Source organism: Procambarus clarkii, chromosome 65 (assembly GCF_040958095.1).
Source record: "Procambarus clarkii isolate CNS0578487 chromosome 65, FALCON_Pclarkii_2.0, whole genome shotgun sequence".
Taxonomy (NCBI): domain Eukaryota; kingdom Metazoa; phylum Arthropoda; class Malacostraca; order Decapoda; family Cambaridae; genus Procambarus; species Procambarus clarkii.
The window spans coordinates 7,894,718-7,966,806 of NC_091214.1; the positions used below are offsets into that span (position 1 = coordinate 7,894,718).

Consider the following 72,089-nt stretch of genomic DNA (forward strand, 5'->3'; position numbering starts at 1 on the left):
GTTAAACATGAACAGCCATTTGTAAAACCATGTTGCGACTCATTTATTAATTTATGTTTTTCAAGATGGAGACGAATTGTATATGCAATTATTGATTCAAGTAACTTTCCCACAATAGACGTTAGGCTAATTGGCCGATAGTTTGACGCAAGTGATCTATCTCCTTTCTTAAAAATTGGTACCACATTAGCTACCTTCCATGACTCTGGCACTCTGCCTGACTCTATTGATATATTAAATATGGTAGACAGTGGCTCGGAAAGCTCCTCTTTGCATTCTTTAAGCACCCTGGAAAACACTTCATCCGGCCCTGGGGATTTGTTTGGTTTTAGTTTTTCTAATTGTTTAATTACATCCTCCCTGGTAACTGCTAAACTAGTCAACCTGTCCCCATCCCCACCCACATAGACTTGTTCGGCTGAAGGCATATTGTTAAGTTCTTCTTTAGTAAATACAGATATAAAATATTTGTTAAAAATACTACTCATCTCCTTGTCATTATCCGTTATTTGACCTGTCTCAGATTTTAATGGACCTATCCTTTCCCTAGTCTTAGTTCGATGTAACTGAAAAACCCTCTAGGATTTGTCTTTGCTTGCTCTGCAATGCGAACTTCATAGTTTCTTTTTGCTTTCCTAATCTCTTTTTTAACATTTCTAACCAATTGTATGAATTCCTGTTCTATTCTGACTTCCCCATTCTTAATCCTTTTGTACCAAGCTCTCTTTTTACCTATAAGGTTTTTTAAATTATTTGTTATCCACTTTGTCATTAGTATTCGACCTATTCAATTTGTATGGTATACTACGTTCCTGTGCTTTGTTTAGAATATTCTTAAATAAGTTATATATTAAATCCATTTCGAAATCCCCTTTTACGTCACCTATCGCTGGGTTCATGTCTCGCTCTAAGACCGGCCCACACCCCATATCCAAGAGTTTCCAATCTATTTGACCCAAAAAATTTCTTAGGCTATTAAAATCAGCTTTTCAAACATCTGGCACTTTAACAGAATTTTCTCCTACAGGTCTATTCCATTCTATGCTAAATCTGATCACTGTTCACTATGCTAAATTTGTGATCACTGTTCCCTAGCTCACTCCCTATTTCGATGTCATTAATTTGTGTTTCCCTGTTAGTTAACACTAAATCTAAAATATTATTTTCCCGCGTTGGTTCCTTAATGTGTTGCGTAAGAAAGCAATCGTCAATTAATTCTAGAAAATCTTCTGCTTCACTATTCCCTCTTTTGTTCACCCAGTTTATTCCACTAAAATTAAAGTCACCCATGACATAAATACTGTTAGAGGAGCTTTCCGAGCCACTGTCTACCATATTTAATAAATCAATAGAGTCAGGCAGAGTGCCAGAGTCATGGAAGGTAAGAACATAAGAACATAAGAACAAAGAAAAAACATAAATTACTAATTGAGTCGCAACATGGTTTTATAAATGGCCGTTCATGTTTAACAAATTTGTTATCTTTTTATTCTAGCATTGTTGAGGCAGTTGATAGTGGTAAGGATTGCGATGTTGTATACCTTGACTTTAGCAAAGCTTTTGATACAGTGCCACATGAAAGACTGATTAAAAAAATAGAGTCTCATGGTATTGGGGGTGCTATATTAAGCTGGATTAGGGCATGGCTATACCAAAGGAAACAGAGAGTTAGTATAAATGGAATCAAGTCAGAGTGGGAAAATGTTGTAAGTGGAGTGCCTCAAGGCTCTGTCCTGGGACCTCTGTTGTTTATAATATATATAAATGATTTAGATTCAGGTTTGAGTAGCAACATTTGCAAATTTGCCGATGATACGAAAATCGGTAGGGAAATTAATTCGGAGGAGGACTCACTATCACTTCAAGTTGATCTAGATAGGGTTTTGAAATGGTCAAAGGATTGGCAGATGCAGTTTAATGCTGATAAATGTAAAGTTCTGAGGTTAGGTAATGATGATAGAGTTACAAGATACGAGCTAGATGGTGTTGTGATTGCGAAGTCGGATTGCGAAAGGGATCTGGGAGTTATGATTAGTAAGAATTTAAAACAAAAGGATCAATGCATAAATGTTCGTAATAAGGCAAATCGGACACTTGGATTTATTAATCGCAGCGTTAGTAACAAGACACCTGGTGTGGTTCTCAAGCTATATCTTGCTCTAGTTAGGCCCCATTTAGATTATGCAGTTCAGTTTTGGTCGCCATATTATAGAATGGATATAAATTCACTTGAACGTGTCCAGCGTAGGATGACTAAGTTAATTCCCCAAATTAGAAATCTTTCATATGAAGAAAGATTAACAAAGCTTAAGTTGCATTCACTGGAAAGGCGAAGAGTTAGGGGTGACATGATAGAGGTTTACAAGTGGATGAATGGACATAACCGGGGGGATATTAATAGGGTATTAAAAGTATCAACACATAAGAACATAAGAACATAAGAACAAAGGTAACTGCAGAAGGCCTATTGGCCCATACGAGGCAGCTCCTATTCTATAACCACCCAATCCCACTCATATACTTGTCCAACCCGTGCTTGAAACAATCGAGGGACCCCACCTCCACAATGTTACGCGGCAATTGGTTCCACAAATCAACAACCCTGTTACTGAACCAGTATTTACCCAAGTCTTTCCTAAATCTAAACTTATCCAATTTATACTCATTGTTTCGTGTTCTGTCCTGTGTTGATACTTTTAATACCCTATTAATATCCCCCCGGTTATGTCCATTCATCCACTTGTAAACCTCTATCATGTCACCCCTAACTCTTCGCCTTTCCAGTGAATGCAACTTAAGCTTTGTTAATCTTTCTTCATATGAAAGATTTCTAATTTGGGGAATTAACTTAGTCATCCTACGCTGGACACGTTCAAGTGAATTTATATCCATTCTATAATATGGCGACCAAAACTGAACTGCATAATCTAAATGGGGCCTAACTAGAGCAAGATATAGCTTGAGAACCACACCAGGTGTCTTGTTACTAACGCTGCGATTAATAAATCCAAGTGTCCGATTTGCCTTATTACGAACATTTATGCATTGATCCTTTTGTTTTAAATTCTTACTAATCATAACTCCCAGATCCCTTTCGCAATCCGACTTCGCAATCACAACACCATCTAGCTCGTATCTTGTAACTCTATCATCATTACCTAACCTCAGAACTTTACATTTATCAGCATTAAACTGCATCTGCCAATCCTTTGACCATATCAAAACCCTATCTAGATCAACTTGAAGTGATAGTGAGTCCTCCTCCGAATTAATTTCCCTACCGATTTTCGTATCATCGGCAAATTTGCAAATGTTGCTACTCAAACCTGAATCTAAATCATTTATATATATTATAAACAACAGAGGTCCCAGGACAGAGCCTTGAGGCACTCCACTTACAACATTTTCCCACTCTGACTTGATTCCATTTATGCTAACTCTCTGCTTCCTTTGGTATAGCCATGCCCTAATCCAGCTTAATATAGCACCCCCAATACCATGAGACTCTATCTTTTTAATCAGTCTTTCATGTGGCACTGTATCAAAAGCTTTGCTAAAGTCAAGGTATACAACATCGCAATCCTTACCACTATCAACTGCCTCAACAATGCTAGAATAAAAAGATAACAAATTTGTTAAACATGAACGGCCATTTATAAAACCATGTTGCGACTCAATTATTAATTTATGTTTTTCAAGATGAAGACGAATTTTATTTGCTATTATAGATTCGAGTAACTTTCCCACAATAGACGTTAGGCTAATTGGTCGATAGTTAGACGCAAGTGATCTATCTCCTCTCTTAAAAACTGGTATCACATTAGCAACTTTCCAAAACTCTGGCACTCTGCCTGACTCTATTGATTTATTAAATATGGTTGACAGTGGGTCACAAAGCTCCTCTTTGCATTCTTTAAGCACCCTGGCAAACACTTCATCCGGCCCTGGGGATTTGTTTGGTTTGAGTTTTACTATTTGTTTAAGAACATCCTCCCTGGTAACTGTTAAACTCGTCAACCTGTCCTCGTCCCCACCCACATAGACTTGTTCGGCTGAAGGCATATTGTTAAGTTCCTCTTTAGTAAATACAGATACAAAATATTTATTAAAAATACTACTCATCTCTTCATCACTATCTGTTATTTGACCTGTCTCAGTTTTTAATGGACCTATCCTTTCCCTAGTCTTAGTACGATATAACTGAAAAAACACAGGACAGAACACGAAACAATGGATATAAATTGGATAAGTTTAGATTTAGGAAAGACTTGGGTAAATACTGGTTCAGTAACAGGGTTGTTGATTTGTGGAACCAATTGCCGCGTAACATTGTGGAGGTGGGGTCCCTCGATTGTTTCAAGCACGGGTTGGACAAGTATATGAGTGGGATTGGGTGGTTATAGAATAGGAGCTGCCTCGTATGGGCCAATAGGCCTTCTGCAGTTACCTTTGTTCTTATGTTCTAAAGGTAACTGCAGAAGGCCTATTGGCCCATACGAGGCAGCTCCTATTCTATAACCACCCAATCCCACTCATATACTTGTCCAACCCGTGCTTGAAACAATCGAGGGACCCCACCTCCACAATGTTACGCGGCAATTGGTTCCACAAATCAACAACCCTGTTACTGAACCAGTATTTACCCAAGTCTTTCCTAAATCTAAACTTAACCAATTTATATCCATTGTTTCGTGTTCTGTCCTGTGTTGATACTTTTAATACCCTATTAATATCCCCCCGGTTATGTCCATTCATCCACTTGTAAACCTCTATCATGTCACCCCTAACTCTTCGCCTTTCCAGTGAATGCAACTTAAGCTTTGTTAATCTTTCTTCATATGAAAGATTTCTAATTTGGGGAATTAACTTAGTCATCCTACGCTGGACACGTTCAAGTGAATTTATATCCATTCTATAATATGGCGACCAAAACTGAACTGCATAATCTAAATGGGGCCTAACTAGAGCAAGATATAGCTTGAGAACCACACCAGGTGTCTTGTTACTAACGCTGCGATTAATAAATCCAAGTGTCCGATTTGCCTTATTACGAACATTTATGCATTGATCCTTTTGTTTTAAATTCTTACTAATCATAACTCCCAGATCCCTTTCGCAATCCGACTTCGCAATCACAACACCATCTAGCTCGTATCTTGTAACTCTATCATCATTACCTAACCTCAGAACTTTACATTTATCAGCATTAAACTGCATCTGCCAATCCTTTGACCATTTCAAAACCCTATCTAGATCAACTTGAAGTGATAGTGAGTCCTCCTCCGAATTAATTTCCCTACCGATTTTCGTATCATCGGCAAATTTGCAAATGTTGCTACTCAAACCTGAATCTAAATCATTTATATATATTATAAACAACAGAGGTCCCAGGACAGAGCCTTGAGGCACTCCACTTACAACATTTTCCCACTCTGACTTGATTCCATTTATACTAACTCTCTGTTTCCTTTGGTATAGCCATGCCCTAATCCAGCTTAATATAGCACCCCCAATACCATGAGACTCTATCTTTTTAATCAGTCTTTCATGTGGCACTGTATCAAAAGCTTTGCTAAAGTCAAGGTATACAACATCGCAATCCTTACCACTATCAACTGCCTCAACAATGCTAGAATAAAAAGATAACAAATTTGTTAAACATGAACGGCCATTTATAAAACCATGTTGCGACTCAATTATTAATTTATGTTTTTCAAGATGAAGACGAATTTTATTTGCTATTATGGATTCGAGTAACTTTCCCACAATAGACGTTAGGCTAATTGGTCGATAGTTAGACGCAAGTGATCTATCTCCTTTCTTAAAAACTGGTATCACATTAGCAACTTTCCAAAACTCTGGCACTCTGCCTGACTCTATTGATTTATTAAATATGGTTGACAGTGGGTCACAAAGCTCCTCTTTGCATTCTTTAAGCACCCTGGCAAACACTTCATCCGGCCCTGGGGATTTGTTTGGTTTAAGTTTTACTATTTGTTTAAGAACATCCTCCCTGGTAACTGCTAAACTCGTCAACCTGTCCTCGTCCCCACCCACATAGACTTGTTCGGCTGAAGGCATATTGTTAAGTTCCTCTTTAGTAAATACAGATACAAAATATTTATTAAAAATACTACTCATCTCTTCATCACTATCTGTTATTTGACCTGTCTCAGTTTTTAATGGACCTATCCTTTCCCTAGTCTTGGTACGATATAACTGAAAAAACCCTTTAGGATTTGTCTTTGCTTGCCCTGCTATGCGAACTTCATAGTTCCTTTTTGCTTTCCTTATCTCTTTTTTAACATTTCTAACCAGTTGTACGAATTCCTGTTCTAAAGTGACCTCCCCATTTTTAATCCTTTTGTACCAAGCTCTCTTTTTACCTATAAGGTTCTTCAAATTCTTTGTTATCCACTTTGGGTCATTAGTATTCGATCTATTCAATTTGTATGGTATACTACGTTCCTGTGCTTTGTTTAGAATATTCTTAAATAAGTTATATATTGAATCCACATCGAAATCCCCATTTAAGTCACCTATCGCTGGGTTCATGTCTCGCTCCAAGACCGACCCACACCCCATACCCAAGACTTTCCAATCAATTTGACCCAAAAAATTTCTTAGGCTATTAAAATCAGCTTTTCGAAAATCTGGCACTTTAACAGAATTTTCTCCTACTGGTCTATTCCATTCTATGCTAAATCTGATTTCTTTGTGATCACTGCTCCCTAGCTCACTCCCTATTTCGATGTCATTAATTTGCGTTTCCCTGTTAGTTAACACTAAATCTAAAATATTATTTTCCCGTGTTGGTTCCTTAATGTGTTGCGTAAGAAAGCAATCGTCAATTAATTCTAGAAAATCTTCTGCTTCACTATTCCCTGTTTTGTTCAACCAGTTTATTCCGCTAAAATTAAAGTCACCCATGACATAAATACTGTTAGATCTAGATGCTCTAGATATTTCATCCCATAGATGCTTTGCTTCCATTCTGTCTAAATTTGGTGGCCTATATATTACTCCTATTATAATATTATTAGCTTTTTCGTTTAATTCAATCCAAATAGTTTCTGTGTGTGGCTCTGTTTTGATTCCCTCTTTGAGACTACATTTCAAATTGTCCCTAACATATATGGCTACTCCACCTCCTCGTCTAATATATCTATCTGTGTGAAATAGTTTAAATCCATATATTTGATATTCAGCTAATAGTTCTCTATTTTCTACATTCATCCACGTTTCGGTAAGGGCAATAATATCTATTTTTTCTGTGCAGACAAGAGCATTTAATTCGTTAATTTTATTTCTTAGACTTCTACTGTTAGTGTAATATACCCTAAGTGAATTGTTATTTTGCGGACCTTCTCTTTCCCTGATCGTTTTGCCAATTCCTTTCTCCCACAAACACATACTTTTATTACCTCCTTCCTCCAAATCAATTCCCATACCTCTATCTACTAACAGTTTAAACCCAAACAAACACCTCTAACCACTTCTTCTAGCTAATGTGCTACCAATTTTTAAGAATGGAGATAGATCACTTGCGTCAAACTATCGGCCAGTTAGTCAAACGTCTATTGTGGGAAAGGTACTTGAATCAATAATTGCAAATACAATTCGTCTCCATTTTGAAAAACATAAATTAATAAATGAGTCGCAACATGGTTTTACAAATGGCCGTTCATGTTTAACAAATTTGCTAACTTTTTATTCCAGCATAGTTGAGGCAGTTGATAGTGGTAAGGATTGTGATGTTGTGTACCTTGACTTTAGCAAAGCTTTTGATACAGTGCCACATGAAAGACTAATTAAAAAAAATAGAAGCTCATGGTATTGGGGGTGTTATAATAACTTGGATTAGGGCATGGCTATTCCAAAGGAAACAGAGACTTAGTATAAATGGGGTTAAGTCAGAGTGGGATAATGTTGTTAGTGGAGTACCTCAGGGCTCTGTCCTGGGACCTCTGTTGTTTATTATATATATAAATGATTTAGATTGAGGTTTGACTAGCAACATTTGCAAATTTGCCGATGATACGAAAATCGGTAAGGAAATTAATTCGGAGGAGGACTCACTATCACTTCAAGTTGTCCTAGATTGGGTTTTGAAATGGTCAAAGGATTGGCAAATGCAGTTTAATGCTGATAAATGTAAAGTTTTGAGGCTAGGTAATGACGATAGAATTACAAGATACGAGCTAGATGGTGTTGAGATTGTGAAGTCGGATTGCGAAAGGGATCTGGGAGTTATGATTAGTAGGAATTTAAAACAAAAGGATCAATGCATGAATGTTCGTAATAAGGCGAATAGGACATTGGGATTTATTAATCGAAGCGTTAGTAACAAGACACCTGGTGTGGTTCTTAAGCTATATCTTGCTCTGGTTAGGCCCCATTTAGATTATGCAGTTCAGTTTTGGTCGCCGTATTATAGAATGGATATAAATTCACTTGAGCGTGTCCAACGTAGGATGACTAAGTTAATTCCCCAAATTAGAAATCTTTCATATGAAGAAAGATCAACAAAGCTTAAGTTGCATTCATTGTCATAGCAATATGGAAGTTGTAGTGAAGGACCTGGTGACTCTAGTGGGAGCCCTGAGGACAGAGTTGGACTTTCTGCGGGAGGAGGTGCGTCAGCTGAAAGAACAACGAGAAGTAACGAAGGAGGAGACCAGTAGTAAAGGGACCTCGTCTTGGAGAGTTGTGAAAGACAGGGGCCTTAAGAAGACTTTGATAAAGCCGCCTTCAAACGCCATAGCAACTTCTAATTCATTTGACGTTTTGGAGGACGAGTGCTGTGGTGAGACTGCGGATCGCGCAAAAGGGAAAGCAACGAAGAGAAAGGAAGCGCAGGCCCCTCAGAAAGTAAAGGTACCTAAGCAAACATTAGTTGTGGGAGATTCCCAGATAAGGTATTTGGATAGAGCGTTTTGTGCTAGAGATAGGGGGAACAGGTTAAGGGTTTGCTATCCCGGAGCTGGCATTTGTGATATTATAAACAACATGAATGATATTATGGCTGGTAATGGGAACAATCCCATTATTTGCATTAGCGTGGGAGGAAATGATGTTGGTCGAGTTAGGAGTGAGGAACTGATTCAGAGGTATAAAACAGCCATAGAATTAGTTAGGAGCAAGGGAGGAATCCCGATCATATGTGGCATTCTTCCAAGAAAGGGAGTGGGAAATGAATGGATATCGAGGGCACTTGGTGTCAATTGCCGGCTGGAAAGATATTGCAAATCAAATGCAATATCTTTCATAGACAACTGGGAACACTTCTATGGAAGAAATGAAATGTATGCTCGTGACGGGGTGCATCTATCGAGAGCTGGGGTTGTTGCTGTTGCGAACTCGTTGGAAGAAGTGGTTAGAGGTGTTTGTTTGGGTTTAAACTGTTAGTAGATAGAGGTATGGGAATTGATTTGGAGGAAGGAGGTAATAAAAGTATGTGTTTGTGGGAGAAAGGAATTGGCAAAACGATCAGGGAAAGAGAAGGTCCGCAAAATAACAATTCACTTAGGGTATATTACACTAACAGTAGAAGTCTAAGAAATAAAATTAACGAATTAAATGCTCTTGTCTGCACAGAAAAAATAGATATTATTGCACTTACCGAAACGTGGATGAATGTAGAAAATAGAGAACTATTAGCTGAATATCAAATATACGGATTTAAACTATTTCACACAGATAGATATATTAGACGAGGAGGTGGAGTAGCCATATATGTTAGAGACAATTTGAAATGTAGTCTCAAAGAGGGAATCAAAACAGAGCCACACACAGAAACTATTTGGATAGAATTAAACGAAAAAGCTAATAATATTATAATAGGAGTAATATATAGGCCACCAAATTTAGACAGAATGGAAGCAAAGCACCTATGGGATGAAATATCTAGAGCATCTAGATCTTACAGTATTTATGTCATGGGTGACTTTAATTTTAGTGGAATAAACTGGGTGAACAAAACAGGGAATAGTGAAGCAGAAGATTTTCTAGAATTAATTGACGATTGCTTTCTTACGCAACACATTAAGGAACCAACACGGGAAAATAATATTTTAGATTTAGTGTTAACTAACAGGGAAACGCAAATTAATGACATCGAAATAGGGAGTGAGCTAGGGAACAGTGATCACAAAGAAATCAGATTTAGCATAGAATGGAATAGACCAGTAGGAGAAAATTCTGTTAAAGTGCCAGATTTTCGAAAAGCTGATTTTAATAGCCTAAGAAATTTTTTGGGTCAAATTGATTGGAAAGTCTTGGGTATGGGGTGTGGGCCGGTCTTGGAGCGAGACATGAACCCAGCGATAGGTGACTTAAATGGGGATTTCGATGTGGATTCAATATATAACTTATTTAAGAATATTCTAAACAAAGCACAGGAACGTAGTATACCATACAAATTGAATAGATCGAATACTAATGACCCAAAGTGGATAACAAAGAATTTGAAGAACCTTATAGGTAAAAAGAGAGCTTGGTACAAAAGGATTAAAAATGGGGAGGTCACTTTAGAACAGGAATTCGTACAACTGGTTAGAAATGTTAAAAAAGAGATAAGGAAAGCAAAAAGAAACTATGAAGTTCGCATAGCAGGGCAAGCAAAGACAAATCCTAAAGGGTTTTTTCAGTTATATCGTACTAAGACTAGGGAAAGGATAGGTCCATTAAAAACTGATACAGGTCAAATAACAGATAGTGATGAAGAGATGAGTAGTATTTTTAATAAATATTTTGTATCTGTATTTACTAAAGAGGAACTTAACAATATGCCTTCAGCTGAACAAGTCTATGTGGGTGGGGACGAGGACAGGTTGACGAGTTTAGCAGTTACCAGGGAGGATGTTCTTAAACAAATAGTAAAACTCAAACCAAACAAATCCCCAGGGCCGGATGAAGTGTTTGCCAGGGTGCTTAAAGAATGCAAAGAGGAGCTTTGTGACCCACTGTCAACCATATTTAATAAATCAATAGAGTCAGGCAGAGTGCCAGAGTTTTGGAAAGTTGCTAATGTGATAAGAACATAAGAACAAAGGTAACTGCAGAAGGCCTATTGGCCCATACGAGGCAGCTCCTATTCTATAACCACCCAATCCCACTCATATACTTGTCCAACCCGTGCTTGAAACAATCGAGGGACCCCACCTCCACAATGTTACGCGGCAATTGGTTCCACAAATCAACAACCCTGTTACTGAACCAGTATTTACCCAAGTCTTTCCTAAATTTAAACTTATCCAATTTATACCCATTGTTTCGTGTTCTGTCCTGTGTTGATACTTTTAATACCCTATTAATATCCCCCCGGTTATGTCCATTCATCCACTTGTAAACCTCTATCATGTCACCCCTAACTCTTCGCCTTTCCAGTGAATGCAACTTAAGCTTTGTTAATCTTTCTTCATATGAAAGATTTCTAATTTGGGGAATTACCTTAGTCATCCTACGCTGGACACGTTCAAGTGAATTTATATCCATTCTATAATATGGCGACCAAAACTGAACTGCATAATCTAAATGGGGCCTAACCAGAGCAAGATATAGCTTGAGAACCACACCAGGTGTCTTGTTACTAACGCTGCGATTAATAAATCCAAGTGTCCGATTTGCCTTATTACGAACATTTATGCATTGATCCTTTTGTTTTAAATTCTTACTAATCATAACTCCCAGATCCCTTTCGCAATCCGACTTCGCAATCACAACACCATCTAGCTCGTATCTTGTAACTCTATCATCATTACCTAACCTCAGAACTTTACATTTATCAGCATTAAACTGCATCTGCCAATCCTTTGACCATTTCAAAACCCTATCTAGATCAACTTGAAGTGATAGTGAGTCCTCCTCCGAATTAATTTCCCTACCGATTTTCGTATCATCGGCAAATTTGCAAATGTTGCTACTCAAACCTGAATCTAAATCATTTATATATATTATAAACAACAGAGGTCCCAGGACAGAGCCTTGAGGCACTCCACTTACAACATTTTCCCACTCTGACTTGATTCCATTTATACTAACTCTCTGTTTCCTTTGGTATAGCCATGCCCTAATCCAGCTTAATATAGCCCCAATACCATGAGACTCTATCTTTTTAATCAGTCTTTCATGTGGCACTGTATCAAAAGCTTTGCTAAAGTCAAGGTATACAACATCGCAATCCTTACCACTATCAACTGCCTCAACAATGCTAGAATAAAAAGATAACAAATTTGTTAACCATGAACGGCCATTTATAAAACCATGTTGCGACTCAATTATTAATTTATGTTTTTCAAGATGAAGACGAATTTTATTTGCTATTATAGATTCGAGTAACTTTCCCACAATAGACGTTAGGCTAATTGGTCGATAGTTAGACGCAAGTGATCTATCTCCTTTCTTAAAAACTGGTATCACATTAGCAACTTTCCAAAACTCTGGCACTCTGCCTGACTCTATTGATTTATTAAATATGGTTGACAGTGGGTCACAAAGCTCCTCTTTGCATTCTTTAAGCACCCTGGCAAACACTTCATCCGGCCCTGGGGATTTGTTTGGTTTGAGTTTTACTATTTGTTTAAGAACATCCTCCCTGGTAACTGCTAAACTCGTCAACCTGTCCTCGTCCCCACCCACATAGACTTGTTCGGCTGAAGGCATATTGTTAAGTTCCTCTTTAGTAAATACAGATACAAAATATTTATTAAAAATACTACTCATCTCATCATCACTATCTGTTATTTGACCTGTCTCAGTTTTTAATGGACCTATCCTTTCCCTAGTCTTGGTACGATATAACTGAAAAAACCCTTTAGGATTTGTCTTTGCTTGCCCTGCTATGCGAGCTTCATAGTTTCTTTTTGCTTTCTTTATCTCTTTTTTAACATTTCTAACCAGTTGTACGAATTCCTGTTCTAAAGTGACCTCCCCATTTTTAATCCTTTTGTACCAAGCTCTCTTTTTACCTATAAGGTTCTTCAAATTCTTTGTTATCCACTTTGGGTCATTAGTATTCGATCTATTCAATTTGTATGGTATACTACGTTCCTGTGCTTTGTTTAGAATATTCTTAAATAAGTTATATATTGAATCTACATCGAAATCCCCATTTAAGTCACCTATCGCTGGGTTCATGTCTCGCTCCAAGACCGGCCCACACCCCATACCCAAGACTTTCCAATCAATTTGACCCAAAAAATTTCTTAGGCTATTAAAATCAGCTTTTCGAAAATCTGGCACTTTAACAGAATTTTCTCCTACTGGTCTATTCCATTCTATGCTAAATCTGATTTCTTTGTGATCACTGCTCCCTAGCTCACTCCCTATTTCGATGTCATTAATTTGCGTTTCCCTGTTAGTTAACACTAAATCTAAAATATTATTTTCCCGTGTTGGTTCCTTAATGTGTTGCGTAAGAAAGCAATCGTCAATTAATTCTAGAAAATCTTCTGCTTCACTATTCCCTGTTTTGTTCAACCAGTTTATTCCGCTAAAATTAAAGTCACCCATGACATAAATACTGTTAGATCTAGATGCTCTAGATATTTCATCCCATAGATGCTTTGCTTCCATTCTGTCTAAATTTGGTGGCCTATATATTACTCCTATTATAATATTATTAGCTTTTTCGTTTAATTCAATCCAAATAGTTTCTGTGTGTGGCTCTGTTTTGATTCCCTCTTTGAGACTACATTTCAAATTGTCTCTAACATATATGGCTACTCCACCTCCTCGTCTAATATATCTATCTGTGTGAAATAGTTTAAATCCATTTATTTGATATTCAGCTAATAGTTCTCTATTTTCTACATTCATCCACGTTTCGGTAAGTGCAATAATATCTATTTTTTCTGTGCAGACAAGAGCATTTAATTCGTTAATTTTATTTCTTAGACTTCTACTGTTAGTGTAATATACCCTAAGTGAATTGTTATTTTGAGGCCCTTCTCTTCCCCTGATCGTTTTGCCAATTCCTTTCTCCCACAAACACATACTTTTATTACCTCCTTCCTCCAAATCAATTCCCATACCTCTATCTACTAACAGTTTAAACCCAAACAAACACCTCTAACCACTTCTTCTAACGAGTTCGCAACAGCAACAACCCCAGCTCTCGATAGATGCACCCCATCACGAGCATACATTTCATTTTTTCCATAGAAGTGTTCCCAGTTGTCTATGAAAGATATTGCATTTGATTTGCAATATCTTTCCAGCCGGCAATTGACACCAAGTGCCCTCGATATCCATTCATTTCCCACTCCCTTTCTTGGAAGAATGCCACATATGATCGGGATTCCTCCCTTGCTCTTAACTAATTCTATGGCTGTTTTATACCTCTGATTCAGTTCCTCACTCCTAACTCGACCAACATCATTTCCTCCCACGCTAATGCAAATAATGGGATTGTTCCCATTACCAGCCATAATATCATTCATGTTGTTTATAATATCACCAATGCCAGCTCCGGGATAGCAAACCCTTAACCTGTTCCCCCTATCTCTAGCACAAAACGTTCTATCCAAATACCTTATCTGGGAATCTCCCACAACTAATGTTTGCTTAGGTACTTCCTTTACTTTCTGTAACAAGTGATACCAGTTTTTAATGATACCAGGAAGTACCTAATGTTTGCTTAGGTACTTCCTTTACTTTCAGTAACAAGTGATACCAGTTTTTAAGAAAGGAGATAGATCACTTGCGTCTAACTATCGACCAATTAGCCTAACGTCTAAGAACATAAGAACATAAGAACAAAGGTAACTGCAGAAGGCCTATTGGCCCATACGAGGCAGCTCCTAATCTATAACCACCCAATCCCACTCATATACTTGTCCAACCCGTGCTTGAAACAATCGAGGGACCCCACCTCCACAATGTTACGCGGCAATTGGTTCCACAAATCAACAACCCTGTTACTGAACCAGTATTTACCCAAGTCTTTCCTAAATCTAAACTTATCCAATTTATATCCATTGTTTCGTGTTCTGTCCTGTGTTGATACTTTTAATACCCTATTAATATCCCCCCGGTTATGTCCATTCATCCACTTGTAAACCTCTATCATGTCACCCCTAACTCTTCGCCTTTCCAGTGAATGCAACTTAAGCTTTGTTAATCTTTCTTCATATGAAAGATTTCTAATTTGGGGGATTAACTTAGTCATCCTACGCTGGACACGTTCAAGTGAATTTATATCCATTCTATAATATGGCGACCAAAACTGAACTGCATAATCTAAATGGGGCCTAACCAGAGCAAGATATAGCTTGAGAACCACACCAGGTGTCTTGTTACTAACGCTGCGATTAATAAATCCAAGTGTCCGATTTGCCTTATTACGAACATTTATGCATTGATCCTTTTGTTTTAAATTCTTACTAATCATAACTCCCAGATCCCTTTCGCAATCCGACTTCGCAATCTCAACACCATCTAGCTCGTATCTTGTAACTCTATCATCATTACTTAGCCTCAGAAGTTTACATTTATCAGTATTAAACTGCATCTGCCAATCCTTTGACCATTTCAAAACCCTATAATGTGATACCAGTTTTTAAGAAAGGAGATAGATCACTTGCGTCTAACTATCGACCAATTAGCCTAACGTCTATTGTGGGAAAGTTACTCGAATCTATAATAGCAAATAAAATTCGTCTTCATCTTGAAAAACATAAATTAATAATTGAGTCGCAACATGGTTTTATAAATGGCCGTTCATGTTTAACAAATTTGTTATCTTTTTATTCTAGCATTGTTGAGGCAGTTGATAGTGGTAAGGATTGCGATGTTGTATACCTTGACTTTAGCAAAGCTTTTGATACAGTGCCACATGAAAGACTGATTAAAAAAATAGAGTCTCATGGTATTGGGGGTGCTATATTAAGCTGGATTAGGGCATGGCTATACCAAAGGAAACAGAGAGTTAGTATAAATGGAATCAAGTCAGAGTGGGAAAATGTTGTAAGTGGAGTGCCTCAAGGCTCTGTCCTGGGACCTCTGTTGTTTATAATATATATAAATGATTTAGATTCAGGTTTGAGTAGCAACATTTGCAAATTTGCCGATGATACGAAAATCGGTAGGGAAATTAATTCGGAGGAGGACTCACTATCACTTCAAGTTGATCTAGATAGGGTTTTGAAATGGTCAAAGGATTGGCAGATGCAGTTTAATGCTGATAAATGTAAAGTTCTGAGGTTAGGTAATGATGATAGAGTTACAAGATACGAGCTAGATGGTGTTGTGATTGCGAAGTCGGATTGCGAAAGGGATCTGGGAGTTATGATTAGTAAGAATTTAAAACAAAAGGATCAATGCATAAATGTTCGTAATAAGGCAAATCGGACACTTGGATTTATTAATCGCAGCGTTAGTAACAAGACACCTGGTGTGGTTCTCAAGCTATATCTTGCTCTAGTTAGGCCCCATTTAGATTATGCAGTTCAGTTTTGGTCGCCATATTATAGAATGGATATAAATTCACTTGAACGTGTCCAGCGTAGGATGACTAAGTTAATTCCCCAAATTAGAAATCTTTCATATGAAGAAAGATTAACAAAGCTTAAGTTGCATTCACTGGAAAGGCGAAGAGTTAGGGGTGACATGATAGAGGTTTACAAGTGGATGAATGGACATAACCGGGGGGATATTAATAGGGTATTAAAAGTATCAACACAGGACAGAACACGAAACAATGGATATAAATTGGATAAGTTTAGATTTAGGAAAGACTTGGGTAAATACTGGTTCAGTAACAGGGTTGTTGATTTGTGGAACCAATTGCCGCGTAACATTGTGGAGGTGGGGTCCCTCGATTGTTTCAAGCACGGGTTGGACAAGTATATGAGTGGGATTGGGTGGTTATAGAATAGGAGCTGCCTCGTATGGGCCAATAGGCCTTCTGCAGTTACCTTTGTTCTTATGTTCTATTTAGATAAGAACATAAGAATAAAGGTAACAGCAGAAGGCCCATTGGCCCATACGCGGCAGCTCCTATCTATAACCACCCAATCCCACTCATATACATGTCCAACCCGCACTTGAAACAATCGAGGGACCCCACCTCCACCACGTTACGCGGTGATTGATTCCACAAATCAACAATGTGAGGGAATCTAGATTCCCTCAGCTAGTTTTCCTAGTTTCTAGATTAGGCTAGTTGCTGTAGGGACTTTAGAGACTGAAGCTTTCAAACTAACATACACTTGTGAGGTGTTGGATGAATGCTCTTGCTATGGAATATCATTTGTGAGTAGTCAGAAGTCTGTGATTGCTCTGTAGAGAGAATTACAGAGAATTTCCTGTTTCTGTGATATAGGATGGGAGTGGAAAGTGAGCAGTGCCAGAGGATACTTGACTAAAACTGTTAGAGGTGGGGAGAGAGTGGGGTGACCGTTGCCCTCCCCCCACCATGTGAGACAGTGCGCCCCTTGTCTTTAGGCCTCCCCCTCCTTGTGACGTCACGGGACGCCTGAGGGTGAGTGAGGCCTCTGATTGGGTTAGGCACATATGCTCCGAGCTGAGTTTTGGCGCGAACGGCTGTGATTGGAAGCGGCACGAGGGAACAGTGCCGGCTTCGTGCTGATTGGTCAAGACACAGTAAGGGGGGGAGGTATGGGCATTTTGAGTTTCCTTAGCCCGCGAAATCGTCAGTTCGAGCGGGGTAGCAGGTGGAGGAGGACAAAGCTGGGTGGAGGGGGGGAGTCTCCCCCCCTCTACCCCCGTTAATTGCGGACATTACCATGTTGTCCAGCAGGGATGGCACTCCTGCCATCCCGGGTTGTGTCTAGGCCCAATTTTCGTGAATTTTGGGGCCGATGAGGTACGGAAGGACCAGTAAAATAGCCTCAGAGACAGTGGGCACCCATGAGGCAGCTGGCAGAGCCTCATGGTGTAACAGGTGGTTCATATAACCAGTCTAGTGTTGATGGACAATTGGCGGAATACAGGCAGGGCCTCCTAGTGTAATTGTGGTGAGATTACAGGCCCCGGTTGGACTTTGAATTTCACCAGGCGGCGTCAGTGTGGGGACGCCGATGGCCATTGTCACTCCAGTGTAGAGCAAGACAGGCTCTGGTTTGATGGGGTTGTTGGTGATTCCCCATCCACGTGTGTATGCCTGTGGGCCACCCCTCAGGCCACCCCGGCCACCCGCCCGCCTGGCCCGGCCACCCCACCCGCCCGCCTGGCCCGGACACCCCACCCACCCGCCTGGCCCGGCCACCCCACCTGCCCGCGCGCCAGCTACCCCATGTAACAAACTAGGCTGTTGTAAGAATTATCCAGAAGGTTCCAGAAGTCGTGTAAGGACCTGACCTCTCAACGCGCATTCTTCTGGGGATTAGCAAGTCTGAGTCACAAAATGGCCGACGTCGTTGTTCATAGTTTCGTATAATGAATCATTCTGTAGTACTCAGTATTTTAGAGAAATTAGCCTTTATTCATTTTGTATTAAAATTGTATTGTATAATATTACTGGGTACAATATCAAGAGTATTCTAATTATTAGGAGAATGAGTTTAAGTCACCATCAGTGACGTCTCTATACATTACTAGACCTCGGCACGGAAAAATTTGAGTGACCTGGTGGTCACAGGTCACAACAGTTTCCACATTCAGTAATTCTCAAAGTTCAAATAACCATTTTGGGGATCGGGAATAGCTCTTCCTTAAGAGGCTTGTGTAATTTAACTTCAGTAAAATATTTCAACCAATCTGGATCAATTCAGTACGAACAGAGGTTAATTGTTAAACTTAAGCCTTGCTAGTAACTTGGTAAAACTTAGACTATGCGGAAGGATACAATGCTCTAGTTTGGGGAAGACCAGACGAGGAGAGATTTAGTGTGGGATCGAGATCAACTGGGGGAGGTCAACCATCTCACCTCTCCCCCAAGACCAGCACTCCATCAAAGCTGGTCAACATAGAGGTATAGTTGCTCTTGTTAATTATAGGGATAGTCAATTCATTGCCGATCTGGTCAATTAGGGAGTGTTCAAGTAGGGAGTGATAACAATTTAGATTTTGCTTAATTTTGAAAGAATTAATTAGTTAATAATCTGCATTTTCATTATTTCCATGTGTTTGTTATATGTATGTGAATTAGTCCTTGTCACGTGGACTCCACGAGGCAGAGTTGAATTGGGCGCCGATTCTAACATCGAATCGGAATTCATCATTCCCGTTTAATTAATTCCACACTTAGGATCTTAAAGGGTATTGGTTATAGTGGGGATCAAGCCCCAAGGTTGATTAATTAGCATGATCGATCCAGACCTCGATCATTGCTCAGTGTTACTGGTCTGGTGGTGGCGGCGGAGGCGACTCTAGGGTTTTGCTCAAAGCCTATGTCACATCATACGGGTTGTAGAATCCTAAGTCGGTCAATCGTCTTAGGACCACGTGGCGTGGAGTCGGCCTCAGTAAAAGTTTTGGAGTCCCTTGGTAGAGAATAAAAAGTAAGAATTACCCCCCGTATTACAATGGTGCACAGCGGTGGTTTCAACAATTTTGTTTGAAATTGTTGAAAGGCTCACGCGTCTAGCCATTCGAACACGTGCGTGGATGCCAAGGAGACAGCCGCGGGCCAGGATTAGTCGTGTGCCTCACAACAGTGCGTTTGAGTGGGGATTGGTGAATCTTGGGTTCATGCGAGCTGATACGATTAAGGTTTAGTTAGTAAGATTAGGCTGTTAAGATTTATTGGCTAAGGAGACCTCTCCGAGTTGATTGGACTGGGTACCATACTCGACCCATTGCAATTAATTCAGAGGTGTTGGGAGCCGCCATACTCTCAACAGCAGTTCCTTGTGGGTTGTCTGGGCGGATATATCTGTGGGACTCAAGGAGATAGTCCGAGGGCGTTATTAGACGACCCAAAATGCTAGGAAAAACGTAAATCCGTGAAGGGCGTTGCGGCCTCCGAGGGACGGACTAGTAACCTACCTAGCAGCGATTCAACAACTAAGTGATCGCACACTTAATGGAGGTTGAGTCATCTCTAGTCTTAATTGTTGCTGAAAGCTGCGTGTCGCTCCGTTAGAACCTAGATGGTCGAGACCCCTAGGCTAGGTGCAGTACGGCGGGCCGGTAGGAGCAATTATAAGATTAAGTCGAGTGTATCTTTGAATTAAGTATACTTAAATTTATAAAGTAATTCCGTTTATTTGCGTTGTTCTAGAGATGATTTTTTTTCCCTAAATTCAATCCCCGGTTAAATGTTTTCCCTAAGTGTTAGTATTTTCTTGTATATTAGGCTAGGTGCGTACTTTAAGCTTTGCTATTCCCTATTATATTAGTCTAAGTCAGAGGCGTTAGTTCTAGAGGGTAGTTAATCCTCTGGACTTAGGGCTGTATGTCGGTCGCTATAGTAAGTGAAGGAGTTTGTTAAGGGATAGTAATTTTCGTTGTAAATGTTTAATAGAGTTCGGGAAAAATTTCTAAGTATTTTGGGATAAGTTTTCGGCTAAGTCAACGTCGGAAAGTCCTTAACTGTAATTAATTTGTATTCGTGGGTCACGTATATGATCTGGGTATCATTAGGATTCCTCAGTCGATGCGGATGATATTTTCTAGTTTTTACCAGTAAGACAGTAGGATTGTGTTTTTAGACTTAGAATTCTGTTTTCAGTAGAAACGTAGGTGGAAAATTTTCTAAGTCCAGCTTGGGTTAGAATCGTACATTTTTGGCGAAAATTCGAATTTTCATGTTTCGTGTATATTCTAGGGTCAGTATTACTCTCTAGTGCGCGCAAGGGACGTAATTCTGTTCTTAAGCATTAAACAGTGATAATTACATTTTTGCCGAATTTAGTTAGTTTTTTGAGAAAATCGTGTTGTAATTTTGTCAGAGTCCACTTGAGGTGAAAACCTCGGATTTTGACAAAAATTTGAATTAGTGAGTGTTGAAACCGCCCGATGTGTCAGTATTGTTCTGTATACAGCGTCACTATTAAATAATAAGGTATTTATATCGGGGACGAGAAACCCATTTTTGCAAATTAAAGGAGTTTTGTGATATTTGGGGTGATAGAATTTTTTTTCCCTCGGAGTCAGAAAATTGGCAGAGTCCAGCATTGATTAAAAAACGCAGTTTTTGGTGTAAATTCAAATTTTGACAAGCAAATATAAGTCCTGGGTGTTTATGTTAATCGCTAGAGTGGTCTATTAACGTAAAACTAGTTATTTTTCTTCAGAATAAAAATTTTGATTTTTCAGCGTTTAAGTGAAAAAGCGCGGGACTTCGTTTTTTCAACGTAGTTGGTCCTGCTCCGTCAGTAATCAGTGGCCACGCTGCTCACTTCTAGTGCGTTTAGTATTAAAGTACAGTAAATATTCTTTATCAATCCATCACGAGTGCTGCGCGTTAGTGGCGTTATCATTTAAATTGTTTTATATAAATTAGATTCTTTAACTTTTTTTAACGTAGAGGACTTTGCTTCCAGTAATAGGACTGCGGGATATTTCATGGTCAGACACGAGTGCGGGGCAGACACTCATCCATCGAATTCACTTCAGCGATTCTCTTGATAAATCGGTGTATTTCCTATTTTGGGAATTTAGTAGTTTTCTCTTGGAAAAGAGTTGTGATTTTTTTTTATATTGTATAAGATCACGGTTGTATTGAGTCCGGGGCGAGGGTGTACTAAAGGGTAGTTACAAGAGACATGGCACACAGGGAATTTCAGGAAATGTTTAACCCAGACAGTGACCAGTCAGTGGGGACCAGTGGGAGTGGAAGTGTAGAGGACAGCACCTCGTTCAGTGGGGAGCATGGCCAGCAACCTGTTCAACGGGAACAGGGACAACCACACCAACAGCAGAAACTACCCAACATAACACCAATACCACAACACCTAGGTACACCTCATCCGTCACTACAACAACCCCAACCCCACCTCCCATACCAACCCCATCCTCAATTTCCATACCAACCCCATCCTCAATTCCTATACCAACCCTTCCCCCAACCCCAGGCCACTCCATTCCCATTCCAACCCCAGGCCACCCCCATACCCATTCCAACCCCAGGCCACCCCATACCCATTCCAACCCCAGGCCACCCCATACCCATTCCAACCCCAGGCCACCCTATACCCATTCCAACCTCAGGCCACCCCATACCCATCCCAATTCCAGGCCACCCCATACCCATTGCAACCTGAGGCCACCCACACCACACCTCAACCCCAACCTCAATCCACACCCCAACCTGAGGCCACCCACACCATACCTCAGCCCCAACCCCAACTTCAATCCACACCCCAACCCGAGGCCACCCACACCATACCTCAACCCCAACCTCCATCCACACCCCAACCCCAGGCCACCCATACCATACCTCAACCCCAACCCAAGGCCACCCACACCGTACCTCAACCCGAACCCCAACCTCAACCCAGTTCCCAACCCCAGGGCCCGACCACTGCCAGTGGCCCCGCGGCATACAAACCGGGAATTGTGAGTCTGATTCCCGAGTTGACTCTGCCGACACTCAAAGGCACGTAGTTGCCGCTTATTAAGGTGGAACGCAACCGCCGAGTGGAAGACTGGCTTTGTGAGATTAGTTCGATGCTGGAGGCTGTCCCAGAGGATAGTTTGAAAATTACTCTTGCTAGGGGGGCTTGCGTGGACGTAGCCGGTCCACTGGCGAGACTGACAGTTTCAGCACCTGACGACTTGGCCACAGTTTGTCCAAGCGATTAGGGACAGATTCAAGGAAAAGGTGTCAGAAGATGAGGCTCATTTTTATCTGCAGTCACTTAGGAAGGATGACCGCAGCACTGTCAAGGATTTCGGGACAATATTAAAGAGCAGGGATGACGACCTCACTAAGGAACTGGGGTTAGATTCGAGTCAGGCAGAGCGGTTCGCTAAACAATTGTTCTGCAAAACGTTACCTTCTGATATGGGGCCATTGTTACTTGCGGAGGGAGCGGTTGTGAGTTATAAAGACCTAGTCCAACAGGCCGCCACAGCCTTAGACAGGCAGACGCGCACAGGGACATCGGGCACTCGGTTGTCGCCATACGTGGAGGCGTTAAGTAAAGGCGAGGGAGCCAAGCCGAGTAACTGTAGTAACTGAGTAACTGGTTCATCAGGCGGGAAGCAGCCCTCAGCTGCAAGTTCGAGCTACCCTGCGCGGGGTAACAACAGGGATCCGCGGAGGTGTTAATCTTGTGGGAAGCGCGGGCATATACAGAGGGACTTTAAAGTCACTACTACGAAAGGAAAGCATGAAAGCAGGCTCCAAGTGATGGTAGGCCTACTTTTGAGGTGAAAGTGGAAGGTGTAAAATTGACAGTTTTTGTTGATACAGGAAGCCAGGCAACTGTAATTAAAAAGTCAGCCTTCAGCAATTTTAAGTATGCACGTCTTAAAAGTTGCGCAAAGACATTAACAGCGGTCAATGGGGAAAAGATTGAGATCGTAGGTCAAGGTACAGTTAATTTTGAGATTGATGGGGAATTGCAGCCTCACACATGTACGATCGTAGAGAACCTTGATTTTCCTGGTCACATCTTAATGGGAACTGATTTTCTGTCGCGATTTGATTATTCCTTGTCTGCTCAAAAAGGGGCTAGGAACTGCAGGTTGCAGTTGGGACAGACTTCCTACCCAGTGGAGATGATCGACCATCCCCCAGTTGTAGCTTCAATTATGAGAAAGCAGAAATATAATGCGCACTATCCAAAACTGATTTTTAAGTCTCTTCCAGACACAGTTAAGAGGTCATGCGCATTGCATGCATTGACCAAACAGAGTTGCCCACCACATTCTGTTAAATTCATTAAAGTAGCCGTGGGACGTCACATACAACCAGGTACCACCCTTCAGGTGGCTGGGAGATGTGATAGCTTATTAATTCCTCATCACTTAATTGTAGTGCTCGATAAAGGTGCACTCATTCCAGTTGTCAATCTTTCACATAAGACTTTTCGCTTCAGGGCAGGTGATAGGGTATCTCAGGGAACCATGGTGGAGGACACAGAAATCTTTCACCATGAGTCAGCTGAGACGCCAACTGTCACTGCACAATGTAGTGCATTGCACATGTTAGATACGAGAACTCCATCCAAAATACAATACGAGACGAGAAATGTTGCACAGAATGTAGAAGAAGTAGAAAAATTAATTTCAGCACTTGATTTGCAACATGTTACACAGGCGGATAGGAAGGCACTGAGAGGAGTGTTGCGGAAATTCCCGAAATTATTTGCGACAGAGGATGACCAGATTGGTCTCCTTGATAAGATCAAGCACACCATTCCAATTGGTGATCATTTGCCTGTGTACATGAGACAGTGGAGGTTGCCGGAACAAGTGAAGAACGTTATCAGGGACGAGTGCCAGAAAATGTTGAGACAGGGCGTAATAGAGCCTAGTACGTCGCCGTGGCTCTCTCCTGTTGTGCTAGTTCGGAAACCGGACGGTAGTTATCGTTTCTGTGTTGACTACCGGAAGGTGAACGAATTAACTAAGGGTGATGTGTATCCGTTGCCCCGAATACAGGAGATAATAGATCAATTTGGTGCTGCTAAGTATTTCTCAACTCTTGACGCAAAATTGGCGTATTGGGCGATTCCGGTGGCAGAACAGGATAGGGAAAAAACAGCATTCTCGGATGGTAGGCACACTTATCAATTCCGTAGGATGCCGTTTGGTTTGAAGACAGCGCCTTCGTCGTTTCAGAGGGCCATCAACTTCATCCTTAGTCCGGTACTGGGGAGGCATTCTTTAGCGTACCTGGATGATGTTGTGATATATTCCAGGACGTTTGAGGAACACCTACAGGACTTGACTGAGACTTTGAAGTTGTTAGATCAGGCAGGTTTCAGGCTTAATGTTCAGAAGTGCACCCTGGCGGCTCAGAAATTCAAATTTCTGGGGTTCCAGGTGTGCCCAGACGGTATCCGACCCGACCCAGACTCTTGCCGCGCCATTGCTGACATGCCTACTCCAAGGACAGCAAAGGACGTGCGTAGGTTTTGGGGGCGGCCGGATATTTTCGTCGTCATATTGAAGGTTTCGCTGGCATTTCAGCACCCCTGACTGATCTGACAAAGAAAAATGCGAAGTTTGTGTGGAAATCTGAACATGACGAGGCCTATCGCAAACTGAAAGACCAACTAATCACGACACCGGTATTGGCTATTCCTGATTTCGATAAAGAGTGGGAGGTGCACACTGATGCCAGCGGTATAGCTATTGGCGGGTGCTTAATTCAGCGAGATGCGGATAATTTACCCATCAAGTAGCCTATTTCAGTAGGAAGGTCAAAGGACCTGAAGTTCGTTATTCAGCTACGGATCGGGAGGCACTGGCAGTAGTAGAATCAGTTAGGTATTTCGAACCTTACCTATTTCAGCGGCACTTTGTAATTTACACAGACCATCGAGCGTTAACACACATATTTAAAAAGCGAACAAAATGCCCACGAATGTCACGCTGGTCTCACGAACTTTCGGCCCACTCATTCCAGATTTTGTACATGCCTGGTGCAGCACATGTTGTGCCAGATACACTAAGTAGAAACATAGCGGCAGTTCAAGTTAATGAAAATATTGAAACCATTCCATCAGATAAAATGAGAGAATACCAGATGAGCGAGCCTAGATGGAGAGAAATTATTGAGTATTTAGAGGGAGGAAAATACCCGAAAAAGAAAAAGAATTTACCTATTCATGATTTTGAAATGAAACAGGGCGTCCTATATTATGTTAATAGCCAGAATGATAGGGCAGTATTTCAGCTAGTTATTCCGGACGCGTTGCGGTCATCAGCGTTAAAGCTTGCGCATGCTTCTAAAATTGCAGGGCATCCGGGGGTCTTTAAAACGCACTTAAAAGCAAAGTCTCTATTTTATTTCCCAGGATTACTTTCTGAAGTAATCAATTTCGTGAAGTCGTGCCCTCGTTGCCAGAGGAGGAAAGGTACCCTTAAGGTACAAGCCCCACTTCAGGAATTTCCTGAAATTTGTGAGCCTTTAGATCGTGTGGGGGCCGATTTGATTGATTTACATTACAGTCATTCAGGTAACAGATACGTGTTGGTGCTATTTGATCATTTGTCTAGGTACACTACACTAGTTGCATTACCTCAGAAGGATTCTCGTACGGTTGCAGATGCGTTTTTGCGTAGGTTCGTTACTGTATTCGGACCTCCTAAAGTTTTAGTCTCTGACCGGGGTCAAGAATTTAACGGGAATATATTTAGAGAAGTTTGTAAGATTTTAGAGAGAAACTTCGGCTTTTACAACAGCCTACCACCCACAAGCAAACGGAATGACGGAACGGACTAATCATTCAGTCAAGGATATGTTCGCAATCTTTGCTGAACATGACGCAAATACCTGGGATGAACACCTACCCTATGTTCAGTTAGCCTTGAATACTGCCATCCACCAGTCAATTAACACCCAACCACTTCATTTGTTTACTGGTAATTCATGCAATTTCCCCTCAGGTCTGCTTAACAGACATAATGTTGCATACGGGGAGGACTATCCTTCAGAGGTCCTTGGAAAAATGAGAAATGCATGGAATATTGCAGCTGAAGCGTCCAAGAAGGCACGGACTCGGTATGCTCATTTTTATGACAAGAAAGTGCACCCCCTTGAGTTGAAGGAAGGAAGCCTCGTATTGAGAGTGAATGAGGCTGCGCCCGCCAATCAGAGCAGGAAACTAGCTCCGAGGTGGCGAGGACCATATAGAGTAGTTAAAAGGGCGGGGCCGGTTAATCTTGTTATAAAAGGAGTATTCGAGGACCAGGTGGAAAGGACAATTCATGTAAATAAATTGAAACATTATCATGCTAGAGAGGAATTAGAACTGCCTTCAGCAGGTCTAGTTCCTGACTCAGCAGTGCTGACTCATGGCTTCACCGACGAGTCAGAGGACGAGGATGACTCTCTGTCGTCGCTCATCAGTAGTCAGGTGCAGTCGCGCCACCCTATGGTGACGAGATCTCGCGCTATACAGTAAAGTAACTTCCTTGGTTAGTATAATTTAGTATTCATTAGATTTTCCTGTAAAGGCAATGAGGTGAACTATCTCTATACCTAACTCAGGTAGCAACTTTTACCGTTCTCTGGTGTTCCACCTCCACCAAACCCAGAGTATATCTATGCTTCCGCTGTGTTGTGTCTGTCTGTTCCCAGGTCTGATTGGTACACCGACCCAGTTGTTCCAGCCACACGTGAACCCTTGTCTGTAAAGACCGAGGGGGGAAGCACGTTACACAAAGCCCTCCCCCCACCAGACCCATACATCAGTTACTTTGGGGATGAGTGACTGTCCAAGAGTCACCCGGCCGACGCCTCACGTCACTAACGAGGTTGTCAGGGCCAGCGAGCTGTCCACATTTAGCAGTCACCGGAGGTGCCATACAACGCCGGGGTAGCTGTCTCGAGATCACCACTACCCGCCTGCTGCGTCATCAAGACTGCAGCCATTCCAGCAGTGTTGGAGGAGATTCAACCATTCCAGTCGTTGCAGTGTACTGCAACGACTGGAGGGCTCAGATGACTCGGTAAAGCGAGGTCATGGAGCTAGCATAAATTGTTGTATTAATCATATCCTGTCTGAGGACAGTGGATTAATGGCACTCAAGTTAATTCGTGGTGATTAACTCCTTTCCCGTGAATTCACAGTGTTTGATGAGACCTGCTTAGGCAGTGCAGAGTGAGACGTATTTATGGATGATTAATTATCGGTCCTGGTGACAGTTAATTAATTGCTCAGAGTTAATTAGGGTAATTAACACTCACTAGTAATTTTTTTGACACAGACTGTTGAGAAGCTACCAAGTTAGGGTAGGCTTAGTTAACGTAACTCAATGGGGATGTAATTAGTGGTCCGTTTGACCTTAATTGAGGATTACTCACTGAATACTTGCTAGGAGACAAGTGTGATGTAATATAAGTTTGAGTTATTGTTAACAAGAGAGACAAGTGTTAATGATTAACGTAGAGTATCATCATGTTGTTGTCTAGTGTGAGACAATTGTTTGTGATCACCGTAGTACTTTGTTGCTGACTGCTGCGATCAGTCAATTAACGTAATTAATCACTTAAGGCAATTTCTTTTGGTTGTCGTCTGGTGACGAGAGTAGAGTAATCTAGGGATTTGTGGAGCTGTGTCCTAGAATCCCGCCTTGCCTGTCTTTGTTACTGTTTACAGGGCAACTTCTTGTAGGGAGTTGCAAAGAGTGTTCACACTGGGTTGTGATAGGGGGAGTCACTGTTGGACTACCCGCCCTCCTGGGGGCGGGAGGACCCCTAAGCTTGTGATTATAGTAGCTGTCAGGGAAACCGAGACACTATTGATTGCATGCTTGTGTCTTCAGTGGATATCCTTCATTTGTTCAGTTAGTTCATGTTGTCAGCCCGAAGTGTCAGTAAGATGGAGTCTGCTGTCACTTCTCGAGGGGCTGTTGAATAGCTGTGTTGCAAATGCCACTTGATGGACAATAACGTAACCATTCGCTGTGGTGTAACTTAGTCTGTGATATTTTTCTTTGATTTGTAATATTGCGTCATCAGTGGGCACACCTGTGTTCAGGTTAGTTCAGTATGCTGCCGCACAGCAAGGGTTGCTATTTAGCTGTTTGTCATCGTACCACTGGATGGACATTAACGTAACGTAAACTCGGTAATGTAGTAGTTAGTCTCTTGTTATTAATAAATTGTTGTGTTATAGAAAACGGTCTTTGTTGTCAACCCTTCAACCATATTATTCCACACATGTTTCTGCATATTACGATTAAATGTTGATGTGATCTTGATATGACGGCTGTTCTTGGGAATTCGAATTCCAATTCATAGCGCCACATCAAATATAAATATTTGATTGTGAGAACCCGTCGGTTACCCTTTATTAGTTTTAACGTCCTGTTTAACTAGGAGGAGCCAGCGGCCTATTGTAGACAGGTTTTCACCCCTAGTGATGGAGGCCTGGCGGTTTACTCCCGGTTTTCCTTTTCCTATTGGACTCATGCTTAACTGCCGTGAGCAGCTTTTAAACTTGTAGTCCACCTCCTAAGGGAGGTAGGCGTAGAAAAAAATCTCACAAACAATCCTGTTACCGAACCAGTATTTACCCAAGTCTTTCCTAAATCTAAACTTATCCAATTTATACCCATTGTTTCGTGTTCTGTCTTGTGTTGATATTTTTAATACCCTATTAATATCCCCCCTGTTATGTCCATTCATCCACTTGTAAACTTCTATCATGTCACCCCTAACTCTTCGTGTTTCCAGTGAATGCAACTTAAGCTTTGTTAATGTTTCTTCATATGAAAGATTTCTAATTAGAGGAATTAACTTAGTCATCCTACGCTGGACACGTTCAAGTGAATTTATATCCATTCTATAATACAGCAACCAAAACGTAACTGCATAATCTAAATGGGGCCTAACCAGAGCAAGATATAACTGAAGAACCACACCAGGTGTCTTGTTACTAACGCTTCGATTGATATATCCCAGTGTCCTATTTGCCTTATTGTACCTCGCTCTCTTTTTACCTATAAGGTTCTTCAGATCTTTTGTTATCCACTTTGGATCATTAGTATTCGATCTATTCAATTTAAATGGTATACTACGTTCCTGGGCTTCGCTTAGAATATTTTTAAATAGGTTATATTTTGAATCCACATCGAAATCCCCTTATCCTGATGGCGATAGTTTGATGTTGATAGTTTGATAGTTGAAATCGTAATGGCCGATAGTTTGACGCAAGTGATCTATCTCCTTTCTTAAAAACTGGTATCACATTAGCAACTTTCCATAACTCAGGCACTCTGCCCGACTCTATTGATTCATTAAATATGGTAGACAGTGGGTCGCAAAGCTCCTCTTTGCATTCTTTAAGCACCCTGGCAAACACTTCATCAGGCCCTGGGGATTTGTTTGGTTTTAGTTTTACTATTTGTTTAATTACATCCTCCCTGGTAACTGCTAAACCAGTCAACCTGTCCTCATCCCCAGCCACATAGCCTTGTTCGGCTGCAGGCTTATTGTTAAGTTCCTCTTTAGTAAATACAGATATAAAATATTTCTTAAAAGTACTATTGTACTTTTAATAAATATATGAAGTACTAATCCTTCCATTATTATTGCAATAATGGAAGGATTAGTTAATGATTTGGTGAGTTTGGTTGGAGCTCTGAGAGCAGAGATGGATTTCCTGCGGGAGGAGGTACGACGGCTGAGACTTCGAGAGGAAACAAAGGAGGAGGCCAGTGCTGACGAGACCTCATCGTGGAGAGTAGTGAAAGACAGGGGTCTTAAGAACTTGACAAGGCCGCCTACAGACGTTGTAAGAAAGGAGATAGATCACTTGCGTCTAACTATCGACCAATTAGCCTAACGTCTATTGTGGGAAAGTTACTCGAATCTATAATAGCAAATAAAATTCGTCTTCATCTTGAAAAACATAAATTAATAATTGAGTCGCAACATGGTTTTATAAATGGCCGTTCATGTTTAACAAATTTGTTATCTTTTTATTCTAGCATTGTTGAGGCAGTTGATAGTGGTAAGGATTGCGATGTTGTATACCTTGACTTTAGCAAAGCTTTTGATACAGTGCCACATGAAAGACTGATTAAAAAAAATAGAGTCTCATGGTATTGGGGGTGCTATATTAAGCTGGATTAGGGCATGGCTATACCAAAGGAAACAGAGAGTTAGTATAAATGGAATCAAGTCAGAGTGGGAAAATGTTGTAAGTGGAGTGCCTCAAGGCTCTGTCCTGGGACCTCTGTTGTTTATAATATATATAAATGATTTAGATTCAGGTTTGAGTAGCAACATTTGCAAATTTGCCGTTGATACGAAAATCGGTAGGGAAATTAATTCGGAGGAGGACTCACTATCACTTCAAGTTGATCTAGATAGGGTTTTGAAATGGTCAAAGGATTGGCAGATGCAGTTTAATGCTGATAAATGTAAAGTTCTGAGGTTAGGTAATGATGATAGAGTTACAAGATACGAGCTAGATGGTGTTGTGATTGCGAAGTCGGATTGCGAAAGGGATCTGGGAGTTATGATTAGTAAGAATTTAAAACAAAAGGATCAATGCATAAATGTTCGTAATAAGGCAAATCGGACACTTGGATTTATTAATCGCAGCGTTAGTAACAAGACACCTGGTGTGGTTCTCAAGCTATATCTTGCTCTAGTTAGGCCCCATTTAGATTATGCAGTTCAGTTTTGGTCGCCATATTATAGAATGGATATAAATTCACTTGAACGTGTCCAGCGTAGGATGACTAAGTTAATTCCCCAAATTAGAAATCTTTCATATGAAGAAAGATTAACAAAGCTTAAGTTGCATTCACTGGAAAGGCGAAGAGTTAGGGGTGACATGATAGAGGTTTACAAGTGGATGAATGGACATAACCGGGGGGATATTAATAGGGTATTAAAAGTATCAACACAGGACAGAACACGAAACAATGGATATAAATTGGATAAGTTTAGATTTAGGAAAGACTTGGGTAAATACTGGTTCAGTAACAGGGTTGTTGATTTGTGGAACCAATTGCCGCGTAACATTGTGGAGGTGGGGTCCCTCGATTGTTTCAAGCACGGGTTGGACAAGTATATGAGTGGGATTGGGTGGTTATAGAATAGGAGCTGCCTCGTATGGGCCAATAGGCCTTCTGCAGTTACCTTTGTTCTTATGTTCTTATGTTCTTATGACGCCCTAAGGACGGCAAATTCATTTGCCGTGTTGGAGGACGAGTGCTGTAGTGCGCCTGCAGCGAGGAACGGCGGAGCGCAGGCCCCTCAGGCTGCTCAGAAAGTTAGGGCGGTACCGAAGCGAATTTTGGTTGTGGGAGATTCCCAGGTGAGGTATTTAGACAGAACGTTTTGCGCCAGAGATAGGCGGAACAGATTAAGGGCTTGCTATCCGGGAGCTGGAATTGGTGATATTGTTGAAAACATGAATGATATTATGACGGGAAATGGGAACAAACCCATTATTTGTATTAGTGCAGGGGGTAATGATGTTGGGCGAGTTAGGAGTGAGGAACTAATACAGAGATTTAGGACAGCCATTGAATTAGTTAGGAGCAAGGGAGGAATCCCGATCATATGTGGCATTCTTCCAAGAAAGGGAGTGGGAAATGAATGGATATCAAGGGCACTTGGTGTCAATTGCCGGCTGGAAAGATATTGCAAATCAAATGCAATATCTTTCATAGACAACTGGGAACGCCTCTATGGAAGAAATGAAATGTATGCTCGTGATGGGGTGCATCTATCGAGGGCTGGGGTTGTTGCTGTTGCGAACTCGTTGGAACCAGTGGTTAGAGGTGTTTGTTTGGGTTTAAACTGTTAGTAGATAGTGGTATGGGAATTGATAGGGAGGAAGGAGGTAATAAAAGTATGTGTTTGTGGGAGAAAAGAATTGGCAAAATGATCAGGGAAAGAAAAGGGCCTCAAAATAACAATTCACTTAGGATATATTACACTAACAGTAGAAGTCTAAGAAATAAAGTTAATGAATTAAATGCTCTTGTCTGCACAGAAAAAATAGATATTATTGCACTTACCGAAACGTGGATGAACGTAGAAAATAGAGAACTATTAGCTGAATATCAGATAAATGGATTTAAACTATTTCACACAGATAGATATATTAGACGAGGAGGGGGAGTAGCCATATATGTTAGGGACAATTTGAAATGTAGTCTCAAAGAGGGAATCAAAACTGAGCCACAAACATAAACTATTTGGATAGAATTAAACGAAAAAGCAAATAATATTATAATAGGAGTTATATATAGGCCACCAAATTTAGACAGAATTGAAGCAAAGCATCTATGGAATGAAATATCTAGAGCATCTAGATCTAACAGTATTTATGTCATGGGTGACTTTAATTTTAGTGGAATAAACTGGGTGAACAAAACAGGGAATAGTGAAGCAGAAGATTTTCTAGAATTAATTGACGATTGCTTTCTTACGCAACACATTAGGGAACCAACGCGGGAAAATAATATTTTAGATTTAGTGTTAACTAACAGGGAAACACAAATTAATGACATCGAAATAGGGAGTGAGCTAGGGAACAGTGATCACAAAGTAATCAGATTTAGCATAGAATGGAACAGACCTGTAGGAGAAAATTCTGTTAAAGTGCCAGATTTTCGAAAAGCTGATTTTAATAGCCTAAGAAATTTTTTGGGTCAAATAAATTGGAAACTCTTGGGTATGGGGTGTGGGCCGGTCTTAGAGCGAGACATGAACCCAGCGATAGGTGACGTAAAAGGGGATTTCGATGTGGATTTAATATATAACTTATTTAAGAATATTCTAAACAAAGCACAGGAACGTAGTATACCATACAAATTGAATAGGTCGAATACTAATGACCCAAAGTGGATAACAAATAATTTAAAGAACCTTATAGGTAAAAAGAGAGATTGGTACAAAAGGATTAAGAATGGGGAAGTCAGGTTAGAACAGGAATTTATACAACTGGTTAGAAATGTTAAAAAAGAGATTAGGAAAGCAAAAAGAAACTAAGAAGTTCGCATAGCAGAGCAAGCAAAGTCAAATCCTAAAGGGTTTTTTCAGTTATATCGAACTAAGACTAGGGAAAGGATAGGTCCATTAAAATCTGAGACAGGTCAAATAACGGATAATGACAAGGAGATGAGTAGTATTTTTAAAAAATATTTTATATCTATATTTACTAAAGAAGAACTTAACAGTATGCCTTCAGCCGAACAAGTCTATGTGGGTGGGGATGAGGACAGGTTGACTAGTTTAGCAGTTATCATGGAGGATGTAATTAAACAATTTGAAAAACTAAAACCAAACAAATCCCCAGGGCCGGATGAAGTGTTCGCCAGGGTGCTTAAAGAATGCAAAGAGGAGCTTTCCGAGCCACTGTCTACCATATTTAATAAATCAATAGAGTCATGGAAGGTAGCTAATGTGGTACCAATTTTTAAGAAAGGAGATAGATCACTTGCGTCAAACTATCGGCCAATTAGCCTAACGTCTATTGTGGGAAAGTTACTTGAATCAATAATTGCAAATACAATTCGTCTCCATCTTGAAAAACATAAATTAATAAATGAGTCGCAACATGGTTTTACAAATGGCCGTTCATGTTTAACAAATTTGCTAACTTTTTATTCTAGCATAGTTGAGGCAGTTGATAGTGGTAAGGATTGTGATGTTGTGTACCTTGACTTTAGCAAAGCTTTTGATACAGTGCCACATGAAAGACTAATTAAAAAAATAGAAGCTCATGGTATTGGGGGTGCTATATTAACTTGGATTAGGGCATGGCTATTCCAAAGGAAACAGAGAGTTAGTATAAATGGGGGTTAAGTCAGAGTGCGATAATGTTGTTAGTGGAGTACCTCAGGGCTCTGTCCTGGGACCTCTGTTGTTTCTGACCATTTCAAAACCCTCTTTATAGGGTTTTGAAATGGTCAAAGGATTGGCAGATGCAGTTTAATGCTGATAAATGTAAAGTTCTGAGGTTAGGTAATGATGATAGAGTTACAAGATACGAGCTAGATGGTGTTGTGATTGCGAAGTCGGATTGCGAAAGGGATCTGGGAGTTATGATTAGTAAGAATTTAAAACAAAAGGATCAATGCATAAATGTTCGTAATAAGGCAAATCGGACACTTGGATTTATTAATCGCAGCGTTAGTAACAAGACACCTGGTGTGGTTCTCAAGCTATATCTTGCTCTAGTTAGGCCCCATTTAGATTATGCAGTTCAGTTTTGGTCGCCATATTATAGAATGGATATAAATTCACTTGAACGTGTCCAGCGTAGGATGACTAAGTTAATTCCCCAAATTAGAAATCTTTCATATGAAGAAAGATTAACAAAGCTTAAGTTGCATTCACTGGAAAGGCGAAGAGTTAGGGGTGACATGATAGAGGTTTACAAGTGGATGAATGGACATAACCGGGGGGATATTAATAGGGTATTAAAAGTATCAACACAGGACAGAACACGAAACAATGGATATAAATTGGATAAGTTTAGATTTAGGAAAGACTTGGGTAAATACTGGTTCAGTAACAGGGTTGTTGATTTGTGGAACCAATTGCCGCGTAACATTGTGGAGGTGGGGTCCCTCGATTGTTTCAAGCACGGGTTGGACAAGTATATGAGTGGGATTGGGTGGTTATAGAATAGGAGCTGCCTCGTATGGGCCAATAGGCCTTCTGCAGTTACCTTTGTTCTTATGTTCTTATGTTCTTATGTTTATAATATATATAAATGATTTAGATTCAGGTTTGAGTAGCAACATTTGCAAATTTGCCGATGATACGAAAATCGGTAGGGAAATTAATTCGGAGGAGGACTCACTATCACTTCAAGTTGATCTAGATAGGGTTTTGAAATGGTCAAAGGATTGGCAAATGCAGTTTAATGCTGATAAATGTAAAATTCTGTGGATAGGTAATGATGATAGAGTTACAAGATACGAGCTAGATGGTGTTGAGATTGCGAAGTCGGATTGCGAAAGGGATCTGGGAGTTATGATTAGTAAGAATTTAAAACAAAAGGATCAATGCATGAATGTTCGTAATAAGGCGAATAGGACACTGGGATTTATTAATCGAAGCGTTAGTAACAAGACACCTGGTGTGGTTCTTAAGCTATATCTTGCTCTGGTTAGGCCCCATTTAGATTATGCAGTTCAGTTTTGGTCGCCGTATTATAGAATGGATATAAATTCACTTGAACGTGTCCAGCGTAGGATGACTAAGTTAATTCCCCAAATTAGAAATCTTTCATATGAAGAAAGATTAACAAAGCTCAAGTTGCATTCACTGGAAAGGCAAAGAGTTAAGGGTGACATCATAGAGGTTTACAAGTGGATGAATGGACATAACAGGGGGGATATTAACAGGGTATTAAAAATATCAACACAAGACAGAACACGAAACAATGGGTATAAATTGGATAAGTTTAGATTTAGGAAAGACTTGGGTAAATACTGGTTCAGTAACAGGGTTGTTGATTTGTGGAACCAATTGCCGCGTAACGTGGTGGAGGTGGTGTCCCTCGATTGTTTCAAGCACGGGTTGGACAAGCATATGTGTGGGATTGGGTGGTTATAGAATAGGAGCTGCCTCGTATGGGCCAATAGGCCTTCTGCAGTTACCTTTGTTCTTATGTTCTTATGACAAATGCCTAGGTGAGTTAAGAACATAAGAACATAAGAACAAAGGTAACTGCAGAAGGCCTATTGGCCCATACGAGGCAGCTCCTATTCTATAACCACCCAATCCCACTCATATACTTGTCCAACCCGTGCTTGAAACAATCGAGGGACCCCACCTCCACAATGTTACGCGGCAATTGGTTCCACAAATCAACAACCCTGTTACTGAACCAGTATTTACCCAAGTCTTTCCTAAATCTAAACTTATCCAATTTATATCCATTGTTTCGTGTTCTGTCCTGTGTCGACACCTTCAATACCCTATTAATATCCCCCCGGTTATGTCCATTCATCCACTTGTAAACCTCTATCATGTCACCCCTAACTCTTCGCCTTTCCAGTGAATGCAACTTAAGCTTTGTTAATCTTTCTTCATATGAAAGATTTCTAATTTGGGGAATTAACTTAGTCATCCTACGCTGGACACGTTCAAGTGAATTTATATCCATTCTATAATATGGCGACCAAAACTGAACTGCATAATCTAAATGGGGCCTAACTAGAGCAAGATATAGCTTGAGAACCACACCAGGTGTCTTGTTACTAACGCTGCGATTAATAAATCCAAGTGTCCGATTTGCCTTATTACGAACATTTATGCATTGATCCTTTTGTTTTAAATTCTTACTAATCATAACTCCCAGATCCCTTTCGCAATCCGACTTCGCAATCACAACACCATCTAGCTCGTATCTTGTAACTCTATCATCATTACCTAACCTCAGAACTTTACATTTATCAGCATTAAACTGCATCTGCCAATCCTTTGACCATTTCAAAACCCTATCTAGATCAACTTGAAGTGATAGTGAGTCCTCCTCCGAATTAATTTCCCTACCGATTTTCGTATCATCGGCAAATTTGCAAATGTTGCTACTCAAACCTGAATCTAAATCATTTATATATATTATAAACAACAGAGGTCCCAGGACAGAGCCTTGAGGCACTCCACTTACAACATTTTCCCACTCTGACTTGATTCCATTTATACTAACTCTCTGTTTCCTTTGGTATAGCCATGCCCTAATCCAGCTTAATATAGCACCCCCAATACCATGAGACTCTATTTTTTTAATCAGTCTTTCATGTGGCACTGTATCAAAAGCTTTGCTAAAGTCAAGGTATACAACATCGCAATCCTTACCACTATCAACTGCCTCAACAATGCTAGAATAAAAAGATAACAAATTTGTTAAACATGAACGGCCATTTATAAAACCATGTTGCGACTCAATTATTAATTTATGTTTTTCAAGATGAAGACGAATTTTATTTGCTATTATAGATTCGAGTAACTTTCCCACAATAGACGTTAGGCTAATTGGTCGATAGTTAGACGCAAGTGATCTATCTCCTTTCTTAAAAACTGGTATCACATTAGCAACTTTCCAAAACTCTGGCACTCTGCCTGACTCTATTGATTTATTAAATATGGTTGACAGTGGGTCACAAAGCTCCTCTTTGCATTCTTTAAGCACCCTAGCAAACACTTCATCCGGCCCTGGGGATTTGTTTGGTTTGAGTTTTACTATTTGTTTAAGAACATCCTCCCTGGTAACTGCTAAACTCGTCAACCTGTGCTCGTCCCCACCCACATAGACTTGTTCGGCTGAAGGCATATTGTTAAGTTCCTCTTTAGTAAATACAGATACAAAATATTTATTAAAAATACTACTCATCTCTTCATCACTATCTGTTATTTGACCTGTCTCAGTTTTTAATGGACCTATCCTTTCCCTAGTCTTAGTACGATATAACTGAAAAAACCCTTTAGGATTTGTCTTTGCTTGCCCTGCTATGCGAACTTCATAGTTTCTTTTTGCTTTCCTTATCTCTTTTTTAACATTTCTAACCAGTTGTACGAATTCCTGTTCTAAAGTGACCCCCCCATTTTTAATCCTTTTGTACCAAGCTCTCTTTTTACCTATAAGGTTCTTCAAATTCTTTGTTATCCACTTTGGGTCATTAGTATACGATCTATTCAATTTGTATGGTATACTACGTTCCTGTGCTTTGTTTAGAATATTCTTAAATAAGTTATATATTGAATCCACATCGAAATCCCCATTTAAGTCACCTATCGCTGGGTTCATGTCTCGCTCCAAGACCGGCCCACACCCCATACCCAAGCCTTTCCAATCAATTTGACCCAAAAAATTTCTTAGGCTATTAAAATCAGCTTTTCGAAAATCTGGCACTTTAACAGAATTTTCCCCTACTGGTCTATTCCATTCTATGCTAAATCTGATTTCTTTGTGATCACTGCTCCCTAGCTCACTCCCTATTTCGATGTCATTAATTTGCGTTTCCCTGTTAGTTAACACTAAATCTAAAATATTATTTTCCCGTGTTGGTTCCTTAATGTGTTGCGTAAGAAAGCAATCGTCAATTAATTCTAGAAAATCTTCTGCTTCACTATTCCCTGTTTTGTTCAACCAGTTTATTCCGCTAAAATTAAAGTCACCCATGACATAAATACTGTTAGATCTAGATGCTCTAGATATTTCATCCCATAGATGCTTTGCTTCCATTCTGTCTAAATTTGGTGGCCTATATATTACTCCTATTATAATATTATTAGCTTTTTCGTTTAATTCAATCCAAATAGTTTCTGTGTGTGGCTCTGTTTTGATTCCCTCTTTGAGACTACATTTCAAATTGTCCCTAACATATATGGCTACTCCACCTCCTCGTCTAATATATCTATCTGTGTGAAATAGTTTAAATCCATATATTTGATATTCAGCTAATAGTTCTCTATTTTCTACATTCATCCACGTTTCGGTAAGTGCAATAATATCTATTTTTTCTGTGCAGACAAGAGCATTTAATTCGTTAATTTTATTTCTTAGACTTCTACTGTTAGTGTAATATACCCTAAGTGAATTGTTATTTTGCGGACCTTCTCTTTCCCTGATCGTTTTGCCAATTCCTTTCTCCCACAAACACATACTTTTATTACCTCCTTCCTCCAAATCAATTCCCATACCTCTATCTACTAACAGTTTAAACCCAAACAAACACCTCTAACCACTTCTTCTAGCGAGTTCGCAACAGCAACAACCCCAGCTCTCGATAGATGCACCCCATCACGAGCATACATTTCATTTCTTCCATAGAAGTGTTCCCAGTTGTCTATGAAAGATATTGCATTTGATTTGCAATATCTTTCCAGCCGGCAATTGACACCAAGTGCCCTCGATATCCATTCATTTCCCACTCCCTTTCTTGGAAGAATGCCACATATGATCGGGATTCCTCCCTTGCTCCTAACTAACTCTATGGCTGTTTTATACCTCTGAATCAGTTCCTCACTCCTGACTCGACCAACATCATTTCCTCCCACGCTAATGCAAATAATGGGATTGTTCCCATTACCAGCCATAATATCATTCATGTTGTTTATAATATCACCAATGCCAGCTCCGGGATAGCAAACCCAATAAATAATACAGTTAATACAGTAAATAGCAAGTGCGGCGAATGGTACATAGAGACTAGGAAGTGCCTGTTGTTAACTAGGAGGAAAATAGCACAGATCATTAGGCCTAGCCGCCAAGGAGAGAAGATGTATAAGATTTCCCGGGTTAAGGGTAGAGCTTGTTAGTGCCTAGATTGCATGTAAAGTCTGCAATAATAGGTTGAAACTACAAGGGTGCTCTTGACATATGGGAACTAGCTGCGGGCAGCGATCGATACACTTGGGGATCCGGCGAAGTACCCCCACTCCACAGGCCAGCGCAGTCGGACTCCACCCCCCCCTGAAGGGCGAGGTGGCCCCTGGCAGCAAAGGGAGCTGTCGGCGAGGGATTGATAATAACGTCCTGCCTTACTTAGGGGTAGAATGCGTCACTTTTCCATCCGCCAACTGCCATAATTGCCGCCGGCGCGAGGCCATCCTTTGACATCTGTGTGGCCCTGCCTATTCGAAAGGGGGGTGGGGGGCGTAATCATTTGGAGGTAGTCCCAGCGCTGCAATGGCGGCACGGAGCACCCTTAAGAAAACTTGTCGGGTGTCTGGGGCGCCCGTCTCGTCTTTGAATATAGGTCAGGTTTCGTGCCCCGCCGTCCTATGTACTTCGCTATGGCACGGACCGGGCAGACTTGTTGTAGGGCTCGGTGTTGAGGGCTAAAGTCAGTGTGCGTCCCGCGCTGTGCTTGTAGTAGGCAAAAGCAATGTTGATTCCCGTTTTCGTTAAAGTTATCTGGTCCTGGCGTAGCTTATGTTGTCCCTTCTCCGCGTAGGTCGCCTTCCCCGGACGGAGGCAGGAGTGGAAAGCCAGAGGGAAGAGCGCTCGGTAGCCGGTCCTCTCGTAATCCGAGCCACAGACCCCTCCCTGGGGTCTGGGGCCCCCAGCAGTCAATGCAGTAGGCGCCTGAAACACCGGGTCGCAGGTTGCAGGGAGTCGAGCAGCGTCCTCAGAGTTGCAGGGCAGGAGATGCTGAGGGACTGCGGTTGGCATCTCGTCGAGGGCTGCGTCTCATAGGAACAAGGGCGGCATCGCCTGTAGGCGTGAAAGCACCTTCTCACATCCCGCACCCCGAACTTTTCTGTGAGGATCCATTGCAGGGCGCTGGAGAATGTCTCGAAGATCCTGCAGAAGGGTGCAGCTCCCATGCTGAGCATCCTCTCGCAGTTGTACCGTCCATCATAAGCAAAGCCGAGTGTTTCAGGCGAGGATGTTCCAGCCGCTGATGTTCCAACTGCTGGTGTTTCGGCTGAGGAGGTTCCAGCCCATGATCTAGTAGCTGATGTTCCAACTGGCAGTGTTCCAGCTGAAATGTTCCAGCCGATGATGTTCCAGTCAGCAATGTTCCCTCTGCTGACGTTCCAGCTGTTGACGTTCTGGCTGCCCAGCTGCCGAGGTTCCAGCCGATGATCCAGCAGCTAATGTCCCAGCTGGTGGTGTTCCAGCCGCCGATGTTCCAGCTGTTGATGTTCCGGTTGTTGTGGTTCCAGCCGATGATCCAGCAGCTTATGTTCCAGCTGGCGGAGTTCCAGCTGAAGTTGTTCCAGCTGATGATGTTCCAGCTGCTGATGTTCTGGCTGATGCGGTTCCAGCCGATGCTCCAGCAGCTGAAGTTCCAGCAGAGGATGTTCTAGCCACTGATGTTCCAGCACCTGAGGTTCCAGCAGCTGATGTTCCAGCTGGCGGTGTTCCAGCCGATTATGTTCCAGCCGATGATGCTCCAGTTGAGGATGTACCAACTGATGCTGTTCCAGCCATCGATGTTCCAGCTGCTGACGTTCCTGCTGCAGATGATCTAGCCGCCGTTGCTCTAGCGGCTCAGGTTCCAGCCGATGCTCCAGCAGCTAATGCTCCAGCCGCCGATGTTCCAGCTGCTGATCTTCCAGCTGATGAGGTTCTAGCTGAATAGCCGGTAGCTGATGTTCCAGCTGGCGGTGTCCAGTTGAGGATGCTCCAGCTGCTGATGTTCCAGTTGGCATGTTCCATCTGAAGATGTTCCAGCTGACGATGCTCCGGATGCTGAAGGCCAGCTACAAATGTTCCAGCTGCTGAGGTTATGGCTGATGAGGCTCCAGCTGATGGTCCAGCTGGCTGGATAACTTCGTGGGCGCCACCCGTGTCCTCTTCCTCGCCACAGAAGGGTGGTCCGGTTTCTCCGTACTGTGGATATATTAAACGTAAGCAGGCGGCAAGGGCAAATACGAATAATGACAGGTATGACATGAGGAATGCTGCTGCCACCTGCCAATTCTACTATTTATTTATCTTTATGCATAGCATAGACTTTTCTAGTAAACTAGTTATTTTTTTACTATTGTGTTTGCATGTATCCTCCATCTCTTGGGAGATCATGAAAGTAATTCAGTATTTGCACAACACTACTGCTGTCATCGTATCCTTGGCTGGCATTACTTTATAAGACCACTGAGAAGCGTTGCTGGGACGTGAATTCTGATACCCAGGTGGCGACCTAAGCAGGTGAATATCACAGGTAAGTAACGGGTTTATCTATATGTTGTGTTATGGCAGGAAAGTTCGGCTGAAGTGCTACAGGCTGCAGAATCAACGACCCGCAGGGAGAGCTGAGTTTCGTCACTCCCCACGGGCACAAGGCCGGGTTGTAGGCAGTGATTCAACCCGTGGTACTCCGGGGACTCCCAGGGTCGTCAGTGGAACCCAACCACAGGGTAACAAAGATCCATGGCGATAGTTATAGTATCTCTTAACCTCTCATCTTAGTTGTATTACCAACCCAATCGCCAGAACTGTAACAAGCACCACAATAACCCTCAAAAATAATCCACCACAAAAAAATCCACAAAAAATAATCCTCCATGATAATCCACAACAAAATTCTTCCATAATAATCCACCAAAATAATCCTACATAATAATCCACCACAATAACTCTCCATAATAATCAACAACAATATCATTACAAAATAATTCACCACACTAACCCATCATAATAATCCACCACAATAACCCTCCATAATAATCAACCACAATAACCCTCCATAATAATCAACCACAATAACCCTCCATAATAATCTATAGGTTACACGGCACAACCCATTCTACTAACACTGTCACTGGGATAGGAATTCTTAGTTTGGTAAGAAATGTAAAATATCGGGAAGGTGGCTACCCAGCTATAGTAACTGGCCTGGCACCATACCCAGCCCCATATACATCTAGTCCATCCTACTTGCTATAGTGACAGGGCCCTATCACCACATCAAGCGCTCATATGCAGCTATTCCACCCAATTTGCTATAGTGACAGGCCAGGCACCATACCCAGGCTCCCATATATAGCTTGGAACCCAACTTGCTATTGTGAGAGCCTGTAACCATATCGAGGCCCCCCATAAACAGCTGGTCAACCCAGCTTCTTGTAGTAACAGGACTGGCACCATACCCATACACAGCTGGGCCACCCAGCTGTGTATGGGTATATTCCAGGTAATATCCAGCACAAAGACATGCTGCAAAACCCTGTACAACCATCTCTCGAAATTCCACGCTCCATTAACCCGTCTTAACTAGTCTAATAACCTTTACGTTATAGCCTGATGTAATAACCAACCACAACAATCAGTTTATGTAGATGATCGGACGAAACAATCAGTTGTTAAACTATTCCTAGTGACCTGTTATAATAACCTGCCTCAATAATCAATCTCAATATCCCGAATGAACAGCAAACTGGTATAACAACCTACAATTATAACATGCACTAAAAATCTACGATAATAGCCTCTTGTAATAATAACCCACACTACTAACCTACAATAATAGTCTGTTGTAATAATAACCCGTAGAAATTTCGCAATAAAATATTAAACATCATTTAAACCCTCAGTTATATATTTTGTTCTAAGTCACTTTTAATTGCTACTGAAGCCAAACTTCTGAGGTGACTTCATATTTCATCTGCTGTTCAGGACTTTATTCAACATGTTCGGTTGCTGAGTTTATTACGTGTTTTGGCAAATAATATTAAAATGTTGACTTAAGGTAAAAGGAAGATCCAACAGTCTTGGGGTCGAGGATCTAAGGAACATGGGGCCGACTTGAGGACCGTCGTGACCCCAGCGGGTGACCCCACACACTGACCACGACTCTTCCTGATTAATAAAGTCCTCAACCCAGTATTTTATTCACCTCCTCAAATGACCCCGCCTGAGCCACCAAATAATTCACCGCAATAACCATCCATATTAAGCCAACACAATAATACTTCACAACAAAATCCCTCCAAAATAATCTACCACAATAACCCTCCATAATAATCCGTGAGAATAATCCACCAGAATAATCCTCCAAAGTAACCCTCTATAATAATCAAACACATAAACCCTCTGGTTTTTCCAGAGGGTATTAATAATAATCCACCACAATAATCCACCTCTTTAAACCTCAAATAATCCACCTCAATATCCCTAAATATTTATCAATTACAATAACCCTCTAAAATATCACTCCATAATTATCCACCTGAATTACACTCAATATTCATCAATGAAATTAATCCACCAAAATAATCCAACACGATAACCCACTATAATAATCCCACAAAATATCCTCCAAAATAATCAACCACAATAACCTTTGATAATAATCCACCACAATAACACAAAAATAATCCACCACAATAACACTATAATAATCCCCCACAATAACCTTCATTAATAATCCACAACAATTGTGAGGAGATGATTCACCAGCTCACTTACAATAGTGCTCTTATGCCTGTGGAGGCCAGTACACTTGTTAAGTGCACTTGTAAAGTGTGCGGACTTAAGCTTGGTAACCAGCAACCGAAACATCTAGTGTTTGGGCTCATGTGAGAGCCCCAGTCATCAGCAGTCCAGAAATGTTACCCTGGCCGGGGGTAGCACGTCTGTGGACAGAGATATGCCGATAGTATCATCTCATTGTATGGCTTGACGCGAGACTCGAGTTTGCGCAGGAAACAAGCTAGGATGCCGCAGGCGTGGGTGAGCTGTGGGCCTCCCGAGCGCTAGCCAGTCGTCGTCATGGAAACAGCCGCCATCTTAGTAAACATCTTGAGCCGCCATGTTGGACGGCCATCTTGGAATTGCCCTAGGGGCCTTGCTACACCGTCGCTGATTGGTTGAGAGGGGTAGGCCGCTGTATGCCTTCCTCTCATTGGTTATTTCGAGGAGGACGCAGGAATCGCCTGTGTAAGCGTCATTCTGAACACAGCTGCCACAGGGTCAAGATGCTCTCTGTACTCAATTCGGCCAAATTGAGTATAGGGCGTCGTGGTGGCTTGACTACTCAACTGCTTCACCTCCTGCTTCATCTACTACGGCGGCCGTCGCAGAATCCGGCCGAAGTCGTCGCTCGAAGGGGAAAAAGACATTGTGTACAGTGGGTAGAGACGATCTTGTGATCTGGGATTGTGGGGTAATGTGCATATGAGCAGTAACAGACTCGTAGATCCCATACCAGTGATTATTAATAATGCCTTACTAGTGCTCTGTACCAGTCGATGGGAATGGGGAAATTTGTGTCAGTGTTTTAAGGCAGATTTCCCATGTTTGTGTAAGACGCTATCGTTGTGCGCGTCACCTGGGTGCGAACGCTTCACTTCACCGATGGGTCGAAGGTGAGAAACGAGCCGTGTTGTGAGGGGAGGGGGGTCGAGTGTGCGCCAAGTGTACGTAAAATACCACGTGAGGTACCAGCACCGCCTAATCTCCACCACTGTGAGCCAGCCACCCGTAGCGGGGTGCCTGATGTATGGGAATGGTGTGTAGGCCGGCAGTATGAATGAGTAAGTACCTATGTGTATATTTCTGGTGACCAGTTAGTCTCTAAAAGCTTGAATTCGAAAGTCAGGTGTTCCATCACATTGTCACACAGCACCTGCAGAGGTGAAGTGAAGTGTGGACGAGGAGATAATCACCCCTTATTGTCATCTTGTCAGTCCAGAGTGACTTACATCTTGTGTACACAGACGTACAGTGTGTGTGTGTGTGTGGGTACACATGGGAACAGAGTATACATAGATTAGCCATGGACTGAGAGGATGTCCTTGTAATAGTATATTATTCTATTGTGGTAATTAAATCATTTTTGATCGTCCGTGGGATGGAGTGATATTATTTCCATGTGTAGTCTTGCAGGTGTGGAATTCCAACACTGAGCGCTCAGGTTAGTGTGTGTGAACGTCAGTGATTCCTGGCAATGTTTATTGTGGAATGTACCACAGTGTGGTCTTAATTTCTTGTATTGTTCCCAGGGCAAGTGTGATTTATATATTTATATATTGTGGTTGCAGTATTAATGTAATCTTGGTAGAATTTTGTGAGTGACGAGGCTGTCGCGAGAGACCGTCGTCGCTCTGTCGAGTAACGTAATACTCGGTAGTGTTTATCGGCATGCGGGATCGATAAATCACTCACCCATGTGATTTAAGGAGTGCGAGATCTACTTAGTGTTCCCAATAACGTTTGATAGCTGTAGGCTACATGTGTCAGCAGTAATTATATATATATATATATATATATATATATATATATATATATATATATATATATATATATATATAATCGTAGTGTCACGGTGCCCAGTGTTATTGTGTTATTTACTGTGGTGATTGCAAATTGTGGACCTATGTTCTAGGGGTTATTGAGAGCCCTGGGGTCAGTTGCAACAGTAAGTAAGTGTGTACAGTATTCTAATACTTGGAAATTAGAGTACTTGCCATGTGTGTTATTGCAAAGGGGTTGTTATTTGATGGTGATTGTTGCTAGAGTTAAGCAATCACCGTATGTGATTGCAGTTCAGTAAATCATTGTGGGGCAGTGTTCTAGAGGGTTTATGTCCTGTATGTTATTTTACTAGGTTCTGCAGTATTGTCATTGCAACCGGATTGTAACGTAAATCACTGTGATTTGTCATTGTCGTGGGTGAACTCGGCTGTAGACGAGTACTTGGTTTTATATTCTCCTGTTTATCTGGTAGGACATCGAAATCCAGTATTCAGTGAGGTGATTGCGAGGCAATTAATATAACGCAACCAAGGGAACGCCCATTGCCTTAAGAGAATTTGTTCTTTGACAATTTGAGTAACGTAGAATACGTTTGGGTTAATATACTTTCCTGCCAAGCAGCTACGGTAGTCTCAAGGAGCCTAGCCATCAGCCAGATAAGAATTAGAGTATTGTCTGTCGTAATTAACGGTCAGTGAGCCGGGTAATTGACGTGTTTCAGGAAGTCAAAGTTTTTAACCTCGATCCTTGTTTGATCGGCTCACACAAAGGCTCCATTGGTCCATTAACGTAACGTCGTTATTTATCTGCCCGGAAGCACCGGCACTTGATTGACTCGTGGGGAGAGTAACGTCATTTTAGAATAACGTAAACGTGGGGCTAATTACTGTTATTAGCCACCTGAATTGGTCTGAATATGGAAGGCTTAGACGGAATTCATACTTTAATGTAAATTGCTGAGCCAGTGTGAAAGGTTGCGTATTTAATTGTTTAATTATTGATCTTGAGGATAATAATTAATTACTCTAAAGGTAATCACGAGTCATTACCTTTCTCTTACCTTTGGACATTGTAAATCAGAGTTTATCATCGCTGAGTGATTAGTAACCGATTAACGTAAATTAACGTAACTAGTAAAGAGATTAATCAGCTGTCTGAAGTACAGGGATTAATGAGGTTTTCTCACTGAATGCTCGACAGGTAGAGTGTTGTGTAATTTCCGCGTTACTAGTGACAGTTGTAAGAGTTATTAAATTAACGTAAATGTATTGTGTTATTAACGTAAATCAATTGTTATTGATTGTTGATCGTCCGTGGGACGGAGTGTTAACGTAAGGATTAATTTGAGGAAGGGTGCTGGAGTTGCCAGTGAACCCATTAGTTATTGTTGTCATTGAAAGACTACTGATTTGATTGCATTGCAACCGCTGTTGCAGGAGTAGACTGCACTGAGGCGTAGAACAGTTAGGAGGTTACTGGAGACGTGTTTCAGAACCTACTGTGTCATTTGTTGTAATTGTGATTATAGATCTGTTAGTTCTTGTTTCTTGTTGATTCCTCTGTGTTCACGCTTATGTTCGAGTTAGTTCATTATGCAGTCCGAGGGGCTGGTGTCTAGCTGTCATTAATAGTGTCACAGTAAGGATTTCGAGTAACGTCCTTGACTTTTCTTTTTGTTTTGTTGTAGTAGTTAGTACTTTATTGAATAAACTATGTTGCTATGTTTAACACTGTCTTTTCGTTACACCCCCACACATTATAATTGTTAGCAAGTGTTCTTCACACTCGACTAATCAAATTGAGACTGATTCTGAGTTTTGGACCAAATATACGGCACCACACAACAATAAATTATTGTTGTGAGAGCCCAGGACCTACTCGTTAGATTCGCTTCGGCGAATGGCCAAGGTCGACGGCCAAAGTGGGGGAGATTTCAATTTTTATTGGGGTCTCGGCGTTTGCTCGAGCCTAGTCAATTGTTCATACATGGTCCCAAAGTGAGGAGTGAGCTGCTAACTACACTGGTGTGTTAGCTAAGCATGTCCTTCCTCAGGCGACCTAATTGAATACCACTACAGGAATAAAGGTTAAAGAATAAAGAAAATTCTTAGAAATTTTCCAAGCTAAATTCCTTATACCAATTTCATTTATTCTCACTTATCCAACTAAGTAAAACTCTCACAACAATAACACTCCAAAATTTTCAACCACAATAACGCTACAAAATAACCCACCATAATAAATTTCCATAATAATCCACCACAATAACCCTTCATAATAATCCACCAACAAAACGCTTCATAATAATTCACCACAATACCTCTGTTATAATCCACCACAATAATCCTCTACAATAACCCTCTTTTATATAATCCACCGCAAAATTCATCCAAAATAATACACTATGATTACCCTCCAAAAAAATCAGCTCGAATTATCTACCAAATTAATCTACCACGATAGCCCTCTATAATAACCTTAAACAAAAAGTATTTAAAATAATCCAGCAAAAAAACCCTCCAAAATAACCCACCACAATAACCGTCTGTAATAATCTAACACAATAACCCTCCAAAATATTCCACCACAGTAACTCAACAAAATAATTCACCACTCTAACACTCCATAATAATCCCATAATCCAGAATAATCAGCCATGATAACCCTCAATAATCCAAAACAATATCATCCAAAATAATCCACCAGAAAAATTCACAATAAAAATCCAACGCAATAACCCACCATAATAATCCACCACAATAATCAATCCTCCAAAACAATTCACAACAATAATCTTCCATACTAATCTAACACAATAACCCTCCAAAATAATCCACCACAATATCCCACCATAATAATCCACCACAATAACCCACAATATTAATCCACCACAATAACCCTCCAAAAATATCCACTGAAATAACCCTCCCAAATAATCAACCACAATCACGCTCCATTATAATCCACGAAGATAGTCATTAGAATAATGCAACATAATAACGTTTTACAATAACTCATTAAAAATCCTAAAAAATAATCCACCACAATAATCACCATAAGATTCCCCAGTAATAATTCACACAATAGTCCACCACAATAATCCACCCACAATCCCCAACCTACATAATCCTCCATAGTAACTCTCCAAAATAATCCACCACAATGACCCTCGAAAATACTCAATACCAAGGTCTTATGAAGACCTTGGCAAAACCGACAACTAATAGCCTACACCTAAGGACTTTTAACGCATTTGACGTATTAGAGGACGAGTGCTGTGTTGAACCTGTTGTTCAACGAGGTGGCAAAGACAAAGTAACGAGGAGCATTGAAGCGCAGGTCCCTCAAACTGCTCGAAAGGAAAAGGGAGAATCGAAGCGAATTTTGGTTGTGGGATTTTCCCAGGTGAGGTATTTAGACAACGTTTTGTGCCAGAGATAGGGGGAACAGATTAAGGGTTTGCTATCCGGGAGCTGGAATTGGTGATATTGTTGGAAACATGAATGATATTTTGACAGGAAATGGAAACAAACCCATTATTTGTATTAGTGCAGGGGGTAATAATGTTGGACGAGTTAGGAGTGAGGAACTAATACAGAGATTCAGGACAGCCATTGAATTAGTTAGGAGCAAGGGAGGAATCCCGATCATATGTGGCATTCTTCCAAGAAAGGGAGTAGGAAATGAATGGATATCGAGGGCACTTGGTGTCAATTGCCGGCTGGAAAGATATTGCAAATCAAATGCAATATCTTTCATAGACAACTGGGAACACTTCTATGGAAGAAATGGAATGTATGCTCGTGATGGGGTGCATCTATCGAGAGCTGGGGTTGTTGCTGTTGCGAACTCGTTGGAAGAAGTGGTTAGATGTGTTTGTTTGGGTTTAAACTGTTAGCTGATAGAGGTATGGGAATTGATTTGGAGGAAGGAGATAATAAAAGTACGTGTTTGTGGGAGAAAGGAATTGGCAAAATGATCAGGGAAAGAGAAGGGCCTCAAAATAACAATTCACTTAGGGTATATTACACTAACAGTAGAAGTCTAAGAAATAAAATTAACGAATTAAATGCTCTTGTCTGCACAGAAAAAATAGATATTATTGCACTTACCGAAACGTAGATGAATGTTTCTTGCATCTTGGGTTTTGTCTATTATGCAGGTATTCTTGTTCAACATTTCTCTTGTTAGAGTGATGTCATGGGCTTGTCTCATGCGATTCCTAGGGGCACCGGATTGAAGATGGCATGCCAAACGCCTCGTTAGCTTGGTCGTCGTCATACCTATGTACTTACATTGAAGGTTACATCCTTCGTGGGGGCAAGTGTACATGTATACAACGCTTGACTGTTGTAGAGGGTTCTCCGTCGGCTTCGGGCTGTTTTTGATAAGGAGTTCGAAAGTCTTCTTGGTTTTGTAGAATATTATCAGGTTTATGTTTTGGTTAGGAGTAGTGCTTTTTACTCCTTTACGAATTATTTCTTTCATTATTCTTTCCTCTTTTATATGTTCACTGTGCATGGTTGATTTGTAATATAATTTTATTGGAGGTGTTATGGTTTCTGTTTTAGGTTCTGAATTATACCAACGGTCCAAGTGTCTTCTTATAGCAGCGTTTATTTCCGCGTTGCTATATCCGTTGTTCACCAATACCTGAGTTATTCTTTCAAACTCTCTACTCACGTTGCTCCATTCAGAGCAGTGGGTAAGCGCTCGACGAATATAAGCATTGAGAACACTAGCTTTGTATCTTTGGGGGCACTCACTTCTACCGTTCAGGCATAATCCTATGTTGGTGGGCTTGGTATATACGTTGGTGCTAAAGAGGTTCCTGTTTTTGTTATTAGTACATCCAGGAATGGCAGACTGTTATTTTCACTATTTTCATGTGTAAATCGGAGTACTGACTCTCTCTCTAGATTTCTTTTTAGGTTAATTAGTTCATCTGAGTCTTTTACTATTACGAATATGTCATCTACATAACGGCAATATACAGTTGGATTTTGTCTGCTACTGAATACCCTGTCTTCGATGGTTCCCATATAAAAATTAGCAAATAAAACTCCTAAGGGGGAGCCCATTGCTACTCCGTTTATTTGTAAATACATGTCTCCTTGTGGACTGATGAAAGGGGCTTCCTTTGTACATGCTTCGAGAAGACTCTTCAAGTGTGGCTCAGGTATGTCTAATTTAGGGGTGCTCTCGTCTCTGTATACTCTGTCCAGTATCATTCCTATGGTTGTGTCGACTGGAACGTTGGTAAATAGGGTTCAACGTCCAGGGAAGCGATGATTCCATCGGGCTGGGTAGATTTGATCAATTCTAGGAAATCTGCTGATGATTGTAGACTAAACTTACTTGGAGTGTATGGAGTTAGGAGTTCACTGAGTTTCTTTGCCAGGTGATAAGTTGGGGTTGGTATTTGGCTGATTATAGGGCGTAGTGGGTTACCTGGTTTATGCGTCTTAACATTGCCGTAGGCATATCCTAAGCCATAGTCGCCTTGAAGTTTATTGAAATGCACACTACCTTTCTTTGCGTTTCTTTCTTTGCTTTCAACACAAAGAAAGGTAGTGTGCATTTCAATAATCTTCAAGGCGACTATGGCTTAGGATATGCCTACGGCAATGTTAAGACGCATAAACCAGGTAACCCACTACGCCCTATAATCAGCCAAATACCAACCCCAACTTATCACCTGGCAAAGAAACTCAATGAACTCCTAATTCCATACACTCCAAGTAAGTTTAGTCTACAATCATCAGCAGATTTCCTAGAATTGATCAAATCTACCCAGCCCGATGGAATCATCGCTTCCCTGGACGTTGAATCCCTATTTACCAACGTCCCAGTCGACACAACCATAGGAATGATACTGGACAGAGTATACAGAGACGAGAGCACCCCCAAATTAGACATACCCGAGCCACACTTGAAGAGTCTTCTCGAAGCATGTACAAAGGAAGCCCCTTTCATCAGTCCACAAGGAGACATGTATTTACAAATAAACGGAGTAGCAATGGGCTCCCCCTTAGGAGTTTTATTTGCTAATTTTTATATGGGAACCATCGAAGATAGGGTCTTCAGTAGCAGACAAAAACCAACTGTATATTGCCGTTATGTAGATGACATATTCGTAATAGTAAAAGACTCAGATGAACTATTTGACCTAAAAAGACATCTAGAGAGAGAGTCAGTACTCCGATTTACACATGAAAATAGTGAAAATAACAGTCTGCCATTCCTGGATGTACTAATAACAAAAACAGGAACCTCTTTAAGCACCAACGTATATACCAAGCCCACCAACATAGGATTATGCCTGAACGGTAGAAGTGAGAGCCCGCAAAGATACAAAGCCAGTGTTCTCAATGCTTATATTCGTCGAGTGCTTACCCACTGCTCTGAATGGAGCAACGTGAGTAGAGAGTTTTAAAGAGTAACTCAGGTATTGGTGAACAACGGATATAGCAACGCGGAAATAAACGCTGCTATAAGAAGACACTTGGACCGTTGGTATAATCCAGAACCTAGAACAGAAACCATAACACCTCCAATAAAATTATATTACAAATCAACCATGCACAGTGAACATATAAAAGAGGAAAGAATAATGAAAGAAATAATTCGTAAAGGAGTAAAAAGCACTACTCCTAACCAAAACATAAACCTGATAATATTCTACAAAACCAAGAAGACTTTCGAACTCCTTATCAAAAACAGCCCGAAGCCGACGGAGAACCCTCTACAGCAGTCAAGCGTTGTATACATGTACACTTGCCCCCACGAAGGATGTAACCTTCAATCTAAGTACATAGGTATGACGACGACCAAGCTGACGAGGCGTTTGACATGCCATCTTCAATCCGGTGCCCCTAGGAATCACATGAGACAAGCCCATGACATCACTCTAACAAGAGAAATGTTGAACAAGAATATCTGCATAATAGACAAAACCCAAGATGCAAGAAGATTACAAATTCTTGAGGCAATTCACATAAGAATAGAACACCCTACCATGAACACCCAAATCATGGAACTATTTACTCTACCCACCATGGGAGTAAGGACAAGACCAGAACATAACGATGCCAACACAGAAGACAATGTCCAACATAACAGGCCAATTACACTGGATTAATCTTTGTATTTAGATAGGAGCTGCCTCGTATGGGCCAATAAGCCTTCTGCAGTTACCTCTATGTTTCACCCCCACTTTTATCCCTTATGTGTTCCCCCATGTTTTCACCTTTATTGTATTATCACCTGACTCAGTGCGGGTATAAAATCAACCAGCATTGTAAGATCTGTTCACTTGAGAATGAACCATGGAGGTTCGAAACGTTGTGCAAATTGTATAAATAAGTGTAATACACTCTATAGTAAATCACTTCTTTTCTTCACCTTAAAAGTACGAAAATGAGTTTTGGAGAACTCCCGTTTCAACTAAGCCCTGATGCTAAGAAAATAGTTAGAGGGATAGAAGCCCTAAACCAGAAAATAATTAATACAGAATATGCGGTCATATTCAATGAAATATATATATATATATATATATATATATATATATATATATATATATATATATATATATATATATATATATATATATATATAGTCAGTGATACTGACTATATCTAAATATGATATATGATATACCAGGGTGCCCCGCGATACAGTACAAGACAGAAAAAAATTAACACCAGGTTATAAACATAGGCAGAATTTATATATATATATATATATATATATATATATATATATATACATATATATATATATATATATATATATATATATATATATATATATATAATATATATATATATATATATATATATATGTATATATATATATATACACATATATATATATATATATATATATATATATATATATATATATATATATATATATATATATATATATATAAATTCTGCCTATGTTTATAACCTGGTGTTAATTTTTTTCTGTCTTGTACTGTATCGCGGGGCACCCTGGTATATCATATATCATATTTAGATATAGTCAGTATCACTAGATTTCACTTAACACTGTACCCGATATTACAAGCGGTGCGTACAACCGGTAACTATGACCAGGCGACAAAAATCAGGCAAGAGAGAGAGGGCTGGGCAGATTGCATATTTCTGGACTGCCAGAAAGCTTTTGACACAGTCCCACATAAGAGACTAGTGCACAAACTGGAGATGCAGGCAGGAGTGAAAGGGAAGGTACTCCACTGGATGAGAGAGTACCTAAGCTACAGGACACAGTGAGTCACCGCGAGGGGTGAGGTCACGGAGTGGCGAGGAGTCATCAGTTGAGTCCCACAGGGATCAGTCCTTGAACCTTTACTGTTTCTGATATATGGAACTGGTCTCCAAGAAGGAATTGACTCGTTCCTCTCGATGTTTGCTGATGATGCAAAAATTATGAGGAGGATCAGGACAGAGGAGGATAGTATGAGGCTACAAGATGACGTAGACAAATTGAAGGAATGGTCCGACAAATGACTACTAAAGTTCAACCCAAGTAAATGTAAGGTAATGAAACCAGGAGGCCAGTCACTGGATATCGAATGGGAGATGAAGTCCTTCACGAAACCGCCTGAGAGAAAGATCTGGGAGTTGTAATCACGCCAAACCTGTCTCCCGAAGCCCACATCAAAAGAATAATATCAGCGGCTTATGTGAGGCTGGCTAACATCAGAACTGTTTTCAGAAACCTGTGTAAGGAATCCTTCAGAACCTTGTATACCACATATGTAAGACCAATCCTGGAGTATGCAGCCCCAGCATGGAGCCCGTATCTAGTCAAGCACAAGACGAAGCTGGAAAAAGTTCAGAGGTATGCCATTAGGCTAGTCCCAGAACTAAGAGGCATGAACTATGAGGACAGACTACGTTAACTGCACCTCACGTCCCTGGAAGACAGAAGAGCTAGGAGGGACTTGATCACCACATACAAAATTCTCTGGGTATTGACAGGGTGGACAAAGATGGATTATTTAACATGGGTGGCGCACAAGGGGGGACACAGGTGGAAGCTGAGTACCGAAATGAGCCACAGAGACATTATTAAGAACTTTTTCAGTGTCAGAGTAGTTAGTAAATGGATTGCACTAGGAAGTGATGTGGTGGAGGCTGACTCCATACAGTTTCAAATGTAGATATGACAGAGCCCAGTAGGCTCAGGAATCTGTACATCAGTTGATTGACGGTTGAGAGGCGGGTCCAAAGAGCCAGAGCTCAACCCCCGCATGGCGGTGAGTAGAATTAGGTGAGTACACACACCCACACAATCACAAACACATCTATCATGGAAGGATTGACTGGGAGAACAAGGAACCGCACAGAGGTGAGGGAGGATACGTGGAGAGGCAAACTGTTGGTGGTGGCAACAAGAAACTTTTTAAGCCAGCATGCCAGGGAACCCACAAGGATGAGAGGAAACAATGAACCAGCGAGACTCGACCTAGTCTTCACTCTGAACGATTCCAACATAAGGGAAATCTCTTTCGAGGCCCCAGTACATCAGTTGAATGACGGTTGAAGGCGGGACCAAAGAGCCAGAGCTCAATCCCCGCAAGCACAACTAGGTGAGTATTGTCACGGTTCACAACTTTTCAACTTATGCAGTGAGAGTTATTCCCGCGGGTCTTCGCCCCCCTGTGCCTGGGTGCCACTGCTCGCCCCAGGGACCCCACATTCTACCAAGGACTGGCCTTGAATTGCACCCCTGGGAAGTGGGGAAATCCAACCTTACCTCTGTTACTCTCAGTTAAACTAGCCCACCGTGACACTGGGAAAATCTCTCTCTCAATCAAGGTCACCAGCTGGGTGTTTACATTTGTGTCCCAGCAACACTCCTCAGTGTTCTTTTCATTGTCACAAACCAAGGATTCGATGTCAGAGATAATGCAGTGCAACATAAATGGTCAACTCAAATTGCCCTAGAGATGGGAAGCTCACTCAAACAGTGTTAAAACCGATAAGTTTACTGAAGAAAATTACATTGGATCCACATAATGATTAATATACGTGGAACTGTCAGACGGCCGCAACACTCCTCACCCACCTCTGGCAACACATTCAGCTGGACGATTCTAAAGCTCGCTCCTGGCCTTTTGAATCCAGGCACTTCCTCTAGCTGCCCAAAGTGTCACAGTGCCCACACACACATATATATATTATTATGATGTGGGTCAGTTATCCGTCCTTTACAGTAAAACCAACCCAAAAACCATAGAGTGCTCGTACTTTAATCAGGAGATCACCCTGCACGCTTTGTGCTTTTGGAGAGGTGCTCAGCGTCACATATTTAGGGGATGCGGATCCAACACTATCCTCGTTGTCATGTGCACACACCCACTTGAGCCGCCGTGACTCCCCACTCTCTCCTTGGTTGGTATGATCTCCTCAATCTCCTTCTTGTTTGAAATTATTACTCTGTACTACCCTGTCCACCACTGAGGTGCTTTTTCTCTCTCACTCTCTCTCTCTCTGATCTGCTTTCTGGGAAGCTTCACTAGGACAAGGGTAAACACCTGTTCATAACAAACATTTAATAACAACACTTAACATATATATTAAAACACTCACATACAATATACTAGTATATAAGCTTCGACACCTGATGATATTATAACCTGGTTGCAAACCAATACCAGCTGGACTCTATCAGTTACTTATACGAAGTGGTTGCCCAACTCCTGGTTTGCACTTATGCTATCAACCTCACCAAGTGAGTTAAACATTGTAAAACAATTACGGCACATCAACCTCACCTAGAGAGTTAAGCCTTATAAAACAAATATGGCATTATCAGCCCTAGAACATATATATATATATACATATATCTCTGCAGGAAATCCAGCCTACAGTTGTAATTCAATAAACTTCAGTATAAATATTCTTTGGCATAGAAATAATAATCAATCACCCACCTTTCACTGGGTCTTGCACGTTAATGGCAATCAAGCACTCTACCAACTTCCTACAAGTAGTCAACAAGAACTTCCTTCCCACATCTGGGAGTTCACTACCCTGACATCATCAGGTTCTTCCAGGTTCATCTACCAGGATCCTCTGCAGCTCTTCCAGGCTGCTGTACCATGACGTTTCAGTTGGACTCCAGTGGTACTTCACCATTGATTCCACAGAAGCATGTGAGACTTCACTTCACTGCTCCTCTTCACACAGTTTGAGGTCCAATTCCTCACTATGAGGCTTGCTCTTCCATAGTACAACATCCACTCCTACAGCCTTGAAGAGGATGTGCTGCTCCTCCCCTCAGCTGGTCCTCCCATCTTCACTCTCTTATAAAGGCTTTCTGCCTTAACACAATATATCTAATATCTCAATAAACCTTCTTATGGTCGCTAGGCACACGACCAACTGCAGACAATCACTGTAAACTGTTAAAAATGCTTGCCACAGAATTTGGCTCCCTCGCTGGTCCTCACTGGCCGGGCAGCAACACTCAGGGTGCCTCAGGCTACCCACACAACTGCTTTAACTGCTCCATAACACCTTCTGCAGTTCATGACGAGCTGACACGCCTCCCAACTTATTCCTCAGTCGAGACGTCTGTCCACTTCTTTCCTCTTGAAGTGTGGGAAAATCCTAGCAGGTTTTAATTCTTTTATTCTATTTTGTTTTCAAATATTTACTTGAATTTATTATCAGTTGATGTTAATATTATATTATTTTTCTTCTGAGTTACTTCTTAGTTCATAGTTAGTTAGTGGACTGTATATTCTGATTCAACCTGCTAAAATATTTCTGCACACATAGTTGGGGGACAATTTGTGGCTTATACCACTTTGTAAATATAAATTATAAATCATACCACATATGGTGGTCTAATCTACTGTAATTATACTTATAGTTAATCAATCTACAGTATAAAATAAAAGGTGGGGGGGAGAGCTTTAGCTGTTACTGTAGATGGGGCCTGCTAAGGCTGAATAATTGTAGCATCAGTTAGGGTGTGGCCCTGTGCCTCAGAGTGCCACGTAATGGCGGCTATCTGGAGACCTGCAAGGCGTGATGTACAGTAGGGTAACAAATTTCTATAATTATGTTGGGATCCAGCAGTAATACAAGGTAATTTCACATCACTCATTCCTGCCGAATATTTAGAATTAATAATGGTTCCCTAAACATATAAGTACAGGTATGACATGGAATATGTGTGTGTGTAGTAGAGCTGAGTAAACGTACTTGTTTGGGATTTTCTCATGCTAATAACCGGCTACTTTATCTATATACGATGTACCTATAATACTAGAGTCTAAAGCAGTCGGATACTTAGCACTTATCTTTGCTAATGAGGTCTTCGGTTGGGCATATCGTTGAGGATCCTGTGTCGAAGTTCGGAGAAAGAACCTTTTTGGTATGTAAAATTTGTCAGGGAGTGCTTCCTGACTGTGTTTAGAAGTTGCTGTGTTGTGATGCTCGGCCTCCCTCCTTGTTCCAATGTTTTGGTTCTACTTCTGAGTTTAATTTAACAGTAACAAGGGAGTCAAGCTATACTTTTGGTGTTGCAGATTATATTCAGTCCTAGTGTACACTTTTTTATTAAGTTTAAACACTAGACTGTTGTTTAAAAAAGAGATGAGATATAAATATACGTCTTGTTAGATGACGTCAAAGAATAACCCACTCTCTTTTCTTTATGGGGGTAAACTATGTTATTTTGTGTGTGGGATTTTTAACATGACGGTATATGAAACGGGGGTTCTTCTTCACCAGGGGCTCAAACGGAGCACGCCCTCCCCTCACGATTTCTTCAGTTCAAGTGAGCTCAAGCTCCTCTTAAGCGAGCCTCACTCCTCCAGCAAACTCTCCCCACCCCATGTCAAGTCATTTATTTATATTCTTGTTCACTGCACATATTTTTAAACTGTCTGTCAAATTTAACAAATTGTTTTACGTATGTATCTGCATGTCTTTATTTCTCTGACCTCTTAGTTAGGTCAGGCCTGATAGAATAATTCTCAAGGGGGGGGGGGGGGGGGCGTAAACTCGTTTCGCAGCTACCTGGGATCATAACACTCCCCTCCCCTTATTTTTTAGAGTTATTCCAGTGGCTAGGCTCGGGATAACGCATCAGCTACCACATTGTCTAGTCCTTTAACCGATTTGTTCGGCCAGTTGATCTGTTTACGTACTTCCTCTAGGAGTCTACAATTATCCGTTGCACATCGCAACATCTAGCTCACAAATCGCTAGAAACATGATCTTTTCTTAAACGATCCGACTTCTGACACATTTTGGCTAGGCTGTCCCCCTTGGACACCTGCACTCCATCAGTCCACTCTACTTACTGTTTTCCTCCGCCATTTCTTCCTCTTCTTGCACTCCTCATGTCCAGAGTCAGACATCTACCGTCTGTACCTCCTCTGTCGTCCTCGTGCTTCAGTACATCATCCTCACAATTTGGTCTGCCATCATCACGCTTCAGTCTCACATTAACCCACTTCACTCTGCCGTCTTCACGTTTCCATTTACTGCCATCATACTTCCGCCTCCTGTCATCATACTTCACTCTCCCGTTTTAACCGACGATCCCTCCTTTCACCTCCTCATTTATCGGAGACTTCATCCTCTTCGACTTCCATCGAATCTCGGCTTTCTTCTACTCCTCCATGCCGGTGTTATCATTTTTTCCTCTCACCTCTATACAACTCCATTTCTTCTCCTTACACTCTTCTTCGTTCCTTCAAGGTTTCCTCGAGTACTGCATTACTCTCAACAGCATTCGACCGTACTTGTCACTTTACCTCTCTCAGCGTGCTCGTAAGCATCCCTTTACGCATACTGTCTCTTCTCATTTCGTCTTCTTGGCTATCACTCTCCTCTTTACGCTCCCCGTGAAATGTGTCAACTCATGGCATCTCATACAACTTAACTTAATTATCCCTATGCTTCTGTGCTCGTGGACAACTTGACGCTCTACTCCCATCCTCAGTCTGTCCACATCCTTCTTCACTCCTGCTAAGCACAGTTGCATCCACCTTCCGACTTTTAATTTCAGCAAGGCTGGGCTCTACTCAGGTCCACTCTCTTCACATTATTTTTCTTCGGTCGGGTCATCGTCACTTCCAACCTCATCGAGGCTCCATTTTCCTGAGCCGGACCTTCCTCAAACAGCCACGCTATCTCCACGTCAATATCTTCAATCGACGGAGCCGACACGGTCTTATGCACTCTAGGTGCCTTCCTCGTTGGCCACCTCTGCCTTCGTTACTATCGAGAGAGGGTACTCAATGGCTTGGCGGTCTCCTGACTCATCCCCTAGAATGTCAATCAGGTTCACACACTCAGGTGTCCCATCTGTGCCGTGGCCCCTTTGGCACTCCTCTGGCACAGCCTCCGCGATGATCCTTGGAAAGACCTTCGTCCTGCACAAGTCATTCCCCAGGATCACTTGGACTCCTGGAACAGGTATGTCGGGGCATACTCCCAACATTACCTCTGCCGACACCTAATCTGACTTAAGCTGGACAGCACATACGGGCATGTCACACTCTGACAGAAGCCCATGCACCTTAATCTTCCTCCTGCCAGCTAACAGTCGACCACTCCCAATCAGGCTTCTTGTGATCAAGCTCTGATTCGTTCCGGTATCTCTTAAGATACCAACTTCTACTTCAGGTTGGCCTCATATTCTGATCCAACCTTTACTCATGAACGGCCTATACCACTCGTTCACTAACTTTATACTCTGTGATTTCTCTTGGAACACATTAGTATATTTACTTTGTGGGTCACACATGGCCAGGTTCACAACTCTCTTGCCCTGCCTACGATCTTGCATAACATGACCAAATCTGTCACAATTGTAGCACCTCATTTGGAAAAAGTCCCTCCTGTACATTCTCGAGTGGCTCTGACTCTGGCCACTCGCATGGGAGTTCCTCGGGCCAGGCGCACTACTCATGGTCTGTGGGGCTTGACTGAACCCTCGACTTCTCAGCACGTTTTTCGTGTCTCGTTTAACTTCTCCATCCTCACTTTCAGATGAAGTGTGCGACCCACTCTTCTGAGTTTCAGGATGCTTGCGATTACTCGCCCATTTATCAAAAATTTTCACACCCCAGTCTTTTCTGGGTCTATCATAATTCCTTCCTCTCCAGACTCCACTGGGTCTGCCATTACTACGTCTTGCCTCACTTCTAGTTTGGTTTTCTCTTTCTCTATTTCATCTTTCATCTGAAGTTCCAACCTTAATTTCTCCAGAAGGAACTGTCTCTCCTTGTCCTCACGATGCATCTGGAGCTCTAACTGGAACCTTTCCAAACTCCTATTTCTGCCACTGCTGCTACAGCGGCAACTCTTACTACTCCTACTCGATCCCTGTGATCGTACTTCAACCTGCCTATCATCCTCCTTTCCACTTTCAGCTCCTTTCTGGGTTCCTTGTTCTGCCGCTTCACTCTTGGCTCTCAACTGCCTCAGGATCTCGTCCTTCATCCCAGATACTTTAGATGCCTTCACCCTACTGCCACATTTTCCGGTATTTGTTTTAACTGTTCCTGGTGCAACCTTCAAAGTCCTCAGGATTGCCTGAACTCCACAACGCTTGCACCTTATCTTTCTTGCCCTGTGAGTCTTTCCAAGAGAGAGAGAATATATACCTATGGTCACACAGCCTACTTATTTCACGAAGGGTATACCAGTCCACTTTCAGGACAGGTTGTGGGTGTGTCAGTTCACTCTCCTGGGACACAGGCCCCAAATTATTATTATGACGTCGGTCAGATACCCATCCTTTACAGACAAACCAACCCAAAAACTGTACAGTGCTCATACTTTAATTGAGAGATCACCCTGCATGCTTCTTGCCTTTGGAGAAGAGCTCAGCATCACATATTTAGGGGATTCGGCTCCAACACTAGCCTCGTTGTCATGTGCACACACCCACTTGAGCCACCATGACTCCCCACTTTTCTCCTTGGTTGGTATGATCTCCTCAATCCCCTACTCGTTTGAAATTTTATTCTGTACTACCCTGTCCACTGCTGTGGTGATTTCTCTCTCTCTCTCTCTCCTCTCTCTCATCATCTCTCTCTCTCTCTCTCTCATCTCTCTCTCTCTCTCTCATCTCTCTCTCTCTCTCTCTCTCTCTCTCATCTCTCTCTCTCTCTCTCTCTCTCTCTCTCTCTCTCTCTCTCTCTCTCTCTCTCTCATCTCTCCTCTCAATCTCTCTCTCTCTCTCTCATCTCTCTCTTCTCTCTCTCTCTCTCTCTCTCTCTCTCTTCTCTCTCTCTCTCTCTCTCTCTCTCTCTCTCTCTCTCTCTCTCTCTCTCTCTCTCTCTCTCTCTCTCTCTCACACATACAATATTCAAGTATATAAACTTCGACACCTGATGATATTATAACCTGGTTGCAAACCAATACCAGCAGGACTCTATCAGTTACTTATACGAAGTGGTTGCCCAACTCCTGGCTTGCCACTTATGCTATCAACCTCACCAAGTGAGTTAAACCTTGTAAAACAATTACGGCACATCAATCTCACCTAGAGGGTTAAACTTTGTAAAACAAATATGGCATTATCAGCCCTAGAATACATATATACATATATCTTTGCAGTTAATCCAGCTTACATTTGTAATTCAATAAACTTAAGTACAAATATTCCTTGGCATAGAAATAATAATCAATCACCCACCTTTCACTGGGTCTTGCACACTAGTGACAATCAAGCACTCTGCCAACTTCCTACAAGTAGTCAACAAGAACTTCCTTCCCACATCTGGGAGTTCACTACCATGACATCATCAGGTTCTTCCAGGTTCATCTACAAGGATCCTCTGCAGCTCTTCCAGGCTGTTGCACCATGAAGTTCTCCTTGGACTCCAGTGGTACTCCACTACCGTTTCCACAGAAACATGTGAGACTTCACTTCACTGCTCCTCTTCACACGTTTGAGGTCCAATTCCTCACTATGGGGCTTGCTCTTCCATTGAGTGCTCTTCCACTCTACAGCCTTGAACCTCTACTTCTTAGCTTTTTCTCTGCTTCGCTTCAGAGTACTCCCATCAACACGCTAATAAAATGTTCCTCTGCAAACATATAATGAAAATAACTACATAATAAATATCTCCACTCGACATTCCTCTGACTCCTGCCTGCCGTGATGACTCCCCCACGTGCGGGCGGGTCCATTCTCCACTTCCGGGGCAGCCCGCTCGCCCCAGGCTGCCAGCTGGTCAGTCACCTGCAGGCTATCGGCAGGAGAGGATGTGCTGCTCCTCCCCTCAGCTGGTCCTCCCATCTTCACTCTCTTATAAAGGCTTTCTGCCTTAACACAATATGTCTAATATCTCAATAAACTCTTCTTATGGTCGCTGGGCACACGACCAACTGCAGACAATCAATGTAAACTGTTAAAAATGCTTGCCACAGAATTTGGCTCCCTCGCTGGTCCTCACTGGCCGGGCAGCAACACTCAGGGTGCCTCAGGCTACCCACACACTGCTTTAACTGCTCCATAACACCTTCTGCAGTTCATGACGAGCTGACACGCGCCTCCCAACTTATTCCTCAGGCGAGCCGTCTGTCCACTTCCTTCCTCCTGAAGGTATATCATACAGGGGTTCATCTTCACCAGGGGCTCAAACAGAGCACGCCCTCCCCTCACGGTTTCTACAGCTCAAGTGAGCTCAAGGTCTTCTGAGGTGAGCCTCACTCCTCCAGCAAACTCTCCACATCCCATGTCAAGTCAATTATTTATATTCTTGTTCACTGCCCATATTCTTAAACAGTCTGCTAAATTTAACCAATTGTTTTACGTATGTATCTTCAAGTCTATATTTCTTTAACCTCTTAGTTAGGTCATGCCTGATAGAATAACTCTCAAGAGGGTAAACTCGTTTCTCAGCTACCTGGAATTATAACAATATATATTAACTCATGTATATATTAGTAACCTGGCTCCAAGCCTAAATCTACCACACTGGCAGCAATAATAAACACAATGTTCACGACATGAATGATATTCTAGCTCACCTAGACCAAAGGGTAATGGGAGGGAATTTATCTTCCTTAACTCTTTCTGCTACATAGTCGACGTATCCTCTAGCGAGGGTCGCTGAGGTCTTCGGTCCTGGCGTTCGGTCCTCCGTTGATCAGGGTCCTGTACACACAAAGTCCTCAGTCGAATTATAGATGTACGACCTCGCCGTACTCACACTCTGCAGGCAGGTCCTCCTCCTCCTCCTCGAGGTACTGGAGACAGGTCCCTGAGCACGTCGACTTCTTCCTCCCCACTGGAACTGCAGACAACTTGCAGTCTGGTTCAGTGTCCCCTCCTCGGTCTTCCAGTGGACTTGACTCCAGGCACAGCAGCTCCCTGATGTGTTTGAACGTGACCCGCTAGGCATCCCAGATGTCCCAGCCCAATGTTCGCCTCTGCCACAGACTATTAGTAAAAGAGCTCTTGGCGCTCTAACACCAGCCAAGCCAGCTTCCATATACTCTACAGGAGTCAGATAATCTCCCCCGAAGTCTACAGTATCAATGCGGTTCCCTGGATCCACTGGTTAGGGCCTCCAAGCCTCCAAACTGGGAACTCATTCCAGCATGCCCGATCTCGACGACGGGCCGTGACACACTGAGCCCGCAGGGGTGTCGAGTCACCCCAAAGCCCTCCTGCTTGTGACGTCACACCGCCCGAGGGCCCCTCGTCATTGGTCAATCGCGCCACGTGACCCTACTGGGCCAATCAACAGACGACTGGAGTCAAGCTCCTTTGGCGGGAAGTGGAAAGCCCGGGCGCCATTTTGTAACACAAAAGGGCGTAAGCCACTTGTAAAACCACACTAAATTCGGCAAATTCACTGCCAACAAGATAACTCGCCACACACACACACACACACACACACACACACACACACACACACACACACACACACAAGGATCTGAGATGTGGTGCAGTGGGTTAAAGGCATACCAGTTATGCCAGTTGCTATTTTTTTTGGTAGACGGTTGGAACAAGTTAAGTGAGAAGGTGGTGGAGGCCAAGACCGTCAGTAGTTTCAAAGCGTTATATGACAAAGAGTGCTGGGAAGACGGGACACCACGAGCGTAGCTCTCATCCTGTAACTACACTTAGGTAATTACACTTAGGTAATTACACACACACACACACACACACACACACACACACACACACACACACACACACACACACACACACATACACACACGCACGCACACACACACGCACGCACGCACGCACGCACGCACGCACACACACACACACGGAAACACACCACACACGGAACACACACACAACACACAGTAGGGAATCTTTCAGAACCCTGTATACCACCAATGTAAGACCAATCCTGGAGTATGCAGCTCCAGCCTGGAGTCCATACCTAGTTGAACACAAGACAAAGTTAGAGAAGATTCAGCGGTATGCCACCAGGCTCGTCCCGGAACTGAGAGGATTGAGCTACGAGGAAAGGCTAAAGGAGCTGAACCTCACATCCCTGGAAAACAGAAGAGTAAGGGGAGATGATAACCACCTACAAAATTCTCAGGGGAATTGACAGGGTGGACAAAGACAAACTCTTCAGCACGGGTGGGACACGAACAAGGGGACACAGGTGGAAACTTAGTACCCAGATGAGCCACAGAGACGTTAGAAATAATTTTTTCAGTGTCAGAGTAGTTAACAAATGGAATGCACTAGGAAGTGATGTGGTGGAGGCTGATTCCATACACAGTTTCAAATGTAGATATGATAGAGCCCAGTAGGCTAAGAAATCTGTACACCAGTTGATTGACAGTTGAGAGGCGGGACCAAAGAGCCAAAGCTGAACTCCCGCAAGCACAATTAGGTGAGTACACACACACACACACACACACACACACACACACACACACACACACACACACACACACACACACACACACACACACACACACACACACACAACCGCATAAGAGGCTGGTACATAAGCTGGAGAGACAGGCAGGTGTAGCTGGTAAGGTGCTCCAGTGGATAAGGGAGTATCTAAGCAATAGGAAGCAGAGAGTTACGGTGAGGGGTGAGACCTCCGATTGGCGTGAAGTCACCAGTGGAGTCCCACAGGGCTCTGCACTCGGTCCTATCTTGTTTCTGATATATGTAAATGATCTCCCAGAGGGTATCGATTCATTTCTCTCAATGTTTGCGATGCTAAAATTATGAGAAGGATTAAAACAGAAGAGGACTGTTTGAGGCTTCAAGAAGACCTAGACAAGCTGAAGGAATGGTCGAACAAATGGTTGTTAGAGTTTAACCCAACCAAATGTAATGTATTGAAGATAGGTGTAGGGAACAGGAGGCCAGATACAAGGTATCATCTGGGAAAGGAAATTCTTCAGGAGTCAGATAAGGAAAAAGACTTGGGGGTTGATATCACGCCAGACCTGTCTCCTGCAGCACATATCAAGCAGATAACATCAGCGGCATATGCCAGGCTGGCCAACATACGAACGGCATTCAGAAACTTGTGTAAAGAATCATTCAGAACTTTGTATACCACCTATGTCAGGCCAATCCTGGAGTATGCAGCCCCAGCGTGGAGTCCATATCTAGTCAAGGATAAGACTAAACTGGAAAAGTTTCAAAGGTTTCCCACCAGACTAGTACCCGAGCTGAGAGGTATGAGCTACGAGGAGAGACTACGGGAATTAAACCTCACTTCGCTGGAAGACAGAAGAGTTAGGGGGGACATGATCACCACATTCAAGATTCTGAAGGGAATTGATAGGGTAGATAAAGACAGTCTATTTAACACAAGGGGAACACGCACAAGGGGACACAGGTGGAAACTGAGTGCCCAAATGAGCCACAGAGATATTAGAAAGAACTCATTTAGTGTCAGAGTGGTTGACAAATGGAATTCATTAGGAAGTGATGTGGTGGAGGCTGACTCCATACACAGTTTCAAGTGTAGATATGATAGAGCCCGATAGGCTCAGGAATCTGTACACCTGTTGATTGACGGTTGAGAGGCGGGACCAAAGAGCCAGAGCTCAACCCCCGCAAACACAACTAGGTGAGTACACACACACACACACACACACACACACACACACACACACACACACACACACACACACCACACACACACACACACACACACACACACACACACACACACACACACACACACACACACACACACACACACTGTATCCAACGGAGTACCTTCCCTTTCACTCCAGCCTGCATCTCCAATTTTTTCGCAAGAGGCTAGTGAAAAAACTGGAGATGCAGGCTGGATACACTGAATGTATCCAACACACACACTCCTGTATCTAACGGAGTACCTTCCCTTTCACTCCAGCCTGCATCTCCAGTTTTTTCACAAGAGGCTAGTGAAAAAAACTGGAGATGTAGGCTGGAGTGAAAGGGAAGGTACTCCGTTGGATGCAGGAGTACCTAAGCAACAGGAGACAACGAGTCAGTGTGAGGGGTGAGGTCTCTGATTGGCGAGACGTTACGAGTGGAGTTCCGCAGGGGTCAGTCCTTGGACCTATAATGTTTCTGATATATGTAAATGATCTCCCAGAGGGTATAAAATCGTTTCTCTCAATGTTTGAAGATGATGCAAAAATTATGAGGAGGATTGAAACTGAGGACGATAGTAGGAGGCTACAAGATGACCTAGACAGACTGAGTGACTCGTCCAACAAATGGCTGTTGAAGTTCAACCCGAGTAAATGCATAGTAATGAAACTAGGCAGTGGAAATAGGAGGCCAGACACAGGATACAGAATAGGAGGTGAAGTACTTAATGAAACGAACAGAGAGAAAGATCTAGGAGTTGATATCACACCAAACCTGTCTCCTGAACCCACATAAAAAGAATAACGTCTGCGGCATATGCGAGACTGGCTAACATCAGAACAGCGTTCAGGAACCTGTGTAAGGAATTATTCAGAATCTTGTACACCACATATGTAAGACCAATCCTGGAGTATGCGGCCCCAGCATGGAGCCCGTACCTTGTCAAGCACAAGACGAAGCTGGAAAAAGTCCAAAGGTATGCCACTAGACTAGTCCCAGAACTAAGAGGCATGAGTTACGAGGAAAGGCTGCGGGAAATGCACCTTACGACACTGGAAGACAAAAGAGTAAGGGGGAGACATGATCACAACCTACAAAATCCTCAGAGGAATCGACCGGGTAAACAAGGATGAACTATTCAACACTGGTGGGACGCGAACAAGGGGACACAGGTGGAAACTGTGTACCCACATGAGCCACAGAGACGTTAGGAAGAACTTTTTCAGTGTCAGAGTAGTTAACGGATGGAATGCATTAGGCAGTGAAGTGGTGGAGGCTGACTCCATACACAGTTTTAAATGTAGATATGACAGAGCCCAGTAGGCTCAGGAATCTGTACACCAGTTGATTGACAGTTGAGAGGCGGGACCAAAGAGCCAAAGCTCAACCCCCGCAAGCATAAATAAGTGAGTACACACACACACACACACACACACACAGTACCTGGTTGAGCTATGTAGTGAGGAAAGAGAGAGAAGGGAGAGGAGGAGGTGATGTAGCTTTGCTACTAAGAGAAGGTCGGAGTTTCGAAGAGATGGTAATTCAGAACTGTGAAGGTTTCAGTGACTACATATCAGGCACCATAGCAACTGGAGGACACAAAATTATAATAGTAGTCATATATAACCCCCCCCGAATGACAGAAGACCAAGACAGGAATATGATAGAAACAACTTGGCCACCATCAATATAATATAATAGAGAGAGCAGCTTCTGTGGCTAGCAGGAACGGATCCAGACTACTAATCATGGAAGACTTCAACCATGGGAAGATAGATTGGGGGAACAGAGACCCACATGGAGGCCCAGACACATGGGGAGCTAAGCTGCTGGATGTGGCAACAAGAAACTTTCTAAGTCAACACGTCAAGGGACCGACAAGAATGAGAGGAGGGGATGAACCAGCCTTGCTTGATCTGATATTTACCCTAAATGAGTCGGATATAAGGGAAGTTAAGTTGGAAGCCCCCTTGGGAATGAGTGATCATAGTGTATTGAGCTTTGAGCACCTGGTTGAGCTAGGAATTATCACTCCCAAAAAAGAACTGGGAAACAAAGGGCTGGCGTACCGAAAGGGAAACTATGAGGAGATGAATAAATTCCTATGGGCTATACATTGGGACACAGAACTCGGAACCAAGTCCGTAATAACAGAACACCAGAAAGTAGAGAGAGATACCAGAGAACCAGGAACGAGTATGTTAGTGTGAGAAGAGCAGCTGAGAAACGGTATGAAAATGATATAGCTAATAAAGCCAAGACCGAACCAAAGCTACTACACAGTCACATCAGGAGGAAGACAACAGTAAAGGAACAGGTGATGAAACTTAGCGTGGGCGAGGACAGGTACACAAAGAATGACACAGAGATGTGTGAAGAACTCAACAAAAGGTTCCATGAGGTCTTTACAATAGAACAGGGAGAAATCACGGCGCTAGGAGAGGTGGCAGTAAGCCAGGTGACCTTGGAAAGGTTCGAAATTACAAGAGATGGGGTCAAGAAGCACCTATTGGAGCTGGATGTGAGAAAAGCTGTTGGGCTGACGGAATATCACCATGGGTATTGAAAGAGTGTGCAGGAGCACTTTGCTTGCCACTCTCCATAGTGTATAGTAGGTCACTGGAAACGGGAGACTACCAGAAATATGGAAGACTACTAATGTAGTACCAATATACAAAAAGGGTGACAGACAAGAGGCACTGAACTACAGGCCAGTGTCCTTAACTTGTATACCATGCAAGGTGATGGAGAAGATTGTGAGAAAAAACCTAGTAACACATCTGCAGAGAAGAGACTTCGTGACAACCCCATCAACATGGGTTCAGGGAGGGTAAATCTTGCCTTACAGGCATGATAGAATTCTACGATCAGGTGACAAAGATTAAGCAAGAAAGAGAAGGAAGGGCGGACTACATTTTTTTGGACTGTCGGAAAGCCTTTGAGACAGTTCCCATAAAAGGTTGATGCATAAGCTGGAGAAACAGGCAGGAGTAACTGGTAAGGTGCTCCAGTGGATAAGGGAGTACCTAAGCAATAGGAAGCAAAGAGTTACAGTGAGGGGTGAGACCTCAGAATGGCGTGAAGTCACCAGTGGAGTCCCACAGGGCTCTGTGCTTGGACCTATCCTGTTTCTGATATACGTAAATGATCTCCCAGAGGGTATAGACTCATTCCTCTCAATGTTTGCTGACGACGCCAAAATTATCAGAAGGATTAAGACAGAGGAGGACAGCTTGAAGCTTCAAGAAGACCTGGAGAAGCTGCAGGAATGGTCGAACAAATGGTTGTTAGAGTTTAACCCAAGCAAATGTAATGTAATAAAGATAGGGTAAGGAAGCAGGAGACCAGATACAAGGTATCATTTGGGAGATGAAATACTTCAAGAGTCAGAGAGAGAGAAAGACCTGGGGGTTGATATCACGCCAGACCTGGCCCCTGAAGCTCATATCAAGAGGATAACATCAGCAGCATATGCCAGGTTGCCTAACATAAGAACGGCCTTTAGAAACTTGTGTAAGGAATCTTTCAGAGCATTATACACCACATATGTCAGATCAATCCTGGAGTATGCAGCCCCAGCATGGAGTCCATATCTAGTCAAACATAAGACTAAATTGGAAAAGGTTCAAAGGTTTGCCACCAGACTAGTACCGGAGCTGAGAGGTATGAGCTACGAGGAGAGACTACGGGAATTAAACCTCACTTCGTTGGAAGACAGAAGAGTTATGGGGGACATGATCACCACATTCAAGATTCTCAAGGGAATCGACAGGGTTGATAAAGACAGGCCATTTAACACAAGGGGCACACGCACAAGGGGACACAGGTGGAAACTGAGTGCCCAAATGAGCCACAGAGATATTAGAAAGAACTTTTTTAGTGTCAGAGTGGTTGACAAATGGAATGCATTAGGAAGTAATGTGGTGGAAGCTAACTCCATACACAGTTTCAAGTGTACACATGATAGAGCCCACTAGGCTCAGGAACCTGTACACCTGTTGATTGACAGTTGAGAGGCGGGGCCAAAGAGCCAGAGCTCAACCCCCGCAAGCACAATTAGGTGAGTACACACACACACACACACACACGCACGCACGCAAGCACGCACGCACGCACGCACACACACACACACACACACACACACACACACACACACACACACACACACACACACTGGGAAGGATTAAGACAGAGGAGGACTGCTTGAGGCTTCAAGAAGACCTAGACAAACTAAAGGAATGGTCGAACAAATGGTTGTTAGAGTTTAACCCAAGCAAATGTAATGTAATGAAGATAGGTGTAGGGAGCAGGAAGCCAGTTACAAGGTATCATTTGGGAGATGAAATTCTACACGAATCAGAGAAAGAGAAAGACCTGGGAGTTGATATCACGCCTGACCTGTCCCCTGAAGCCCATATCAAGACGATAACATCAGCAGCATATGCCAGGTTGGCTAACATAAGAACGGCATTTAGACACTTGTGCAAGGAATCATTCAGAACTTTGTATACCACCTATGTCAGACCAATCCTGGAGTATGCAGCCCCAGCATGGAGTCCATATCTAGTCAAGCATAAGACTAAACTGGAAAAAGTTCAAAGGTTCACGTCGTCAAAGTATAGACGACGTTGGTATCTTTTAAAGCGTTCTGCTTTGTGTCTGGAGAGTTTCTCATGAGTAGGTTGGCCGTTTTTTTGGTTTTATAGAAAATCGTCAGTTGCATCTTCTGATTTTTGTCTGTAGGGATAACGTTTCTATAACAATATCTTTCAGGGCCCTTTCCTCCGT

At 42.0% G+C, this 72,089-nt stretch overlaps 1 protein-coding gene across 1 annotated transcript; it reads left to right on the plus strand.

The window, feature by feature from the left end:
• Positions 1 to 40,202: 40,202 nt before the first annotated feature.
• LOC123771182 (cytochrome c1-like) lies at positions 40,203 to 41,604 on the plus strand. The gene is made up of 2 exons (XM_045763633.1): positions 40,203 to 40,272; positions 41,186 to 41,604. Exons 1-2 carry the CDS (start codon positions 40,203 to 40,205, stop codon positions 41,602 to 41,604), a joined length of 489 nt encoding a protein of 162 aa, XP_045619589.1.
• The last annotated feature ends 30,485 nt before the right edge of the window (positions 41,605 to 72,089 follow it).

Bases quoted from the DNA above. Each gene is read 5' to 3' on its own strand.
- LOC123771182 (XM_045763633.1), top strand. From the start codon at position 40,203: ATGGCGGCACGGAGCACCCTTAAGAAAACTTGTCGGGTGTCTGGGGCG. The intron at 40,273-41,185 runs GTCAGGTTTCGT...TTGTGGTTCCAG, and splicing joins CGTCTCGTCTTTGAATATAG to CCGATGATCCAGCAGCTTAT.